Genomic DNA, 72,089 nt, shown 5'->3' on the forward strand with positions numbered 1-72,089 from the left:
GGTGCTTAGATCGTAACTGCTGGCGTTGTTCCTCATTAGCCGCTGCTTCTTTTCTTTTTGGTTCTATTCCCTTCTTTGTGGGCTTTGGTCCTTCTACTTCTAGAGTTTAAGCCTGGTTGTATGATTCTTTTTTTTTTAGGTAAGCTTTATTTTAGCCCATCGTTTTTATACATAGTAAATTTAGCAATGAAGTTTTCTTTTTGATAAAGTGTCTATATTTCTTTTCATCTTTGTATAATATATCATACAAAATGAATATATTAAAAAGAAAAATAGAGGTAGTTTTGTTCTTGTAATTCATGACCCAACAATAAAATGGCAACGTATGTGATCACCAACCTACAACCATAAGCTCATAGGAATTTACCCATAGAGAAGGAAACAGAAAAATGTCTCCTTCAAGAGAGCTTATAGCTCCACAATTCCAATTTTAGGAATACTTCCTCCAATTTGATCATGTCCTAGCCGAACTTCAACTCTTCAAAGGGGTAGCGATGAATTTGCAAAGCCTATGAGCTTTCCGTTGCTATTTTTTCATTCTGTCCGCATAGAGATTCGCTTCTTTGAAGATGTAAATTTCAACATTCCAGCAAGGCTCCATCAGACTCCATATAAGAGAAACTACATTGCTATATTCTGCAGGGAAAACTTTCCTCCCATTAAGAATATCCACCTTGTCCATACAATCACTCTCTATCAACATCTGCTCCACTTTCATCTATGAAACAATCCAGGACTGATGTTTTTCTCAAAGCTACAATGAAGCCTTCAATCCTTTGTCCATGCTCATTATGGAGGAGGTCTCCTCTGAAAGACAAGTTAGCCTTGTTGTTTTCGGTCCCGTCCATGTTGAATTTAACCACATCAGCTCTAGGCTTGGACCACTTAACCTTGACAGGCTCTATGTTGTTCTAGTCAGTATGCATGGGAACGTTCAACCATACATCATTTGTTTCCTTGGGCAGCCTTATCTCCTTGTGAACAATGGAATAGGTTTCTTTGAGAGTTCTTTGAAGTGATGATCATTAACCACGCTGCCAGTCCAAAAAGGACATTCCAACTAACTCCTTGCACCACAACTATTTTGTTGAGTAAACTCCTCAACCAGTCCCATGTGGTAATATACTTGGAGAAAAAGCTACTTGTTAATTCAGGCGACACCAACTACCTCCAAACTACTGTAGCTAAAGCACAAGCTCTCAAAGCATTTATGGTTGATTCAGAACCAACCATAAAAATATTACAAAGCGTCATACTGCTAAGGTGCCATCTGGCTAGTCCTTCATTGGTTAGAATGCTTTGGTGCATGGCAAGCCACAGGAAGAGTCTAACCCGTTGAGGAACAGGCCAATGCCAAGCTAATTTCCAAATTCTATCATTTGAAAGATTCTCTAGACTTATCAAACATAAATAAGCAGTTTTAGTTGAAAATAATCCAAAAGATGTACGTTTCCAGATAGGTTTATCCGAGCTTTATTCATTTGTAAGAGGTGGAAAAGAAGTTACGATCAAAATTGTCGAGGCAGAGAGAACCGTATTGAGTGCCTGCCCATTCCAAGTACCACTAGAAGCATCCTGCACAGATAATTTACTAGCTAGATCGAATGGGAGGAAGCATCCTAAGCTTTTAGAACATTTCTCTCAAAAATTGAAAAAAAGATTACAGATAAATGAAAAATTAAATTATTTCTAATAAAAATAACTTTTCAGAGTCATTTTCGATTTTGAAAATTCTATTAACTTATTTAAATTTTAACATATTTCATTTTTTTAATATTAATAATATACTCTATAATATTATCTTTCTCGGAATATTTTTTTTGTCGGAATATACTATAGTAATAATAATATAATATATTGCCAAAAAGCAGCCGCCAACTTTTAATCTTCCGGTCAACGGTCCAGGAGCTCATCAGATTTCAAAAGTCAATAATTAAACTGCTAGTTTTTCTTCATCATCTTCCTCAATTCCTCTCATTCATCAAACAAAATTCTCTAGCTCCTGATCCTCCATGAGTCGGAAATTAGGGTTAGCTTTAGGATTTTTTCTCTTACTCTCGCATTTCTACTCCACCGAGTGCAAATGCAGCCGAACCTGCGATTTGGCTCTGGCGTCCTACTACGTCTCCTCAGGCGATACCTTATCGGTCATAGCCCAGAAATTCAAATCAAACGTCTTGCAATCGGAGGATACAATAGTTAATTACAACAGGGATAAAACCAATAACAAGGACTTTATTGACGCCTTCATCAGAATCAATATTCCCTTCCCCTGCGACTGTATACGCGATGAATCGCTCGGCCTTGAATTCCTCGGCTACAAGTTCCAGTACAATGTTGAAAGTCAAGACACCTATACCACTGTCGCCAACAAGACCTATTCCAATTTGACGACGGTTTCGTGGTTGGAGCAGTTCAATAGTTATCCGGCGACTAATATACCGGACACTGGTGTGCTTAATGTCACCGTGAATTGCTCATGTGGGGATAGTTCGGTGTCAAATGATTATGGGTTGTTCATTACGTACCCGCTCCGGCCTGGAGATACTCTCGAGTCGATTGCGAGGGAGTCCAATATAAGTGCCGACTTACTGCAGAGATATAATGTTGGTGCAGATTTTAGTGCGGGAACTGGCTTGGTTTACGTTCCAGGCAAAGGTACTTCAATTACTTTTTGATAAGATTTCTTTTATGTTAATTTATATATGTGCGTCTTATAGCTTTGCTTAGGTTTCTTTTTTTCTTTTTATTTTTAGAAACTTGGGTTACTATATATATATAATTATCTGTAACTAATGTTAGAAAAATATTTAGGGAACGAAATTATAGTAAATGTGTTGATAATTATATAATGTTGGTTATCTTTTTTATTTTTCAATAAATGAAATTTAGATAATGGAAAGCTAATATTTGCATTTTTAAATATCAATATTTATATTCAATCATAAGAGGCATAAACGTAAAATCTTGTAAAGACTTCAGAACGATTTAACCATCTTAGATCCTTTCACACCCTGTCCATTAAGGTAAAAAAGAAAAGAGAAGAGAAGAAAAAAAAAGAAGGTATTCTGTATCCAGCAGTAAGCTTTCTACAATCAGAATCCTACTTTACTAAATTCTCATTTCCATGAATGCAATCAACTTTTTCTCGGACTAATAATAGCAAGTTTTATCCACTAAAGATGGAAGACCGTATCTTGACACTCTTTTCTGGTAGTTGATAAATGTGATTGCTTTGACATTGGTGTGATTGACAACCAAGCAAAATTCTTAACTTTTGGAAGAACATAGGCTTCACAAATTCTAGTATTCTACAGTAGGCTATCATCCATTGCTTGTGCACTTAATTTATTAACTAACAAAATGGAACATGCTTAACAGATAGCTTGCCATTGGAAGCATTGGTTCCTCTCAACTTTATAGAGTTTTAAAGGAAAAACTTGGTGATGCTTGCTGTTGTAATCAAGTATATTAGAGGAAATTAAGAATGATGTTGCTGACCAATTAACCAAGCAGGCTGTAGATAGGAGTGTTGACATGCAGCAAAATCTGAATTTTAGCTGTTTGAGCTCTGGGAGATTAGTGATTTTCTATGGGTATTACCATAACTCTCTTGTTGATCCATCTTTTTTAATACTGATCTCACCTAAAAAATATGGAACAGCTTCTTAATGTTTGATGTTGATGTGTTGTCCCCAGTGGACCTAGTATCCGCAAAAAAGATTCATATATGACTTGGTCAATTTCCCTACAAGGTGCTTTTTAGGCTGAGTTAGTCTCGGTTCATATAGTCAACCGTTATCTCGATATTGGGCCACCTATAGATATCCAGTTCTAAGTTGGAGGTCATGTGTGTACCACATCAACTGGGTTTGAGCTAGAAGTACTTCATATGTGACTTGGGAAATCTCCCCTACAAGAGTGGATGACTTGGTCAATTTTATCAACACACTAGAGCAGAATTCTAGTTCTGAAGGAAAGTGTTACATGTTGAGATATCGCATCTTCCAACTCTTTTTGCTTTTTATGTTACAGTAAGCATGAAAATTTTAGGAGCCTAGGGGGCTGGTTTCTAGATTCTAATTTTAGGATGAGAATATTTTTTCTGATAGTTATGCTCTGTTAAAAGTCCATTCTCCTTTCTGTTAAAAAAAATGTCCATTCTCCATTTATAGAGAGGAAGAATGAAAGGGGAATACAAATGGTAACATAACAAATATAGTCATAGTGACCGTCAGAATTATTAAGTTGTATAATAAATCATTCAATTAGTTAGAATTCTTTTCTTTTTTTCTTAAAGAAAATTATACTTAAGAGTCTTAGACAAAATTTTAAGTCATTCTGTTAGCATAATAAAAAAACATCACATACTAGTACTAATATTTTTAGGAAAAAAGAATAATTCAAGCTTTACCTTGGAATCACAAGCAAAATGAAAATTAAAAGTACAATCAACAAAAATCTAAAAATAATTAAAATTTAACTAATGAATAGGTGTGTTAACAATGCATTAGCAATAAACAATGTCTCGTAGAACATGACATTTGTGCGTACTCTGTTGTGCAATACCACCAACACCTAAGACCGGAAAACCATGGGAGTTGGCTTTGGCTGTTTCTGCTGCTTCGCTAAGTCCATAGTCCATATTTTCTAAAGGTTGCATTTTGGCTTTTGTTCCTTAGTTCTTACCATCTCTGGCAAGAGACGAACTTCACCTTCATTGCCGATGTAATCATACATTTTAGAGTCAGCAGATACAATCATCAGTTACAACAGAGACAAAGTCCAGAAAAGGATAGTCTTTGATCCTTCATCAGAATCAACATCCCTTTCCCCTGAACTGTATCAATAGTCAATTTTTCGGCTGCGTCTTTCAGTACAGCATGATCTCTGCTGACACTTACAATATCATTGCCAATTAATACTATTCTACATGAGGTATTAAATGTAGAAAAAATATGATGTGGGATTGTGGGTATGTCCCTGTTCATGAGGTGTTTAAAGTTGTAATGCTATCATGAAGCCTTTTGAGCATTTCAACCATGATTATTTGATGCATTATCCTACATTACATATTATATGAGTGAATTTATCATTAGACAATACTAATTCTAGTTATTTACTTTAATCTGGTGACAATGATGTTAAAAACTTTCATACATTTGCTTTTGACACAACAGTACCATATAAGAAATATTAATCTCATGAAAATGTTATGTCGCTATTTGCTGTGAAATGTTATGAATGAGATTCACTGAAACTCTTTCCATTTTTCAGATGAAAACAATAGCTACCGGCCCCTGACATCAAGGTAAATTGAGTTATTATACCTCCTTATATCAACATTATTTTTTATTGATTCCCATTGGCTACCTTTGGATCACTTGCAAATACAAATTGTTAAATGGTTGTGTTTTTTCCTTTCAACTTTCCTTTTGCAGCACCGGTGGTATGACCTTCTCTTCACGCCACTTCATGATGATATCTTCATTTTGATATCTGGGCAGCAATGCTATAACAAAACTTCATGCTTCTTGAACTTACACCATACCTTCATATAAGCAGGAATAGCAGGTGGAGCTATTGCTGGCATAGCCATAGGAACAGTAGCTGTGGTGCTGTTAGTAGCAGTTTGCGTGTACTTTGGATTATATCGAAAGAAGAAGGTCAAGGAAGCAATATCTCTGTCAGGATCTCAAGAACTCTCCCAAGCTTTGCAAGGTATTTTGTTTTTATTCATATCTTTCTTAGGTTTTGGTGGAACTGCTTAACATTCCACTGGAAGTTTCTCTAACTGTAGTATTGTTTTATCAGAGATTCTAGTTATTAATTAATTAATTTTCTCTTTTGCATGAGCTCTTAAAATTTTACTCGGTGATTTATTATGCCTCTTCTTCCTTAGATATTCCTTCTGTAATAGACAACTGTGCATTTGTAATTGGTGGTATCAAACATAAAAATATTTGTTTTAATCATAAAATAATTTGGTGAGGAGAAGGAGGAGTGCAATTGGAAGGGTTTAAAAAGATGATATACAAACTTCACACTGTTCAATTTTCTGGACATCCCTCCCCCTCCAGAACCACTTTTCCATTTTTGAGGTATCATTTATTTTTTAATTCATTGTGTATGAGCCTGCTTTTTGCTTATGACTTAGCATCTATTTGGTTCTAATTCACGAAGTTTCATGTTACATCCTAGGAAAAAGGTTCTCAGATTATTAATTATTCATCCCATACTGAATTTACATGTGTGCCATAAGGATTGTGTGATCCATAATCCATTATCTCCTTCAGTGTGATTTCTAGATGCATAATCCTCCCCTCCCTTCCCTGCTTCTTTCTTTGTGTGAATAGTAAATACAGTGAAATGTAATAATCTTGTTTTGGCAGTTATTATCTCTTCTGTGATGTGAGAAAAAAATAAAATGGTATGGATGATTAGGTTTATTTAACAATTGACCTTCCTTGACCTCTTGGCTCAGCTCCTGGAAGTAACTCGGATAAACCTGTGGAATCAAGTGGTCTGAGACCATCTCCAGGTCTTGCAGGCATAACTGTGGATAAATCAGTGGAGTTCTCATATGAAGAACTTTCCCGAGCTACTGATAACTTCAATATGGCTAATAAGATTGGCCAAGGTGGCTTTGGCTCTGTCTACTATGCAGAATTGAGAGGCGAGGTTTGTACTCACACTAGCCTTCATTTCTTGTAAATCCTTGTTGAGTAAATGTTTCAACATTGTGTATTTTTCCTTAATGACAATATACATTAGTTAAATCAGCACATTTTGCTGAGTTTTTTTAAGTCTACTTTTTCTCTATTTTCAGATTGTATGAAGTTTCATAAATATCTGATGGTATTGTACCACACGATATAAACCACCACGGGATGGATATAATATATTCCTTTTACGAGTTCCTTTTAGTTTGGAGGCTATTTGTTTGTCATTTAATTTATCATAAGAGTTTATTGACAACAAACCGATTAAAGGATATATTTAATTTTAATGTGAATTAAATGATTTTGATTGTTAGCTATGAGCATATCATTTCATGAAGTTTTATTGAGCAACTTGTTTGCTTTATAAAAACTTTAGGTTGTGGGAATTCATAACTTTTTAGAGCTGCCAGCTGTGCTTTCTTTATATATATATATATATATATATATAATTACCTTTCAAGAAAGAGCCTGGCTTGATGACCTAGTCTATTGGAGTTAAGCACCAAAGCCAGGTATGAGGAAGTAAAATGGAAAAGTATCCTGAAAGGAATGGAAGAAGTAGAGCATCTTTATTAACTTTTGGCATCTGCATCAGTTAAAGCTTAACTGGCAGTTGCAGCTTTTTTTATCAAGTTCTCTTTGTTATCATCCTCTATGTTTTTAGGTTGGTAATCATTGAATTTTCCTTTTATAAGGCTTCTTTGTTTTGCAAAAAATAAATTGTTTATATACATATAATGGAAAATATTCTTTGAGAAACTGAATTGTTTTCCATATGGCTATAACACTGAAAATTTCTCTCTTTTTTTTTCCATTTCTTTGGGCATTTCAAGCACAAAAAAGAATGTATTATGTTTTAGCAAAGAAGACCTTGAAATATGTTTGGACCTATGAGAATTTATATTTTTCTTGCTTGATGTTACTCAAATAAAATTTTAGGAAGTAGAAGAAGAAGAAAAATAAGAGGGTATTGTGATCATGGTTTTAAATCGTGGTTGCGGCCACATTCGCGATTGTGGTCGCGGGTAACGGAAACAGACCTGTAACGGCCGTGACGTAACGGTGATGGCTTGGTGCTACGCAAATTTTTTTAAAAAATTTGCAAAGTTTATAAATAAAATGATATTGATTAGATTTAATTCAGAACAATATATAAAATGCATAATAAACATAAATATATAAAATATAGATTATTTAGCTTAAATTAAGCATCATATAGTTTAAAATAAGAAAAATCAACATAATCTTTATAGATCAAGTAAACTAATAGCTCAAAGTACAATTTTAACTCAAAACTAATACTTTAATCCACAAAAACTTACAAAAAAAAGGAAAAAAACAAAAATTAAAAACTAAAATAGATAAAATTTAATTAACTTTTTAGAAGAAATAAGCTTGGAAATCGAGTAGTTTATAATGGATCTAAGTTTATACGAGAAATATGCAGGGAAGGTTGAAATGGGGAAGATTGAAATTTGAAAGAAAAAGGGAAGATAAAACTTAAAATATATAGTTTTTGAAACTGTTGAAAAGTGTAGAAACTAATGAAAATGAGAATAGGGAGTAGAAAATAAAGGATATAAAACAATTTTAATTATTGGTAATGGCAGTTACCAATATGTAACGGTCGGTAAGGGCGTAACCACCGTTACGCTTGCAAATTAGGAGGGACCATTGTATATAACGAGATAACGGATTACGGCCCCCAAAACCCGTTACATAACGGCCATTACGTAACGTAACGGCCGTTATTTAAAACCATGATTGTGATTGTAGTGGCAAATGGCAATAAGTGTTGATTTCTGAGAAAAAACGATACTCTTTTACATGAGTTTGTGGAAGTTTGGAAATGAATTTCTATTTCATACTAGAAGTTCTTATTTGAAAATTGCTTAGTTTTGCCATTAACCAAGAAAATATTTTCCATTCAATAGGAGTACCAAGCACCGTAAGATGTGGCAAATGTGTTTCAGGACTTTGTTTAGCCATCTCCAAAAATTGTTTGTTCCACGGTGTACTTGCTATACTCTTTAGGGATAGATACTTGTTCTTATTCTCTTTTCCCTTTTTTTTTCACGGGGTGGAAGAATGTGCTGATTTTACTTTTCCTTTTAGTATTATTTATTCTGCTCCTAACATACATAAATTGGACATACCATGCAGAAAGCTGCAATCAAGAAGATGGACATGCAAGCTTCAAAAGAATTTTTTGCAGAGCTAAAGGTCTTAACACATGTTCATCACTTGAACCTGGTACACTTTCTCCCCTAGTTACAAAAATAACAGTCATGCCTATAAAGAAGAATTGATGTTGTCATCATCTCTTTGTTTGAGCAAATATGATGAAATTTTGTTTTAAAATAGTTTTTGGAGTAAATTTTGGTATTTCCTAGAAAACTTCGGTCATTATTTATGTCTATCTTATGAACTAAATAGAATATAACATGGTTCCCGGTTAGGACTTAAATGAACCTTGGCAAAATTATGTTATCTGTTTGCATGACCAGATCAGTCTACATTCCCTGCCCAGTGATTATATAAAATACTGTGCCTCCTAGCCTCTTTATATTAAGTTTTTATTTGATTATAAAATCCACTTACTCCTTATAACCGCTTCTTTGTTTTGGCAACTTAATCTTAAATGCCATGTTTCTGTCCACCATGGCAATTTAAGAACCAGTTCAAATGTTTGTGTCAAACAAACATAGAATGGTTTAGATTTAAGGCTGTTGAATTTCGGAGATGTTGAATGATATTAGTTTATGGCTTTATGCTATAGTTTTGTCTGCATATGTCCAATCATGCCCACTCCAATTGCATGGATGATCTTGTAAAACTTCAGAATTTTCTTACCTTCTATTCACTACGTATATTATCTACATTTCTTGCAGGTTCGATTGATTGGATACTGTGTTGAGGGTTCTCTTTTTCTAGTGTATGAATACATTGAGAATGGCAACTTAAGCCAACATTTGCGGGGCTCTGGTGAGAGTACACGCATTTTCTGTAGCTCATTTCTGCCGGTAGCTGATGTGATGGTTTTGATAACATTGTTGCTTGTTTTCAGGGAGAGATCCATTGCCATGGTCTGCTAGGTTGCAAATTGCCCTTGATTCAGCTAGAGGCCTTGAATATATACATGAGCATACTGTTCCTGTTTATATCCATCGTGATATTAAATCAGCAAACATATTGATTGACAAGAACTTCCGTGGAAAGGTTGTATTAACATCTCTTTTGTAATGGTGATCCATTTGAAAGCCTTTGAAGTTGCTATACTGAAGTTATTTGTAGTACAGGTTGCAGACTTTGGGTTAACAAAACTAACGGAGGTTGGAGGTTCATCTCTCCCGACACGTCTTGTGGGTACATTCGGATACATGCCACCAGAGTAAGAATCTTATCTAATTGATGCGAAATAAAATATCAGCTCTCAGACTCACGAAAAATCTAACGTTAACATGACATATTACTGGTAGACAGTTTTATTAGCAATATTCCCCAATCTGTAATGGTCTGAAAATGGATCTTGGAGATCTGTTCTTATAAAGTTAGTGAACTTTTTAGTTTTATGATCCTATTCCTGCTTATATATCTGAGGATTTTTTTTGAGGCAGCTGGTCTAGGATTCAAAATAGGTTCTGAATAGCATATGAATGTGTGCCACTGAAATTGTTCTCATGAAGTTTATCTTCAGGCTTTCAGGATGGAGCCACTTATGAGAATAAAAATAAATGCAGCCTACTGATTTGTTTTATTTAACATAGATTAAAATTTTGTGTTCCTCTGCAGATACGCACAGTATGGCGATGTCTCTCCAAAAGTGGATGTCTATGCCTTTGGAGTTGTCCTTTATGAACTTATTTCCGCCAAGGATGCTATTGTCAAGACGAATGATTCTAGTGCTGAAACAAAGGGCCTTGTTTCTCTGGTTAATTTTCTGACCTCTTTCTTTATCAGTTAAAATAGTCTTAAATAGACGAACATAAAATACTGTATAGCAGTCTCGCTCTGATCTTATCAGCAAATATGCAAGTTCTTTTATACTAAGCTTGAAAATGACATATTTCAGAAAAAAAAAGGGAAATTTACTATTTAGTTTTTTTAGTGTGAAAAAATTTATTAGTTGGTTTTTCGCTTTTAAAAAATTATATTAAATAGTCCGAAAATTTTAAAAAATCCACTAATTAGCCATTCCGTTACTTCTAACTATTAAGTGTTTTACTATTTGGTTTGTGTGATATGGAAAAATTCATTAATTGGTCTCTCAGTTTTATAAAAATGTCTGCTAATTAATATGAAGGCATTTTAGACTTTTCTATAGAAGAATTGATTGATAAACTTTTTAAAAAATTAAGGGACTAACTAATAAATTTTTTCATATTTTAGAAACTAAATAGTAAAATATTTTTCGGCTAGAAGTAATATAAGGTCTAATTAGTAGACTTTTTAAAATATCAAAGATATTTTAATATATTTTTCAGAATCGAATGATTAAGTAATGAGGTTTCCCATATCATATGAGCTAAATAGTAATCTTTCCAAAAAAAGGAAAATAATTAGAATTTTTTTTTATGAAGACTAAGCTTAGCCCAATTAAATTGTAAGCTATAGAAATAAGTTTAGGACACATCAAAGTTCTAAGCCTGCCAAATGCCCATGACTTGTGCAAACAGACTTCCGAGAAAATGCCCTTAAGCTGACGCTAGTGTTTTAATGTGTTTGCAGTTTGAAGATGCTCTTGATGAAGCTGATGCTAGAGAAGAGCTTCCCAAATTGGTTGACCCAAGGCTTGGAGATAACTATCCAATTGATTCAGTCGAAAAGGTAAGAAAAAAGTCTTAGATAAATGTGTTTAAGGTTTGAGATAATAATGAAGAAATGTGGGTTTTTTGGGTTGCAGTTAGCACAGCTTGCCAAGGCATGTACACACGAGAATCCTCAATTACGACCCAGTATGAGGTCTATTGTAGTTGCTTTGATGACTCTTTCATCTTCAACAGAGGATTGGGATGTTGGCTCCTTCTATGAAAACAAACCTCTTGCCAATTTATTGTCAGGAAGGTAAAAGAGTTTTTGATGGAGAAATTTTATCATACAACTGTTATATGGATAACAATTAGACATTAACCATTCATTATGGTGGAATAACTCTTCGAATGTAGAAACCGCCATAATCAATGGTTATGATAAAACTGTTGTACATATTTATTCATAATTTTTTTTTTCTATGGATGATCTTCAAACACTTGAAAGTTTTTCTTTTCTTAGTTTCAACTCAGGAACTTTACACGGCATTGTATAAATCATTTTGATGAATTTCTTACCTTTGTTTGTTATAATTTATTTTCTGATAATAAAAAAAATTAAATGAATTTTTATATAATTATGTAAAATTTAATTTAATTTAAAATGAAAATTTTCTAAATTAAAAAATATTGAATTTTTACATTTTAAATAAGAAAATTTTAAAAAATTAATTTATTTTTTAAAAAAATTAATTGAATTGAATTTTTGTAAAATATTTATTTATAAATGGAGGGTTAGTGAAATTAATATTAATTTTTTGTTGACTTAGCCTATCCTTATAGGCTAAATGATTTTTTATTATTATTATTATTATTATTATTATTATTATTATTAATTGGCTGAAAAACCCACGTTGCATTGATTTGGTTTTTTAATTAAAATATTTTACTAATTAATCTAACTTTTGCTTTTAGGTGATGTTTTTAAAATCAGAATCTAATCGTTCAGCTGGCATTTCATGTATAATTTCCTGTTATTTTTAGATGCATATGAAGATAAATAATTCTCACCTAACTCGAGTTAATTTAATTCATTTACTTTAAGGATTTTATAAAAATTTAATTTAATTAAATTTTTTAATTTAAAATTTTTTCATTATATATGAAAATAATCATATATAAAATTATATAAAAATAATAATTTTATAAAAATTTATTTTCTCGTAAAATTTGAATGTGGGTGTCAAAATCTCTAATTTATAGCTTTTGCTAATCCCTGTATGGGAGACTAATTCCCTTATAGCTTTTGTTAATCATTAATATGTTTCACATGTGATATTATTTTACATTTAAAAATTAACTAGAAACTACACAGTAGCTGGCTAATTAAATTTTGATTTTAAAAATTAGTTAAAATATTAGTAAATATTAGGTGAATTAGCCAGAGAATGTATTTAGTAAAAAATATTTTTAGAAAAAAATAATTTATTTTTTATTGTTTAATATCAATTTAAAAAATAAATATATTAATAAATTTATAATATAGAATTTTTAATAAATTTCCAGAATGCAGAAAATAATATTTTCTTAAAAAATTTTTTTCTTTAAAATGATTTAATTTTTCTTTTGATAAAAAAATATATTGGAGAACATACAAGCATTGCAAGATGAGACAAATGCTCTCCCGCATATCTTATAATCTTATAGAAGCTACTGGTCAGTCTATTAGTTATCAAAAGTCACATATTTTATCTAGTAAATATATGCCATTAAATTTTCAATGAAAAATTTTATTTTGGTTTTCTACGTGTAAGTTGCTTTTTTTTATAGATATTTGGGCTTACGAATTCTATTAGGACGATCTCATCAACAGCCTTTGGAATTTGTAGAGGATACGATCCGTGCTAAAACACTGTCATGGAAGCAAAAACTATTCTCACATGCGATACGAGTAACTATGCTTCAATCAATTTTAGCTGTTATTCCTACTTACTCTGTGTTAGTCTTTTTATATCCTAAGCGAGTTAGTCTTTTTATATCCTAAGCACTTTTCATCGAGGCTTAATAGTTTGTTGTCTCAGTTTTAATGGGATGATGATGAAAGCTCTAAGAATCTCAACTGGGTAAGCTGGCTACATTATTGTAGTTCAAAGTCTAGCGATGGTTCAAGGTTTAAAGACTTGCCGCGCTTCAATTTGGCTTGTTTGATGAAATAGTGTTGGAGGCTCATTCATAAATCATCCGATTTATGGGCTCGAATTTTAAAAGGTATACATTTTCCTCAAGCTTCATTTTGGGAGGTTGGATATAAGTAGAATAGTTTTAAGATTTGGTAAAGCCTGTTGGCAGGACGAACGTGCTATGTTAGGGAGTGCGTATGAACATTAGTGATACTAGAGCAACTCATATTTGGTATGATCTTTGGGTACCTTAACTAGATAGTATTATTTTGAACATACCTTTGAATGCCGGATTGGTCTCAATATGGTATCTGATTTTGATTGATTATAATGCTCTTGATTGCAAGCATCAACTAAACTTTAATATGTTTTCACCTTGGCAAACTATTGTTATCATATTTATTTCCGTTGCACCTTTAGATAAATTAGATACGTTAGTTTGGCATCATTTAAAGAAGGCAATTATAGTGTACATTTCGATTATAGATTTCACATGTACAACACTCAAGTTCGAGCATTTGCTGATCAATCATCTTCTTCTATCACATCTTATTTTAGGATATGGAAAAGTGTTTGGTTTTTTCAAGTTATGTTAAAATTAAAGTTTTTTTCTTTCACATCCACTTCATAATGCTTTGCCAGTGGCATATAATTTAGTCAGAAGAGGTTATTTATAGGACTATATGTGTCTGGTTTGTCACTCTGAAACTGAGACTTTAGAACACATATGTTTTCATAGTTCCTATACACAATTTATATGGTTTGTTAGTTCTTGTGCATATAAACATCTTCTAACAGTTTTTCTTATTTCCTTTTATGGTAGGAGACTCTGTTGGAGCATTCTAAGTAGGATTCTGAGGTTCTATGATTTTAACTCTTGCAATACTTCTTTATGGCATATTTGGAAAGAACGAAATCGGTGTGTCTTTGATAAAATGCCTCCTGATCCTCTGCTTGCTTCATCCCGCATTTCCTTTATTTTTCGCAGTTGCAGTTGAGTAGTGTTTTTGGTTTTCATTCTTTCCTTTTACATGTTTAGTCTCTTGAGGGTGATGTAGAACGTTCACAGTCCAAAACTCTTATATGATTTATTGTGATGTGGCTTGGAAAGATTAATTGTCACTTACTGTTGTTACTGTGATTATTACTAGTTTTCATGGAAATCTGATTTATGGTGTTGCTAAACTTATTTGGTATTTATCAGTCTTTTTAGGAGAAGCGAGGGTATTGTTAGAGGGACTCAGATTGGCAGCTTCCATTAGATTCTTGCATATAGTATGTGAAACAGATTCAAAAATTTTATACAATGCTCTTTAGAGTCCTTAATATGCCTTATTATGGGATATTAGAGTAACTATAGCGTCTACTTTAGTAGTTGGCTCACATTTGCAGCAACTCTCTTATCAGTACATATCAAGAAAGTTTAATATCTGAGCAGATATTACGGCAAAACTATATTTAAGAGGACTGTTACTGATAGATTGGACTTTATATAATTTGTAATCTCTAATTAATGTGTTATGAACTATTCGTAGCATTTGTAGTCTTGGAATGTACGTTACTTGATAAAAAAAAATAAAATTTAGACTAAAATTTTATTTATTTCATGAAAATATTTTTTTTAAGAAAATAATTTCTATATTTTTTATTGTTTAGAATAGTCAATAAAATTAATTTGTTCTATCATATTTGTCCAAGTTTGGTAGTTTGAACTTAGTTGGAAAAGTTTTTGCTAAGATCTCTTTTTATAAGGGCGAGGCATGGTCTAGACTATAGTCCTCCTCCTACTCCTTCTAATACCTTTGCACGGCCCAAACCAGCTTCCAGTCGATGTTCTTCAGAGCCTTATTCAATGACTCTTCATCCTCCAGTTTGGCCTTCTGTGCTCGAATCGGTTCTATCCAAGTCCTTGGAGTATCAATCGAAGCGTCCTCCCTTACCCTAGGAGCCACAAATGATGCCTCCCCCTAGCTTTGCTTTACTCGAGAGTAGCTTGTAACTTTTTGATGTATCGAAGTATTTGCTCATTATTAAGATTGTTGAGATCCGCTTTGTTGAGCATAGAAGGTGTGTTTTGTCCACTACCAGGAGTGGAAGAAATGATAGCGCCCTCAATGGTAGCAACCTTAACAGCAATTCATAAATTGTCAGCTATTTCGAGAGAAAGAAAAGAAAGATTTTTTTAGAAGAAAAGGAATAAGAGATCAGTTTCAATCCAAATGAACTGAGAGAATTCAATGAAGTTTCCGGCAACGGAACCAAATGATATGGTCGAAATGGAGCTATCCTGCTATTGGTCAATCTGCAAGAGAGAGAAAGTGAGGTGGTTGGCGCCTACGGCTATAACGACCCGGAAATCGGACCGCTACCGGTGCTAGGATCCAGATCGGCTTAAGGCCGCCGGGACCCGTAGCAAGCCTAACATACATCCTGTATACCTGTTTAATCCCATACATGATCAACATATACATAAAAATTTTGAACTTTCTCATTCATTTACCAAACTTAACCTGTGCATGCACAACACATAAGTATAAACATCAATCCCCACACTGGAGTCCTCATCAAATGCTCCAATGGGGTAACATAACATACCTTAAGTTTGGTTTACATAAACATTGATAAAACATTTTATAGATCATGTACAAAGGGATTAACCAACATACTAGGGTCAAGCACAACTCTAAACCTCATTAAACATCATTACATTACATTATTGTACTATACTTTTCATTACATCATTTTCATGTCCACATCTAGCTATTACATAAAATATGACTTCTTATTCTTGCTGACCTCCTGATTCTATCCCGTACCTGCAACCTGGGAGATTAAGGGAATGGGGTGAGCTATTAGAGCCCAGTGAGCAGAATAGTAAAACCTTTAAAACATATGCTATCATGGAATGCATCACATCACAAACAAATCACATTAAGGATGAACTTGTCACCAATAGCCCACTACACATTCCAATAGTGCCAGGGGCGTAGAATGGGCCTCACTGGTCTTTCTCTTACATTAACATAACATAACATTCCAATATGCTAGGGGCGTAGAATGGGCCTCACTGGTCTTTCTCTTACATAGTGCCAGGGGCGTAGAATGGGCCTCACTGGTCTTTCATACCGTATCATTGCTATCTCATATCATATCATATCATAGTGCGGGCTAAAGGATCATCCAACATTCATCCACATCAACAACATAATATGCAATGCAACATATTCGTGAATTCTAATGCAAGCACCCTAATATATCTCATGGCATTCATGATGCGTGAATCATGCTAAAACTTTCATTATTTACTTTGAAATGTAAAGAGTCATTCTACTCACCTCTGGCTAGCTCTGACAAGACACTGAAGCAGCTGACTCACTACTGGGGTCCTCGGTTCCTCGAGTCCGAACCTACACAGGTGGACTCAAATGAGGGACCAAATATACAAGAACATGACTCTAAAATACTCCCCAAAAACCCCCCTAAAACACCTTAAAACAATCATAGGAATCATGCAAAGGAAGGCTGAACAGGGCACTTTCGGCGGCCGAAAGTCCCTCCAGAGCCGAAACTCAGCCACTTTCGGCGGCACCTTCGGCGGCCTAAAGTCCCTTCCAGAGATGAAACTCATGCATGTTCGGCGGCACCTTTGGCGGCCGAATCTCCCCTCCAGAGTCGAAAGTCCACTTTCGGGGGCAGGGTTCGGCAGCCAAAGGCTAGCCTCCACAGGCAGGTTCGGCGGCCGAAAGTCCTTTGGCTGCCGAACCTGAGTTCTTCCAAAGGGCAGAACTCAGCCTCCACATGCACATTTTGTCTCCCAAACCATTCAAACATGCATGTACCTATTCTACAACATGCATACACAAGCAAATCAGCATTTAGGGGTCTCAAACTATCCTAAACCCCAACACAAACACAAAAGGCAACACAAATAACCTACATTACTCATAAACTCAACATTAACCCTAACATACAATCAACTAACTTACACATGCATTTCTACCCCATAAACTTCATAAAACTTGTTTAAAATATACAAGAAAGGTAGGATCTAGGCTTACCTCTTGAAGATCGAGAGGAAAGACGATCCTAACTTGGAGATGGGAGAAATCTAGCTCCTTGGACCTCCAAGCTCCAAAACTTGCTCTAAGCTTCAAAAATCTTCAAAACCAAGTTAAAACTTGTTAAAACTCGAAGGATTTGAGGAAGAACACCAAAACCAACCATGGGAGGGCATGGACTCACCGTTGGTCGAAAATAGGGGAGAAGGCTCGCCCATTTTCGGCCATGGGTCCTTTTATAGGTGGCAAGCCAGGCCACCTTCGGAAGCCGAAGGTGACTCCAAAACGCATGCATGTTCGGCGGCCGAACATGAGCCACATTCGGAAGCCTAACGTGCCCCCCTAAACTATCCCACGTTCGGCGGCCGAACTTGAGATTCGGCGGCCGAACCTGGAAATGCCTCCATGGTCTTTTTCATTCAAAACTCAATTTCTTTCTTACTTAAAACTTTAAAATATATTAAAACATCTTATGAAAATATGATTTTACCCTTCTAGAGGTTTCCGACATCCGAGATTCTACCGGACGGTAGAAATTCCGATACCGGAGTCTAGCCGGGTATTACAACGGCAGTCACTCCGACGCTCAAGTCAGTAAACTGAATAATAAAGCAAGTGTAAGGAATTGCTTAGAACTTAAGAGTAGTTGTGTAAGAATTGCGTACCTTTATTTCTGCAACCATTAGTTTTTATACTTTAAGAAGATGGAGTTAATGATTGTATCTTCTGAAAATCTGGTTGGTACCGGCTAATTGCTAAGGGATCTCGCGATTATAAGCGTAATAAAGATATGTTGGATGATATTCACTAATGATAACTTTATGTGAAAACTCGACCTCTTCTGAATAGGTGAGTCTTGATGAAGAACCGAATGAAACGGTATCCGGGTCTTCCTTTCCACGGGTAGAACCGCATATCAGTTTATCAAACTTTTGTCACATGATCTTATCCTATGGTTATTATTTATAATTTATTTTGGACGACTGTTATATTACATCATGTATAAATAAATTTATATACTTAGTTAAAAGAATATTAGTTAACTTTAATAATTTGAACATATTGGTTAAAATAGTTTAGAGTTTTTTTTTTACCATTATTCCTTTTTTATAAGTAAATTCATATGATTTTACTTATTAATCAAAATTTAGACTTAAAATAGAAAAACAATATGATCAACTAAATTGTTAATTTTAATAATAAAAAATAATAATATTATTTTCAACCCATTGAAATAGAGAACAATTTATCATTATAACGTTTAAATATGTCCTTTTATCAATTTCAATATTCCCCTCTTCTCTATTATATATCTATTTTTATATATAAGAGATTATAAATAGATATATTAAATTTAATTATTAGAAACTAATGAAGAATAACGAATTAATCAAAATTGAATTGTAATTACATAAGAAAATAATTAAAAAAAATATCCATTAAAGAGAAAGGTCCATAAAAATTAAAATTAAAAATTCACCAGTCTCTTTAAAAAATAAATTTACCAAAAGAAAAAAAAATATTTTACGTGATTTTTAAACATCATTTTCTAAATGAAATAAAGATTTTTTAAAAGCTTTATTTTATGACTTTATCTATTATTATATATAAAGTGTATTTAATTAAATAGAATTTAGATTTTTTTTTACATAAAATTATATTTAAATTTTAAATAAATTAGAATTTTTTTTTGAAGTCTAAATAAATTAGAATTAAAATTTAAATAGGAAATTAATCTAATTAATTAGTCAAATTAAATATTTTAAACTTCATTTATTATTTTTTTCATCAAAATAAACAAAAATTACAATTATCTAATTAACTAGGGATATTTTAAGCTTTCTCATTATTCGCTAATCTTTTCACTTTTATATTGTATAAATTATAAAACTTTTTTAAGGTATAAATAATTATAAAATAAATATTTTTTTTATATAACACAATAATAATCGCTCAAAATAAGTTATAAGCTATTATCATAGGAAAAAGTCACGTGGCAAAAATATAATAAATTGATACGCGGTCCTACTTATAAAAATGAAAATCAGGACATCGTAACACTAGTTTTTTCCATTAAAACTTTATCCTATTCAGAAGAAATCGAGTTTTCAAATAAAGTTACTGTTAGCGGATATCATCAACAGATCCTGTAATGCCTATAATCGCAAGATCACTTAACAATTAGTCAACACCAATCAAATTTTCAGAAAATATCATAATTAACTTTGCAGTATAAAAATTAATAGTCACAGAAATAAAAATATGTAATTTTTACATAATTACTCTTGAGTTCTAAATAATTTCTTACACTCGCCTTATTCTTCAGTTTACTGATTTGAGCGTGGAGTGATTACCGTAGACGCCAACCACTTCACTTTCTCTTTCTTGTAAATTGATTAATTGTAGCACAATTTTATTTCGACCACATCAATACCTATTATTAAGTTTGATCGTTAAATCTAATGAAAATGCTTGTCATTGTCCTAATCAGCACTAAAAATTAATATTTTAATATAACTAATAATTGTTGAAACAATTTCAAACTTTATCAATTTCAACAATTATACTCTAAACCTTTTTTTTAATAAATATACTCCAAATTAATATTTTAATTTTATTTAATTTTTAATTTTGATTTGATTTATTTATAATTTCGGACAATATATTTTTAAGACCTGATAACTCATTTTTTTAATTTTTTTTAATCCACAAGTCCAATGTTTTGTGTAATTATAAGTTATAAATATTGTGATAATATTAATTCTAGTAAATTAAGAATTAGATTCTCTCAACTTAAAAAATTAATAATATTTATTATATTCACTTTGATTAGGCTAAAAGTTAATAATTAATTTAATAAATTTAAAATAGATAAATTTATTATATAAAATATAAAATATAGTTGTAAATTAAATTTATTTTATTATTTTCTATTAATTAGATTAATTGTTTACTTTCAACTCTATTAAAATAAATATAATAAGTATAATTAATTTTAGATAGTAAGAATCGTGATTCTTGATTTATTAGTAGTATTATTAGTGCAAAAAAAAAATCAATGAATGAGTTATTGACTATTAAAAATGTGTCATCCAAAATTATAAGTAAATCGAATTAAAATTAAAAATTAAACAAATCAAAACTAATTTGAAGTATATTTATTAAAAAACGTTCAGGTATAATTATTAAAATTGATAAAGTTTGAGATTTTTTGATAATTATATATTTAAATTATATTAAAATATTAATTTTTAGCATTGATTATAATTAAGATGATATGATATTTTTTATTAAATTTAATGGTCAAACTTAACAATATGATATAAATAAATTTAGGTGATTAGTTTAAGATATATTAATTAATTTTTATAATTTGATTATATCTGTTAAAACACGAATAATTGAAAATTTGTTTAGTTATTATCTCTATAAATAAATAATATTTATTTACATGTATATTATCTTTTAAATATAATAATTATTATTGATGATAATACTACTAATACTAATATGTCATTTAGCTAATATTAGTATAAATATAAGGAAAAATAAATAAAGATGTTAAAAAATATATAAATAACTGTTTTATTTATTTAAAAAGTATTTAATTATTTAATAAGGAATTCATATTAATGAGTTATTAATTGTGTTTATCCTCTTCATATGTACGGATTTATTATAAACCTTTTGTAATATATATTTTTTTTTTATAATTACTGCAGACTGAGATTCGAATTTAAAATATAATTCCAGTTATCAATGATTCATCCTATCGTATGATTACTATAAAACAAACCTTCGGCAGCATTAACTCTATCTCAAGGTGATGTGATCTCTGTCAAACCATGCTATCCTGACAATGCAGGTTACGGGTTTTAGAGTAGAAACTACCTTCCTCTAGTGTCTCTATCCTGGAAAAAGATATTAAGATTGATGTAATTACTCCAGATTCAGTTTCTGAGGTCAGAAATCAACATGTCCTGAAGCCACTGAATTTTGCAATGTCATTGCATGGAATGGTTGAAGAAGGGAACTATGATTACTACAAATTTTCTATCGACAATGATACTTGGGAAAAAATTGCTTCTGGACTAGATGCTGAAACTGGTGGTGGTGATGCTGATCTTTACATGTTCAACCATCCTCTAATATTTCCAACTCGACATCAACATGAATGGTCTTCTCATGATGTGGGGTCAAAGGTTTTGATCTGATCCTCAGCTCTAACGATGAGAACTTGGGAGCGGCTTCTTACTGCATTGGCGTATATGGTTTCAAACAATTAAGTACGAGGTTTTGGTTAGCATTGAAGACAAAGCTGGATCTTCGTCATCTGTGGAGATTGATACCGTAGAGTGTAGGAATTGTAATTAGCAATACCTGCTAGGAGAATAGCACTGCATGGGGCATATCGTAGTCATAATATTGTTTGTCGGCATGCTGGTTGTGGAATCTGAGGATTGAAGAGGCCCAGACCACGTGCATGGTGAGAAATGTGGGCAAGATTCTCAAAGGAGAGAAATGGGGAAGCACATGAAAGTTTTCCATGAATCATTTGAGTGTCCTTGTGGAATAGCTATTGAGAAGGAATTGATTGTAAGGAAATGGAGCCCTTGTTCTTATTCTGCCTCTTTTAGATTTAGAATTTCATCTTTCAGTATTAAATCAGTATACATTCTGGTGGGTAGCATAAATGGTTGATCAATGCTAGAGTCACATGGATCTAATGTGATGTTGTAGTTCAATCATTGAGGCAGTAAACCCAGTTGGTTGCCAAAGATAAGACCATTGATCAGCTGTATAATATTAACCTAATCAATCAATAAATAACAACTAATTAACTATAAAATGATCAAATGGTCAAACGTTCGAGATCTGAAAAAAGATTTCAATCAATGCAATACACGATTCTCATTCTGCAAATTTCAATTACTTCATCATGGTATTAGAGCTTACCCTGTGTAAGCCACCCCGCCAAGATCAGATCTAAATCTGAAAAAAAACCACCCTTAATTTCCCTTCCATATACTTCGCTTAACAATTATGATGGCAGAGATTATCGAAGAAAACATACCGGAAAAGGCAGATAAAGAAGACAAGACGATAAGGCTGCTAAATTTTGATTCTCCCAACATGATCCTCATCAGTTCTCCTCTAAATGAAAATAATTACCTAACATGGAGCAGATCAATGGTCATCGTGTTAAAAGTAAAGGACAAGCTAGGATTCATAAACGGCAAATACAAAATGGCAGAACAAAATGACAAAAACTATGACGAGTGACAGAAGGCTGATAACATGGTAATGTCCTGAATCTTGAATGCTCTTTCAAAAGAAAGCTTTTTTTTTATGCTACAAATGCCTATGAATTGTGGGAAGAACTAAAGGAAAGATTCGAAGATAGTAATGGTCCCTTAATATACCAATTAATGAAGGAAATAAGTAATGTTAGTCAAGCAAACAATAATCTTATGATGTATTACACAAAATTAAAAAATTATGGGATGAATATGCATGTTTAGAACCAATTCTTGTATGTGATTGTGGTGCAACAAAGTTATTTGCTAATATAGAAGGTAAACACAAACTAATGTAATTCTTGATGGGCCTAAATGAGACATATGACCATGTAAGAAATCAGATCCTCATCATGGAACCCTTACCTAGTGTAAACAAGGCCTATTCCATTTTCTTGAGGATTGAAAAGCAGAGAGAAGCACAAAACGAAGAAGCTGGAAACAGTGCAATGGCAACAAAGGTCTCAGAAAGCAACAAAGATAGAACATGGAGAACTCACTACCAGAAAAAAGACGATAGAACATGCACTTACTACAAAGCCACAGGACATGTAAAGGAAACATGCTTCAAGCTCAATGGATATCCAGATTGGTTCAATGAGCTCAAATAGAAAAAGGCCAAAGGAAAAGGTAATGTTGCGGCTCACGTGTATGAAACACCTCTAAACTGTGATGACAACCATATTTAGAACAAAGCTGAGTGGAACATGGAGTCACTAATACAAGAAATGATGAAGTATATGAAGAATCATGGCCAAGGTACTACTGGCAGCAATGATGCCAATTGTGTGAATTATACTGGATTTGCAGGTATGTCATCCTATTGCTACTCTAAGGCCCATAAGATTAGAACTATAGGGGAATGGGTTGTAGACACAGGTGCCAAGCTCACATGTGTAATGATCTATCCCTTTTTTTCAAACCACAGAATTCTAACTAAACCAAGTTTTATTACCCTACCCGATGGTAGCATGAAAACCATCACCAAAATTGGAACATTATTTTTAAACCAAAATACGCAACTATTAGATGTGCTATATGTACCTACCTTTAAATACAATTTGCTGTTTGTTAGTTAGATCACACAATCAAATAAAATTTATGTGCAATTCCTCCATGACCAATGCATTTTCCAGGATCTAGTGACTAAATATGTACTGGCTATTGGAAGAATGCACCAAGGATTATATAGACTAAATAAAGAATCATTTAGCTATTAAGGAAGCAGACTGAAGACAATTACCACAACATTGGTGTCTCAACAACATCAGAACAGATATGAAGTATGGCACAAGAGATTAGGTTATATATCAAGAAACAAATTATTACATCTAAATGTAATAAAGGCTAGTGATTGTGATTCCTATATGTGCACCATTTGTCCCATTGCAAAACAGCAAAGATTAAGTTTCAATAAAAGCAAGATCACTTCTACAACACCATTTGAGCTAATTCATGTGGATCTTTGGGGCCCATATTCAGTAATTTCAGTTTCAAATGCAAGATATGTTTTAACCATAGTTAATGATTACACTAGAGCCACATGGACATACTTACTACAACATAAACAGTCTGTATTTTCTGTATTGAAAGATTTTATTGCCATGATCAACAATCAATTTCACAAATCAGTGAAGAACTTGAGATCAGATAATGGGACAAAATTTGTGAATCAAGATTGCAGCAAATGGTTGAAGGAAAAGGGCATTATCCATTAGAAATCATGCCCATATACTCCACAACAGAACGAAGTGGTTCAAAGGAAACACAAACACTTGCTACAAGTTGTAAGAGCCCTAATGTTTCAGTCAAATTTACTAAAAAGATTCTGGGGAGAATCCATACTCACAGCCACTTACATTATCAATAGAATACCTAGCTCAGTGTTGAATTAGGAAACACCTTATGCTCATTTACATAAGGAAAATCCCAACCTTAACCTACTTAAAACCTTTGGTTGTCTGTGTTTCACAACCAATACCTTACCTCATAAAACAAAATTTACAGAAAGAGCCTTTAAGGGAGTCTTGTTTGGATATATTTCAGGAATGAAAACCTACAAAGTCTATGCCCTGGACCTAAACAAAATCCTAATTTCCAGAGATGTCATCTTTCATGAAGACATATTCCCATTCAAATCCCAACAAGACACTTATAACCCCCACAAAGCAGTGTTACCAAACACAATACTCGAACTTGACTCAACAATCCCAACCCAACCACATACTGATCACAGCCCTCCCCATGAATCTCCAAGAACAATAGAAGAGACTAAAGCAAATATTGAAACATCTATTACAACTGAAGAAGAAGAAGGAGCACCCATTATTTCTGAACCAATCATAGAACATTCAGAAGAAAGAACAATTTCAACACAGACAAGAAGAAGCACAAGACTCTCCATAAGACCGAGATGGCTAAATGATTTTGTGGCAACTTCTATATGTCATGTTAATCTTGGTGTATTCCCTAACACTACCACAAGTATTTCTTTTAACACATCACCATGTTTAACTTCTGAACCTACCTTTAAACCTCACTACTTGAGTTTTGTGGCAAATGTATCTATGACCTATGAACCAAAGTCCTATCTACAAGCTAAAGAAGATAGCAAATGGGTGCAAGCAATGCAAGATGAACTAAATGCCTTAGACATAAATAACACTTGGTACCTGACTACTTTACCTAAAGGCAAAAGGGCTATTACCTCCAAATGAGTTTACAGAATCAAACATAAGCCAAATGGTTTTGTTGATAGATTCAAAGCCCAATTGGTGGCAAAGGGATTCAATTAACTCATTAGGGTTGATTACACTAACAACTTTTCTCCAGTAGCTAAACTAGTTACTGTGAGAATGTTTATGGCTATAGCCACTGCCAAGAACTGGCCAATACATCAACTAGATGTTAACAACGCGTATCTACATGGTCATATAGAAGAAGACCTATATATGCTACCCCCAGAAGGCTATGATAAAGCTCAACCAAGACAAGTATGCAAACTTATTAAAAGTATCAACGGATTAAAACAGGCAGGAAGAATGTGGAATAAAGAACTTACCCACTGTTTGAAGCAATTCGGGTTCAGCCAATCCTCCTTTGATCACTGCCTATTCACAAAAACATAGAAAGGCAGGTTTTTAACTTTACTTGTTTATGTTGATGACATACTTATAGCAGACCAATCAGAAGAGGACATATCAGATATAAAATCATACCTAGATAAACTCTTCACAATCAAAGATCTAAGATATGTCAAGTACTTTCTGGGACTACAAGTTGCACGCTCTGAAGCCGGTCTTTTCCTTCACCAAAAGAAATATGTGTTAGACATCCTTCAAGAAACATGATACATGCAAGCTAAGATATCTAACTCCCTTTACCACAAGGGCTTAAGCTTGACAACACAACAGGACTAACCTTGATAGACCCAGACAGATATCGGAAGTTAATAGGTAAACTACTTTACCTTGGAGTTACCAGACCAGACATCTCTCACGCAACGCAACACCTCAACCAGTTCATGCAGTAGTCGCGATAACAACACTGGGATGCAGCACTTTATGTGCTTCGTTACTTGAAAGAATGTCCAACATGGGGGTTGTTCTTCCCAGCTTAGAATGATCTCAAGATTTGAGCTTTCTCCGATGCAGATTGGGCTTCATGTCCGATGACTCGAAAATCGCTCACCGGCTATTGCATCTTCCTCGGTCCATCATTGATATCCTGAAAAACAAAAAAATAAAACACGATCCTCAGCAAAAGCCGAGTATAGAAGCATGGCGATTACAGTATGCGAGCTTCAATGGATAACTTATCTAATGAAGGAGTTTCACGTAGAACCAGAACTCCTCATTCCATTACACTGTGACAACCAAGCAGCCCAACGTATCGCAGCCAACCCCGTTTTTCACGAAAGAACAAAGCATCTGGACATCGATTGCCATATTGTACGTGACCAACTCTCCAGAGGCTTCATCTCAACGGTGCATCTACCGTCTCGTCAACAGATCGCATACCTGTTCACCCTTTGGAGCGGCGCAATTTCACACCTTCTTGTCCAAGTTGGGTTTACCCAAAAATTATGGTATCTCCATCTTGCGGGGAGGTTAAAGAGATATTATATACTAAAGCCAAACGACGCCGCAGAAGGGAAAGTAAGGAGCCCAATTCTAAGAGTAAAACGACACCGTAAAGGAGGAATCAAAACGACGCCGTTTCATATATAAATGTAGCACACTCCAAAAAGTTCTAGGATACTATAGAGAACCAAGTTTGTTAGTTTGTTAGATTTCAGTTTTCCTTCAAATATATATATAAACAAGATTTCAATCAATACAATGCACGATTCTCATTCTCCAAATTTCAATTACTTCATTAGACTTCATACTCGGATTCAGATAAAGACAACATATTCCAAAAAAAGACACGTGGCATTGATACGTGGCAAATTGAGGAGTCAAGCTGTATCATATTTCTCATGTATTTGATAAATATCACTAGCATTTTAATTTGTTAGGAGACAACATTGTTACACATCTATTACTTGTATGTGACAGGTGCAACACCAAGCTTCAACTTGTCCCTTGCGCCTTATACATGCCGATTTTGTGGTGATATTGTTCAGCTGTGGGCTTATCAGACATGAGAGTATTTGTGGGTCTATAACAGCAGCATGCAACTCCTGCAGATGATCCATCATGTTGAAGGAGATTGACATCCACCAAAGAAAAAAGTTAACAAGAACCATGCTTAAATCCATTATTTGTGTTTAATTATATATGTAAATTTTTTTAATAATTGATTCTGATTGGATTTCAAAATTAAAACTACCTAACTGTTTTCGAAATGATCCAATAGTAATATTTTTATTTTAATAAACAAGTTGGATGTCCAAATGATAATCCTCGGTGGTTGTGCTCAACATTTTTCCTTTATCATTTCAAAATTTTCGGCTTGTTTGTTTCTGAGATTTAACAGGTTCATCCTGTAGAATTTTCCCAAGATTATTTGGCTGGCTCTGTTGCAGTTCAAATCCTGAAGTTTGCCGACATTCCATGCAATTTTGTCCACCTTAGCTGGACTGTACCTTGCTTTTTTTATTTTTGACTTTTTTTACTCCAAAGACTTTGACTCTTTCGTTAATAAGTTGTATACAAGTGGCCAATTGCAAGAAGATTAAAGCAAATTAATATATCTCATATTAAATTTCACGTCAATTTTATTCTAAATTGACGTATTTTTTTTAAAGAGTTTTAAGTAGTTTCTTTTAAAATTAATTTTTAAAACAAATTAAATTTAGTTTGAGTTAAATTTATATTTTTAAATTTATATATTTTTTAATTTTTATTCCCCTTTACCAAATGTAAAATTATTAATCCAAATTATTTTGATAGTTTGAGTTAGGGATTTTTAAGGTTAAATTGAAACCTATTAAGATGAATTCATTAAAACATGTTTATATAAATAATTAACTAGATATACTTTATATATTTTTATAATAATATTTTTTACTTTCTACAAATATTATATATTAAATAAATAAAATTTAAACATTTTATTTATTTATTAAAATTTTAAAATATAATATAATCTTTTAAATTAAATTTAATGTAAATTATTAAATTAAATTTATAAAACTAAACGTTTTGAGTATTTCTTAGATAATAATAATAGCAGTTAAAAAGGATTAAAAAAAATAAAGTAAACTTTAATCAAATTTAAAATATATGCAGATATTAAAATAAATTATAATCAGATTTTACATTTCTCATCCCTAGTTGGATTTTGGATTTATGAAAAATATTTTTTATAAAAAATATTTTTTAAATACAAATTATTTTTTGAAAATAAATAGAGTGTTAGATTATAATCCAAATTAGTTAATATTGAATAGGATGAAGGAAAGTTAAGATATCAAAACCTCTTTTTAATTTCTTAATTTAGTGGATCAAGAGAACGAGGGGATAAAAAGTTTTGAAACCTTCAAAAAGTTTTATATATTTTTAAAATATTTTCTTTCAAATAAGTTAATTACGTTTTGAGTATTTTTTTTAATATATTTTATTTTTCAAATTAAATTTAATTAATAAAAACTAAATTATTTCTTAAAAAAATATTTTATATAAAAAATATTTTTTATAAAAAATATTTTTTAAATATAAATGATTTTATAAACAAACGGAGGCTAAATATAGAAATTTCATAAACAACAATCTCTGTATTGAATTAATTGCAAATTTTAGATCATAGATATTTATATTCTAATGTGATGACCGCTGATTTCTCTACCCGGTCTGGGGCCAGGCCCACGATACCGGTCTATTACTTAGAGGCCCTCAAGCCTCACACATGCACCAGGTCCGACCCGCTCAGCCTTGAGATCGGACTCTAGTTAGTCTCTTCAACCAGGTCGGCCCAGCATTGTCGGCCCAACGAACAGATCCTCTCTGGGTTCAGTCTTAATTCTACCTTTTGGACCAGCTCAGGATCAGGAGGGAGGCCTACCCATCCGTCACAGAGGACCATCCGCATGCGCGCCCGGGAAGAACCAGAGGCCGCTACGCATGGAGCAGCGATCTGATTTCCTCGTACGTCCATATCAACGAGACAGGGACAGGTGGCCCAATGACATACATTCTGTTACACGTCACTAGCGGACAAAAGAAAACAGATAAAAGGAGAAATACAGTCCTCTAGGTCTAAGCTTTTCCAGTTTTACAGAACCCATTGTAAAACCCTATTTTCTGGATCTCAGATCATCAAGTGGCGCCGTTTGTGGGAACGAATGAGATCTTTTCATCACTAGAGTTCCACTCTTACAATACCCACTGAGATCCACGATGGCTAACCACAATGAAAACAACGTCACTCCCAACGACCTGAACTCTGTCCAAAAGGGGCAGCAGTTCTCTTTCTCCAGTCCTACTACTCCAAACAATCAACCACCCATTCCTCTCAACCCCTCGCCAAGCCTGGCAGGGAATGTGTCCGCCGCTACCTTGTCCAACCAGGACCTCCAAACCATCGCCCTTCAGTTACAAAACACCGCCCACTGCCGGCTTTGAGTACATGTCGCCTTTAGACACAATGTCTAGTGATCACCAAATCCCAATGGACAGGTCAGATGAGGAGAAGACCTCGTTCATAACAGAAGATGGGACCTACTGCTATAAGGCCATGTCTTTCGGGCCGAAAAAACCCTGAAAGTGGTCGGACCGGGAGTCTATCAGATCGAAAACATGTAGGGAAACCCTGAGCCTCGCACCTGGAATATCCAGCACCTAAAGAGGTACTTCCCTAACAACATTTGTAAAGAAAATTCTGGTGCTCTGAAAACATGAAAGAATAAAATAACACCATTTTTGCAAAGCAATGTTATCTTTATTACTGTGAGTATTAATTCTCTTTGAAAAAGAAAGAACAGATCCCAGAAGACCTCACTGAGACATAGAGACCTCAGAGAGGTAAAAGACCAGGATTCCCAAGATCTCTTGGCATCAGAAGACCTCACTGAGACATAGAGACCTCAGAGAGGTAAAAGACCAGGATTCCCAAGATCTCTTGGCATCAGAAGACCTCACTGAGACATAGAGACCTCAGGGAGGTAGAAGACCTCACTGAGACATAGAGACCTCAGGGAGGTAAAAGACTAGGATTCCCAAGATCTCCTGGCATCAGAAGACCTCACTGAGATATAGAGACCTCAGGGAGGTAGAAGACCAGGATCCCCAAGATCTCCTGGCATCAGAAGACCTCACTGAGACATAGAGACCTCAGGGAGGTAGAAGACCAGGATCCCCAAGATCTCCTGGCATCAGAAGACCTCACTGAGACATAGAGACCTCAGGGAGGTAGAAGACCTCACTGAGACATAGAGACCTCAGGGAGGTAGAAGACCTCACTGAGACATAGAGACCTCAGGGAGGTAGAAGACCTCACTGAGACATAGAGACCTCAGGGAGGTAGAAGACTGGGATCCCCAAGATCTCCTGGCATCAGAAGACCTCACTGAGACATAGAGACCTTAGGGAGGTAGAAGACCGAGATCCCCAAGATCTCCCGGAGCAAAAACGGCTGGGATCCCGAAGATCTCCCGGCATCACATGCTCATAGCAAACAGCGGTGTGCAGGGACAACACGCAAAAACAACTCATGAAAACACAGCTTCGATCTCACACGAAAGATGGGGCCCTGACTCACCAATGAGAAACTTGACTCCGACCTCCCAAAGAAGCGCGGGACCTAAGAGGAAGAGACTTTGATCTCTCAAACGATGGCTAGAGGAAAGGCACCGTGCCGACCTCAAGAAGATGATAAAACTGAAACAAAAGGTCTAAATCCGAACTCGGATTACAAGCGGGAACGCCGATCTAAGACACGCAAATGTAAACTTGGAAAACCAAGCAAAAAGAGAGCCGAGCTCAGAAAGCTCAAAGGCAAACCGAAGGCAACAAATCTCAAATGGTCCAAGAGGAAATCCAATGGCATGAGCAGATAGGAACCCAACCTCAATTCTTATCAGAATTAAAAACAAAAGGCCAGCCCTGCTCACCACCTTAAAAGGTACAAGATCTGACTTATTGTCATTATGTAAAGGCTATGTGTCCGAGCTCATATTAATAAAGTAATGAGAAAAAATGAGGACATCCTTGCAGAAATCATAAAAACTCAAAGTTCAACCCACTGTTAAAAACTGAGTTCACGGTTAAGGCTAGTCCAGCTCGGAAAGAGCTTACAGATGAGAATGCCTTAGTGAAATGGAGAAATATATAAGTTAAAGGTTCAGCCAATTGATAGAATTTTAGTCCTGATGAGCTTGAGGGCAAAAAGGAAAAACAAGTAGAGTAAATGAAAATAAAATTTCATTAAAAGGAAAGTACAGTACAGCCTATGCTAATTATCTACACGGGCTGGAGGGAAAACAGTCCTCAAAGGACTTACATGCCTAGGGGCATTATTTACATCACTATCACCTACACACATACTATGCTGGACTAATTTTAGCAGATTACTCTTACTTCCTGATTTAAACATAGCCATCAATGCATTATCCTTACTTGCATACTTGTAAGCTAAACTTTGAATATCACGGAACACACGCTTGAAAGCATCAATAGAAGCTTGACTGAGTGCAGCAGATCTCTGTTTCTCATAGCACAAGCGCTCTATATCTAAATCGACGGCAAGTTGATCATCTTCACCATTTCCAGCAAGGAAATCCTGATACGAATCCACCATGAACTGCTTTATGTTACATGTGTAAACTGCGTCTTGTATTCCACAATAAACTTCAGAAATCGTGTTATTCCATGAGTTTGAGTCAGGAGCAGACATCAGGGGCACCACGGGAACATCCTTCCTCTTCTCGAGAGGAGGGAGAACAAGAGCCAGTCTTCTAGAAACCTGGAACTTCTCTGAAATGAGAACCGGGGCAGGCACTTCGGTGGAAGTAGGACGCTTGTCCCCGACCTTCTCCGCTACACCCCCACCATCTGCAGAACAGAGTTCCCTCTCCTCAGTAACTGGGCCGATCTCGGCAAGGGCTCTCTGAAAATTCTCCACAGAGGCGATCTCAGTCCTGCTTACAGGGACCATCACCCCATCTATGGAGGCCTCGAGCCTCTCTCCATAAGCATCGCCAGAGGTTGGGGCAGGCTTCGACCCCGTCAACCCGGAGTCCTTGCTAGGCCTTGAAGTTCGTGGGGACCTGGGGGCTTGAACAGCTTGAGTGGTCGAGCCTGACCTGCAGTGGCTTGGCGGCCTTGAAGATTCGGCACCTCGAGAGCTCGGCTTCGGAGCTCGGGCAGGAGCCGGGGGAGGAGGCCGGTTAGACGACCTGGACAATATGACTTCGGCTACTTGTTGAGTATCCTCCTCCACCGATCGCCTCGCTAGGAAGGTGTCCAAGGCAGTGTTCATGTTCTCCTTGGACGACGTGAAATTCTTAAGGGGCTTAATCTGATCCATCTTCACTTCAAAAGCTGCAAAAAATCTAAAATCGGGGGAAGTCAGAGCAATTCTCAATAAAAATCACAAAAGCAAGATTAGAACAGGCCTCCACGAGGGGCAAAGTAATAAAATTTTTGGCTCGCCTTGACCAGCCTGAAGAAGGAAATGAACAGATGCACTGTGGGCACGAAATCTCGGCTCAGATAAATAGATTCGAAAGAAGACATAAAGAGAATGGCATTAGGAGTCAGTATTCGGGGAGTAATCTCGAAATACCGGAAAATCTCGTTAAAGAAGGGAGAGAAGGGAAAGGATAAGCCATATTCCTTCTGTTTAAAGAAAACTAAGCTCACGTCTTTCTGAGGGTCGATTAGACCAGAGGTCTGAGGGTCGATTAGACCAGAGGGATGAGGATTGGGAAGAACGATCCTCTCATTTCGGTAAGGGGGCCGAAGGTGAAAAAGAGCGATATCTAGGTATTCCATGGGAGCTTAGAACTATCCATGGAAAAAGAGAAGCATACCTTGAAGATAAAGACAGGGAGATGACGATGGCAGTGCGCACGAAGAACAGAGAAAAGCTAGAACTTGGAGAAGACAAAGAGAATTCAAAATTCAAAATGACAATAGGGTGAAAGGGTGTTCTGAGGCAAACTGTACTTAAATGACGCGGTTATAATGATTCTTGGTATTTACCCCCTCGTCAGTCGGGCAATAACTGACGAGAAGGTAAAGGGGCAATTGATGACCGCTGGATTTCTCTACCCCGGTCTGGGGCCAGGCCCACGATACCAGTCCATTATCTAGAGGCCCTCAAGCCTCACACATGCACTAGGTCCGACCCGCTCAGCCTTGAGACTGGACTCCAGTTAGTCTCTTCAACCAGGCCGGCCCAACATTGTCGGCCCAACAAACAGATCCTCTCTGGGTTCAGTCTTAATTCTACCTTTCGGACCAGCTCAGGATCAGGAGGGAGGCCTACCCATCCGTCACAGAGGACCACCCGCATGCCCGTCCGGGAAGAACCAGAGGCCGTTACGCATGGGACAGCGATCTGATTTTCTCGTACGTCCATATCAACGAGACAGGGGCAGGTGGCCCAATGACATACATTCTGTTATACGTCACTAGCGGACAAAAGGAAACAGATAAAAAGAGAAATACAGTCCTCTAGGTCTAAGCTTTTTCAGTTTTACAGAACCCATTGTAAAACCCTATTTTCTGAATCTCAGATCATCATAATGAAACATAAATATTTTTATAAATATATAGCAATATTTGATGTGAAAAAAGATCTTATGTGATATTATCCCTCGAAAACTTGTTACCGCTATTGTTTGTTTGTTGAAGTGTTTCGGTTACCATACATAGTAAAAATAGGTCACACTGTCAAATTATATTGGTTGATACGGAACAATTAATTTTAAAATTTAAAACAGATTTATATCAAATTTAACTTTTACTGTCAATATTTATCGAAGGTATACAATAGTTTTTCAAAAAGAAATTTCAATACGTATGACTTTTAAAAGTGTGATAAGAGCGGCAGATCTGTTACATAATTTTAAAAAAAATTTATCATTTAAAGATTATTTTTATATTTTTAATATTTTTTAAATTTTTTTATAATTTTTCATATTATAATTTTTTTATTATAAATATTTTTTTTAAGAACGGTTAAAAATACTTTTTAATTTTTTAAAATTTAATAAAAAATTTTATTTTTTATTCTGGTGTTTTCTAAAATTTATTTTAACTAAATCATTATTAATTAAAATTATTGAGAGAATTTAAACGGATCTATTTCGATAGTAAAAATTATAAATTCATATGTATTTATATTTATATAGAAAGAAATTAAGTATGATAATTAACTTTCCAATTATCTCAAATATAATATTTTTATAATAAATATAATAATTTAATTTCCAACATTTAATTTTGGTTACAAAAATTAACTAAAATTAAATTCTTACAAATGGTGTTGAGATAATTGACTTCTCATATAGGAAGTGTATTTCTATTTTGCTCGGTACTACCCCATAAAAGACAAAACGCAACGTTTTCAATGTTAGAAAATTATCTGAACAGACATAAATTTGTCCACTTCAGTCAAACTATTATTTTTTAAATTGAAAACGGATTAGATTGTTAAAATATTTTAATTATGGTAAGCATAAAAATATTTTAAATTAAATTTTCAACTTATATAAACATTAGAAATTTCTATGATTATTTTATTTCATAAATTACATTTTATTTTATTAATTACTAAATTTATAAATTAATACCATAATGTCCCATGCAAGTGGGATTGGGATAGCAACCCTTGTGAAATGGGAAAATTTAAAGGGTTTGTATATTTCTTTTTCCGACTATTACAAGTAATTTATATCATCGAATTAAAGATCTTATTGTATGAGTTTGTATTAAATACTTTAAATTTTTATTAATGATATAATTTTATAAAATATTATTTTGATATAAATTATAAATTTTAAAAATTATAAAATTACATATATTTAAAAATATATATAAAAAGCAAACACAAGCAGGACAGCGAAGCCACATCATTATGGGATGGAAAATTTTAAAGGGTTATATTATTAACTCAATTTGGGTGATTACTTTTCGGTTAAAATAAAAGAATTGAATTAAATTAATTAGATTTAATCAGTTTAATTTTTTAACTTATCTAGTTCGATTTGGTTAACTATTTTATTAAGTTTTTTTTTCTTTTTTTATCTGCTAGTTTAAATTTCCAATGGATCTATCCATACCCTCAATTTTCTCTAAATTGCTAAACTTTTTTGTTTGCCCCTTTAACTGCCTTTCCTCAATAGACACCTGAATTAAATTTCTATACTCATTTTCTCTTATAGCTGACATCATTTTCCTTTTGAGGATGCGTCGAATGATGTTCTTTTTCATGCCCCTCAACTCTTTCTTTCTCTTTTCAACTGCGATGCATCTTTTTCTTCTTGGTTATGATGCAAGTGTTTTTAACTCTATTTCTCCCCTCTATTTCTCCCCTCAACAGGCATTAATAGCTAATATCTTCTATGATGTATTGGATATTGAGTTAATTTATTGAATGTGTTGTTACTTTCATACTGTAATTTCAATTTCCGGTGAGCGACATAATAGAAAATAAAAAAATAAATAAAAGAAAAAATAGAGAAAAAGAAAACACAGAGAGTTTTACGAGTTCGGATCGATATTTGAGAATCGTCCTACGTCTCGAAAGAGAGAATCCTTTATTCACGATGAGTTACAAAGAGAGAACAACTATACACGAGTACAAACTCAATTACAAATCAATAATGGCAGAGAAAAATAATCTTGTCGTTCTTTACACTTTGTGCATTTTTTCACAAATTTTACATACAAAAAACAGAGAAACATCTGCTCTTTAAATAGCAGATTCAATGACCTTGGCCTCCTCATGAAAAGACTAAAAAACCCATCAAATCTTTTAAAGGAAGGCGGAAAAACAAAACGTCGTCGTTCCTTTTAATCTTCTCAGACGTTCTGACCACTTTTAAAAATCTGCGAGTTAGACTTTCCAAGCACTTTGAGGAATCTTTGCATTCTAAGCTTCCGAACATTTTGAACTTCTGCATCCAATCTACTCTTGCCCTAGTGAGTCTTCAGGCTTCTGAGCTACTCTCGCCATCCAGCCTTCCGAGTTCTCAAGCCTTAGCGAGTATTCGAATCTCTAGGCTTTCCTTCCTGCTTTGCAAGCTTCTGATTATCCAAGATTTCCTAGATATCTGGCCTGCCTTGATGAGCATTCGGGCTGCCCTAACCCTTCGAGCGTCTCGGGCACTCCAGCTCTTTTCTCATTAGGTCTGCCTTGCTTAGCCCTGTTTCCATCAGGTAGGTCAGTCCTTCCTTCTAGCAGGTCGGTCCTTCAATAAAATATACTGTCAATAGGTCGTCACACCTTCGTTACAGGTCTGATCATTTGCTAGGCTATCTATAGGTCGTCTGATCTCTCTCTCTCTCTCTCTCTCTCTTATTTTTGTCCAGAAATTCTGAGCTCTTTTGAAGAATTCGAGTATCAGTTCTATAATTCTTCACTTTGCTTGAACTTCTTCAATTCATGTGAATCTCCATCCCTTCTTCAACCTGACCCTCTTCACTCTTCAGTCAGCCTTAACAAGCTTAGCGTCCTTTTGAACTTATTAACCGGTAAAGTCTTGGTGAGTGTATCTGCAGGATTTTCTTCTGTGTTGATTTTCAAAACCTTGACAATGCATTTAGATATCAAATCTCTGACGAAGTGCAATGTGATATCTATGTGTTTGATTCTTTCATGATGCACGTTATTCTTTAACAAACTGATGGCACTTTAAGAATCACAAAACACCTCTACTGTCTCTTGTTTAAATCTGAGCTCCTCCATCAGATCTTTTAACCAGATTCCCTCTTTAATCGCTTCTGTTAACGCCACATACTCGACCTCTGTGGTCGAAAGAGCTACGACATGTTGCAGACCTAACTTTCAGCTTACAACATTTTCACCAACAATGAATACATACCCTGACACTGACCTCCTTTTGTCCAAATCGGCTATATAATCAGAATCACAAAAACCTTTGACCTTCAGACCTAATTCTCGGACATAATTGAGTTTCAGCTTATGAGTTCCTCTAATATACCTGAGCACCCATTTCACAACATTCCAGTGATCTCTTTCTTGTTTGCTCATGAACCTATTGATAACTCCGACTGGATAAATCAAATTCGGCCTCATTTCGATTATAACATACATGATGCTACCAACAACACTTGAATATAGGACTATTTCTATAAATGACTCATCAAACTCCTCTGAATCCTTGCTTGACCTTAGCTTGAAATGAGCCCTCAATGGAGTATTCACAACCTTTGCTTGGTCCATTCCAAATGTTATTAAAACCTTCTGCACGTAATCCTCTTGAGATAGAGTTGATCGATTTTCGATTCTATCTCTCTAAATATTCATTCCTAGGATTTTCTTTGTAGACCCCAAATCCTTTATATCAAATTCTGATCCCAGTATTTCTTCAATCTCTTCATCTTTGATTTGATCTTTTATTGCTATCAACATGTCATCTACATATATCATTATATATATTGGAGACTGATCTTCAAGCTTTCTAAAATAGACACAGGAATCAAAATTGCTTCTCTAAACTGCATTTTCCTGCATAAGAGAATCAAATCTTTAGTTCCATTGTCTAGGCAACTGTTTTAGACCATAAAGAGTCCTCTGAATCTGACATACCCAATCATCTTTCCCTTTTTCCTCAAAACACTCTGGTTGCTTCATGAAAATTTTCTCTTCCAAAGTTCCATGTGTTGGGAAATCCTGAGATTATTGTAACCCAAATTGCGCAGCGGAAAAATAAAATCTCGGATTTCCTTTCCTAGAATCCGAGTGCTTCGTTTATTTCATAAGAAGGATATGAGACTAACATGTTAATCTCGTCCAAAAGATACACCGGCGGACTGATGGTGCTGCTTTTTCAAATGAACACCCTCTATGGTATCCACACAAACGTCTTCTATCCTTCTAGAGTGCTAGCTCTCTCAAAGATGGATAGATTATGTGCTCCACAATCTGCAATTGTTAGACTGAATTTTTTTTTTCCAAAAATTAACATCATCTCCACAATTCGTAGAAGGAGTATTTATATGTTTCAGTATTTTGTTTTCCCACAACTCTTTTCCCAAAAGAGTTGTGTTCAGAACCCACTATCACAATCTCGCAGATACTCAAATATCTTATGTGATAGAGTCATTATCTGTAACAGTTACAGATAGATTTACAGATCTTTTAAATATTATTATCTCATAATAATAAATAATTAATAATTAATATTATTAATAATAATAACACTTTATTATTATTAATTATATTAATGATTAATAATAATAACACTTTATTATTATTAGTTATATTAATGGACTTTTAGCCCTTTAATATGTCATAGCACATCAACAACGTTCTTTTGTGTGTGACGCAATAGGCTCACATTAATTGGCAATAGGCCTAGTCCCACAAGACCCATAAGTCATAAGTGGCCTCTAGCAAGACATTATGACTACCCAACTAATATGAGGATCAATAGTCCGATAAAGCGTAATAAATAGAACATGTATTAATCCCTTTGTCACACGATATCTAGTTTGAACATAAGTCATGGTCAATGTCAAACTTATAATGTTCAAACTTATGATTTTTCGATCTCTAAGTAGACTGATAAATTCAAATGATATTGATCACACTATCAATTCATTTGAGCACAACCATGCATTATGACTACCCAACTAATATGAGGATCAATAGTCCAATAAAGCCTAATAAATAGAACATGTATTAATTCCTTTGTCACACGATATCTAGTTTGAACATAAATCATGGTCAATGTCAAACTTATAATGTTCAAACTTATGATTTTTCGATCTCTAAGTAGACTGATAAATTCAAATGATATTGATCACACTATCAATTCATTTGAGCACGACCATGCATTTCTCAGTCTCACTCATCGAGGGCCCAGAAGATATTTCTCTCAGAGAGAGGGACAAATCCTATCTTGATTGTTCATTATCCTCTATATAATTTCTATTATGCTCAATCATAACCTTTATGATTGTCCGATTAAAGACAATGTTTGGTTATGTCAAAATATAATAGTCCTTATATTGGTAACTATGACAATCTCAAGTTAAAGGATTAAGACATAACTACTTTGAGATTAACTTATGATAATAACCCATGTAGTGATCTCAACGCGGGTCCATCCAATACTTTGTTCTCTAACAAGTATCTATGATTATTGAATTATATAAACATATACATAATCATCTCATGATTATCAATCAATAATCATACTAGCTATATTTTATTATTATCAACATAATAATAAGTAACTAAGGATAATAATCATTATTATGTAACATGCAAACAAATAATAATGATAAAAACCTCTTTCATTAATAACCAAAACGACATACAAAAAGGTCCAAGATAATGGCCTAGGGCAAATATACTAACACCATGTAAGAATGTAGTCTTCATATCCATTTGTTCCAATTCCAGATTTTGATACACCACTAATGATAACAGAACCAGGATTGAAACATGTTTCACCATAAGAGAAAATATTTCATTATAATCTATTCCTTCTACCTGCAAGAAACCCTTAGCAATCAGTTTTACTTTGAATCTGAGTTGTTCCACACTTGGAATGCCCGACTTTCTCTTCAAAACCCATCTACTCCCTATAACCTTCTTATTTTCAGGTTTCTTTGTGAGAATCCAAGTGTTATTCTACTTCAGTGACTTTATTTCTTCCTCCATTGCTTCTTTCCACTTTATGCAGTCTTTGGATCGCTTGGCTTCTTAATAAGACTTTGGTTCTTCGATTTTGATTTCTTCTATAGACGTGAAGGCAAAAGCCATAGTCTTAGCCTCATTATATCTTGAAGGGGGGGTTTGATTTCTCTTCTGCCTCTATCCCTTGCAAGCATATAATCACTAAGATCTTCTTGCTTGGAATCCACCTCTTCCTCTGGCCTTTGTCCCTGTTCGGCATCTTCAGTGTTATTGGATTCATCATCTAAAGAGATGTCCTTCTCTTTAGATCTTGATGAATTCTCGATCGTTCTCTAAGGAACTCCACCTTGATCTTTAGTCCTTTCACTATTCTTGATATGCAATATAGGAACCTGAAGAGTAACAACCTCCTTACCTGAGATTTACCCTGTAACCTCTTCTCTCTCTCTTTCTGTAGGTCTTTGAATATTTGTTCTTCATTGAACCTAACATCTCTACTAATGATACACTTCTTCTCCTCCAGCAACCAAATCCTGTAACCTTTGATTCCTTGAGGATATCTAATGAATATCCCATTTCTTGCTCTTGGCAACAGTTTACCCTGATCTGTATGAATGTAAGCCACACAATCAAACCTCCTCAAGTGTGAATAGGAAGGCTCAGTCCTTGACAATATTTGTTCTAGAACATTTAACTCTATAGCAATAGATGGGGACCTATTGATCAGGTACACACATGTAGATGTAGCTTTAGCCCATAAATTTTGAGACAAACCCAACTCACTAAGCAAGCTTCTGACCTTTTCCATTATTTTCCTATTTATCCTTTCTGCAACACCATTCTGATGTGGTGTATAAGCACAAGTTCTATCTCTTCAGATTCCCTGCTTCTTGCAAAATAAATCAAACTTTTGATTACAGAATTTAAGACCATTGTTTGTCTTCAATGTCTTGATCTTCTTTCCTGTCTAATTTTCCACTAAGCATTTCCATTCCACATACTTCTCAAAAGCTTTATCCTTTGATTTCAGAACAAGAATCCAAACCTTTCTCGAGTAATCATCGATGAAATAGATGAAATATTGACACTTTTACAGAGAGAAAGGAATATTTAGTGATCCCTATAGGTTTGAGTGAATCTAGTCAAGAATTTCCATTGTTGTATGCTTACTGGTCTCAAAGGACAACCTGTGAGCTTTACGAAAGACACAATTTTCAAATAAACTTAGAGATAATAGATTGGTACCTCGAAGCAGAACCTTTTTTACTAGAGTCTCCCTTCCCTTCTGACTCATGTGCCCAAGTCTGCTATGCCAAATGTAGTTTTGATCCTGAGCAGCCTTGGATGGATTTGCTTCATCAGAAACCATTTTGCCTTTATGATAACTCTGTAGCCTTTGACAATCTTCATCATGCTTTTCTGAGCCTTGTACTAGAAATCCTGCAATTCAAGTGCACTAAGAGAAATAAGATTTCTTTTGAGTTCAGAAATATATCTCACTTGAGTTAACATCACAGTTGTGCCATCATGCATCATGATCCGTATTGTTCGGACTACTTTGACGTTACAGGTTGTGTTGTTTTCCATCTTAACTCTGCCTCCATCTTTTTCTTCAAATGTGGTAAACCACTCTTTTCTCGGGGTCATGTGGAATATACAACCTGAATCCAATATCCATTGTTCTTTAATCTTTGACTCAATGATGGACACCTCTGAAGTTTCTGCAGTCAAAACTTCAAAATCTTGCATATTACTATTTGCAATTACCGCTTTTCATTCTAAGAAGCCTTCTGATTGTTTTTCCTCAAGTAGCAGCCTTTCTTGAGATGGCCTTTCTTGCCACAATACCAACATTCGACTTTGCTCTTGGACTTCAATCTTGCAGTCGATTTGCTATTGCCTATATTCTTGTTGTCTATATACTCAGACCTTTCTCTTACTACCAGACCTTCATCCTGATTTCTTATATCTTTCTGAGCATTGAGTTCTGCTTCTTTGGACCTTACCGCAATCTTCACCTCTTCAACCGTAATACTGGTTCTTGAATACTTCAGAACCTCCCTCAATTGTTTATAAAGGAGAGGCAAAGAATTCAACAGATACACTGCTTCGAATTCTTTCTCCATCTTAACCTGCAAATTCTGTAAATTAGACAACATCTTCTGGAAAACATCCAAGTTCTCTTCAATGGTCTTGCCCTCGTCCATCTTAAAGTTTGAGACCCTCTGCATCAAGTACATTATATTAGGTAAAGATTGTTCCAGGTAGAGTTTATCTAGAAGTCTCCAAATCCCAAAAGCAGTCTTCTCATGGATCACTTTTCTGAGAATCTGATCCAAGAGACACAGAACTATTAAGTTCCTGGCCTTTCTACTTCTTTCTCTTCTTGACCATTTGATCGACTCCTCAATCTCTTTCTCTTTGGATCTTGCTTCTTGATCCAAGGTGATGATTGATGCAGCTCCAGAAGATTCCTTAATTCCAGGAGTTAAAGAAAGAATTCTTTTCTGGATTTGAGTTCTTGGTTTCTTTGATTCATTCTCTTCCTCAAGATTCCATATTTCTGGATTATCATTAAGAGCATCTTGCAGCCCCATGATCTCGAGACTTATCTTGACCTTTTCCTTCTAAAGCATGAAATCTCCTCTCCTATCAAACTTCTCAACATCAAGTTTCTGCATCGTCGACGCCATTCCTTTCTCAACTAGACTTTAAGAAAACTGACCAGCGACGAACCTCTATACTCACAAACCTTACTTTGGTACCACTTGTTGTTACTTTGATACCGTAATTTTGATCTCTGGTGAGCGACATAATAAAAAATAAGAAAATAAAGAAAATAAAAAATAGAGAAGAAGAAAACACAGAGAGTTTTACGAGTTCGGTGAGGGTTGTCCTACGTCTCAGAAAAGGGAATATTTTATTCACGATGAGTTACAGAGAGAGAACAATCACACACGAGCACAAGCTCGATTACAAATCAACAATGGCTGAGAAAAATAATCTTGTCGCTTTTTACACTTTTCGCACTTTTTCACACTTTTCACACACAAAAAATAGAGGGACATCTGCTCTTTAAATAGTAGATTCAACGACCTTGGCCTCCCCATGAAAAGACTGAAAAACCCCTCAAATCTTTTAAATGAAGGCAAAAAAAAAAATGCCATCGTGCCTTTTAATCCTCTCTAACATTCCAACCACTTTAAAGAATCCGCGTGTCTGACCTTCCGAGCACTTTGAGGAATCCATGCATTCTGAGCTTTCGAACATTTTGAACTTCCTCATCCGGACTACTCTTACCTTAGTGAGTCCTCAGCTTCCGGGCTACTCTTGCCCTTCAGCCTTTCGGGCTTTCGAGTTCTCAAGGCCTAGCGAGTCTTCGAGCCTCTAAGCTTTCCTTCTTGCCTTGCAAGCTTCTGAGTATCCGAGCTTTCCTGGACACCTGGCCTGCCTTGAAGAGCATCTGTGCTCCCCTAGCCCTGTGAGCATCCCGAGCACTCTAGCCCTTTTCTCATTAGGGTTGCTTTGCTTAGCCCTGCTTCCATCAGGCAGGTAGGCCCTTCCTTCTGACAGGTCGACTTTTCAGTAAAACACCCCATCAACAAGTCGTCACACCTCGTTATAGGTCTGATCATCTGCCAGGCCATCTATAGGTCATCTGATTTCTCTCTCTCTCTTATTTTTGTCCAAAAGTTATGAATTCTTTTAAAGAATTCGAGCATAAATCCTATAGAATGCTTGAAATATTGTAAGGATTTTAATTTTATATTTGTTTGAGGATGTTTTTTGTAATAATTTGTTTAAATCTTGTGAATCTGTTGTTTGAGTGGTTTGCTGTTGGATGGCCTACTAGGTTATTGGAAGATGGCAGAGGAATTCTATTTACAAAACACATTGTTTTCTTTACCATTTGACGAACCGAATCAAAATCAAATTAAATTAATTTAGCTTGATTTAATTTGATTTTTATTATATAATTTGATTTCCATTAATAATTCTTTAAGAAATCAATTTCACAAATTCAATTTAGTTTGAAAATGAGTTGACGGATTGCTCTCTTTGTAACGACCCGAAAATCGGACCACTACCGGCGCTAGGATCCGGGTCGACTTAAGGCCGCCGGGACCCGTAGCAAGCCTAACATGCATCCTGTGAACCTGCTTAATCCCATACATGATCAACAACATACATAAAAATTAAAACTTTTCTTTCCATATACATCAACCAAACTCAGCCTGTACATATACATTAACATAACATTGATCCCTCTGTGGGATCTCATCAGTGCCCCCAAAAAGGTGACATAACATATGTTGAGTTGGTTGCATAGACATCATAAAAGAATCTCTAAGATCATGTATTAAAAAGGGAAAACAACAATCTATGGTCAAGCACACCTCTAACAATCCATAAACATCATTACATAACTATACTGTACTATTACATTACGATCTGATCATGTCCATTGCTAGCTATTACATAAACATGACTTCTTTACTCTAACCGACCTCCTCTTCTATCCTGTACCTGCAAGCCTGGGGGTAAAAGGGAGAGGGGTGAGCTAAAAGCCCAGTGAGTAGAACTATAAAACATATTAACACTATGCTCCAATGAAATGCATCATAACACAGACAATTCACATAAGGGTTGGGTGAACTTGTCACCAATTAGTCCAAGCTAACATCGTACCAGGCCGTAGCATGGGGTCCTGGTCTTCCTGTCATAACATACATTACTTACCATTTGCCCCAGGGCCTCCTCTGGGCTCCTGGTCTTCGAGTCCCATAACCGTGCCAGGCCGTAGAATGGGGTCCTGGTCTTCCTGTCATGGACTAATTGGGTCATCCAATATTCACCCACATCAACAACAATCGATGCAATGCGGCATATTCGTGGGAACTAATGCAATCATCCTATTGCATAATCATGATGCATGAAACATGATAAAACATTTAATTTAAAAGATTAAGTTTAGTTCCACTCACCTCTGGCTGACTCTGACAACACCGAAGCAGCTGAACTCACTGCTGGGGTCCTCGGTTCCTCGGGTCCGAACCTACACAGGTGGACTCAAATGAGGGACCAAACATACCTGAACATAACTATAAACTACTCCCCAAAAACCCCCTAAAACATTATGAAACAACCATACAAAAACATGCAAGGAAGGCCTGGACAGGGCACTTTCGGCGGCAGGTTCGGCAGCCGAAAGTCCCTCCAGAGCCGAAAGTCAGGCAGGTTCGGCGGCACTTTCGGCGGCCGAAACTCCCAGACAGAGACGAAACTCATGCATGTTCGGCGGCACTTTCGGCGGCCGAAACTGCCAGACAGAGACGAAAGTCTCCCTTTCGGGGGCAAGCTTCGGCAGCCGAAAGGCTGCCTCCCCAGCCATGTTCGGCGGCCGAAAGTCCTTCGGCTGCCGAACCTGGTTTCTGCCAAAGGGCAGAAACTTGGCTCCCTATGCACATTTCGCCTCCAAACCTTTCCAACATGCATCAAACCTATTCTACAACACACAAACACAAGCATACATGTTCCTAGGGGCCTCAAACCAACATAAACCCCATCTACAACACATCAAGAAGCTCACATTGTTCATGAATATACATTTATACCCATAAACTCCAAAAACATAACCATAACCTAAACATGCATTCTAACCCATAGATCTACTGAAAACTTACTTAAAACATGCAATGAGCTTAAGATCGGCTCTTACCTCTTGAAGATCGAGAGAGAGACGACCTAAACTCGAAGTTGGGAGAGATTTGGGTCCTTGAACTTCCAAGCTCCAAAACTTTGCTCAAAAGCTCAAATTTTCAAAACAACGTGAAAACAAGTGAAAATCTTGAGAGATTTAGAGGATAAACATCAAAGATGGGTGAGGGACGGCGGAGACTCACCTTGGCCGAAAATAGGGGAAAAAGCTCGCCCGTTTTCGGCTAAGGGACCCTTTTATAGTGGCTGGCCAGACCACGTTCGGGGGCCGAAAGTGCCTCCGCATGCATGCCATGTTCGGCGGCCGAACTTGGGGTTCGGCGGCCGAACTTGGGGTTCGGCGGCCGAACCTGGACTTTCCTCACTTATGCCCTTCGGGGGCCTAAAGCACTCCCGAAGTGCATGCATGTTCGGCGGCCGAACTTAGGGTTCGGCGGCCGAACCTGAGTTTTCCTCCAATGCTATTTTCATGCAAAAAAACTCATTTTCTTTCATGCTTAAAACATAAAACACATTAAAACATTTTATGAAAACATGGTTTTACCCTTCTAGAGGTCTCCGACATCCGAGATTCCACCGGACGGCAGGAATTCCGGTACCGGAGTCTAGCCGGGTATTACACTCTTTAAATTTAATAGTTTACCTTAATGATTTTGAGCCCAATAAAAAGATTTCCAAAGCATTTTTAGTTAAATGAATTGAGTTGTTACAATTGATTGATTATCAAATTTCCATTGATCTAAAAAATTATACGAAGCTACTCTTGTTATGAATTAACCTTTTAAACCATAAATGTTACTAAATAAATAAAAGAGTTAATTGTTAAAAAAATTCAATAGTTTTAAATTAGAGATTGAGTTTGAATTTTTTTCCTTTAATTTTGATAAAATTAAATTTAAGTTGAATTCAAAAAATAAAAGAACAAATCTGTTAATTATATAATATTTTAAGAATAAAAATATTTTTTTTTCTTCTATTTTTTAAGAAAAAATTTATAAATTTATAAGAATTAAATTTCAGAGATTAAACCGTAAAAAGGATATTCGATTATTTTTCTTGTCATAGTATTTTTTTATAAAAATATCTAATTTTAATAAAATTAAATTTTAAAAGTGAATGGAAAAATTTATTAATTAAAAAATTAAAAAATAATTTTCTCTAATATTTTAATTAATCGACTTTAAAATAAAGATGAATAATAATTTGCACTATAAATAATGAAAGAAAATAAATAAATAAATATAGACACGTTGAAAAGACAGGTAGAGATAGTAGCCGTTAGAGAGAGAGAGAGGAATGAGATGCATGGCATTGCCAGATTAACCGACCAAAGAAAACTTTATTGTGTAAGCAGCAATAATGGCTGAATTTAATATGAATTACAAAACGTCTCTACTGCCACATCACTTTCTTTTTCTTCTTCTTTCTTACCTCTTTCTCTCTCTTTCTTACTCTGTCTCTTTGACACTTTAATCACTTTATATATATATTTTTATACATATAACTTCAACAGATTCACAAGGAGAAGGTATAATCTTCCCACGAGTTCTTACTTCATTTTGATTTGATTTTTAGCACCTCCAACAAGCTTTTTTCTACCCCAGGAAGCAACCAAAAGGCGAAGTTTCTCTCGGAGTTTTCCTTTTTCTTTTTCCTCCTTGTTTGTTTCTGTTTTTGCGCATTCTATCTCTTGCGCAAGGTTGTTTCTTTTTCAACCAACACTGCGTTTCCACGTTCTTTTTTTGCAAATTCTAAGGTGAGAGTTCCTTTGGGTTCTTGCATTTTTCATGTTCTTTTTTGGTTGTTGAAGGGTAGGAAGAAGAGGAGTTTGTTTGGTTACCGGGAAAATAGAGTTTATTTTCCCCCTTTTTTCTTTTGGTTTCTTCTGACTGGGTAGTTGTTGGGGAAATGACAAAAAAAAAATACTTGTTTGGTTTCTGAGAAAATAGAGACTACTGAGAAAGATCCGGTCAAACATTATAATATTTGTATTTTAATTGTCTTTCTTTTAGGATAACAAATTTTGAAAAATTTAGATCCAGTCAACTTGGTGATTTTGACATTTAGGATAATTGTTGGTTGTTTGAGTGACACTTTCATGTGATTGTAAATCCAACTTTTTGGTGCTTCATTTTCAGTTTTTCTTTTTATGGGATTGTTCTTTTGTTAACGGAACTGGCTTTTCTCCTGCAGAAAATAAAACTTCTTGTTTATTTCAAGCAGACACATGGCTACACTAGGTGATATAGGAGTAGCAGCAACTATCAATATTCTCACTGCATTTGCTTTCTTCTTGGCATTTGCCATACTTCGGATTCAACCAGTCAATGATAGAGTCTACTTCCCCAAGTGGTATATAAAGGGATTAAGGAGCAGTCCTTTGGGCACAGGAGCATTTGTTGGCAAACTAGTAAATTTGGATTTTAGATCATATGTAAGGTTTCTGAATTGGATGCCTGCAGCATTGCAAATGCCAGAACCTGAGCTAATTGACCATGCAGGATTGGACTCTGCTGTCTACTTGAGGATTTACTTGATAGGGTATGCTCTGGTTGATCATTTCATTTTACACTTTGTTTTTTATTCATGGCCCATTTAGTTAGAGAATGTGTTCAGTTGTTCTGATGAATTTTATTGTAACCTGTTGAAATCAAAATGGGAAGTCTTGAAAACCAATTATTTGCCTGCCTAAGAATTTAAAGTTTTGCTGCTAAGATTTTTTGCTTTTTGGTTATGTGACTCATGTCCTGGTGCTGATGAATTGAATGCTATCCTCTTTGAGTGCAGGCTTAAAATTTTTGTTCCTATTGCATTCCTGGCATTTACCATCCTAGTGCCAGTTAATTGGACCAATAGCACCCTAAAGCATTCTAATTTGACTTACAGTGATTTGGATAAGCTCTCTATATCAAATATCCCCATGGGATCAACCAGGTATCCATGACTTAGTGATAAACTCTTCTGTTGTTATCCTATTCCTTCATAAACACAGTAAGTTATGAAATGTGTTTATAAATTTCTCAATCACTTCTGTGCATGTTTGTGACTGCTTTCCATTCCCAGTGTTGGATAATTTTGCAGCTTTGACTCTTTTGAAGATTGAATTCACATTGTTGCATCTCTTAGAAATATTTCCTTCAAGTTCAACTTTTCAGTTACCATAAATTTTTGGTTGCAGATTTTGGACCCATTTGGTAATGGCTTATGCCTTTACATTCTGGACATGCTATGTGTTAAACAAGGAGTATGAGATAGTAGCTTCAATGAGGTTGCATTTTCTTGCATCAGAGCATCGACGCCCTGATCAGTTTACAGTAAGATCAACTGTGCCATTCAGCTAATGCCATTTGCATTATCCATTACTAAGTGGCACGTAATCAATATTCAAAATTTATCACCAATCAAAGAAATGCAGTTTTAAGAACCTGCCTTAAGTAAATATATAGGACCAATGAATCTGTTTGGATTAATCAGATGTAGATGTGTCTAGCTGAATAGTACATAACAAGATGACAAAATGAGGAGAACAGAAGATAATAGGAGAAAGAAGAGAAGAAAAAGGGAGAGGAACCTTCTAATTTACACAAAATCCCTAAATGAGATTTTGATCCAATATTATTCAGATAATGACTGACGACTCACTTCTGCATTCTTCTTTAGTTTTTGGGTACATTTTAATTATCAATTGTTAGAGACTGATTGCTTTTCACTAGAGCTGTTTGGACAAATCAGATGTTGGATATATCTAGCTTAGATAGTAGAGAAAAAAAATACAAAATGGATGCAGAGGAAAGAAAATAATGGAGAAAAAGTAGAGAAGCAAGTGGGGGAGGAAATTTCTAAATAAAATAAACACTCCAAAATTTGATTTTTATCCAACAGTTTTCAGAGCATGACTGATGTCTAAGTCCTGCAACCCTGCAGTATTTTCAGTGTACATTTTAATAGTCAATTGTTGTAGACTGAATTCTTTCCACTATAGAGTGCAACCCTGCATAAGTTTTCAGTATACATGTTTATTGCATAAGTTTACGTTTATCATCATTTATTAGAGACTGAATTCTTTCTACTAAATAGTACACCATGATCTATTAAATCAGAATGCTCAACTTGTTATGTTTTCTGCGTCTGTAATAACATTTTTTAAGTCAACACTTTTAAATTTATGTTCACTGAACAGTTTAAATAATCTTTTGAATTTTGATGTAGGTACTGGTTAGAAATGTGCCGCCAGATCCTGATGAGTCAATCAGTGAGCTTGTAGAACATTTTTTTCTTGTCAACCATCCAGATCACTTTCTCACTCATCAGGTTTGATCTTGTTACATGTCCATGTGCAAGGAAAAAAAATGTATGTATGCAATGCACTGCAGATTAGGCCAGCATGGAGAAGCCTTTCCGCGTAGTTAATTTTTTTTATTTACTAGCACACATACAATTCATATATATGTAACTACTAAGGTTACTTGAGCCATGAATGATGTTGTGTGTGGTAATGACTAACAAATAAGAGAAGTATGTTGGTTTAACTAACTTTTTTATTAGTGGGATATGTACATTTATCAACATCTGTGCCTGAAATGAAGCAAGTTTATAAAGGATCTTAGACTATCTTGGATGGGCTAGTATTAAGCCTCTAAGTGCCTTTCTGATTTTTTCCCTTTTTAAAGAAAAAGTTTTTCTTTTCATTCAAGTTATTCAAAGAAGTCTGGTCCTGATAAGGAAGAAAATTTGAAAACAAGCATATTTGAAGTTAAGTAGCTGATGTAGATTTTTTTGCAACAGAATGTACATGATTCCTTTGCATTTGTCTCGCAGATCTCCTCATAACTGTAGTTTCCCCATCTAAATTCTCATCTTGCATTTTGTCACCTGTCATTCAGAAGAAGAAAATTCAGCGTGGTTGCTGATCTTCCATCAACCATATTTTTCATTAGCTAATTTAGAATTTTGTCAGCTTCACATTAGTGATGATTTTGATGAAATCTGCAGATTACACGCTTATAACATACTTATATCTTGTTAACTCTTCTCCGCATAACCAGTCAATTACTCCAGTAGATATAAATACTTCAGCTGGATGTGTGCATCTTGCTATTATTTGTTTTTTCTTTCAACTTAGGATGTTTTTTGCAGGTTGTTTACAATGCTAACAAACTCTCTGAGTTAGTCAATAAGAAGAAGAAGATGCGAAACTGGCTCGACTTCTATCAACTCAAATATTCAAGAAATCAATCCAAAAAGCCCTCATTGAAGGTATTTGTTGCCATTACTAAACCTATACTAATTAGGAATATCAAATAAACACAAGCTCCTAAGAAGTAAAATACTAGATAATTAAGTTTCCTAAATTTTTCCAAAAAATATGTATAGATCTCTAGTAAGGTCCTACATCACCTTGTCTCTCTCTCCCTCCCCCAACACACATTAAAATCCCCTTCGTGTTGGTTTTGATGTTTTCCATGAGTAGTGTTTCTTCATAGAAAAATTTATGGCCATACTTTTGTTATAAATTTCTAATATATGAGGATCTTCATCTTTCAGACCGGTTTTCTTGGCTTGTGGGGGACAAGAGTGGATGCAATTGATTACTATACATCTGAGATTGAGAAACTATCAAAAGAAGTACGTGTCGTCTTTGAGGTTTCATGAGTCCTTCATTTTTTATTAAAGATTTTTATGTATCATTATTATTTGTATTTTCTACTTATCTTGACAATTCCTATTGTGCATGTTTTTTCGTTGTCCATATCATAGTTGCTGAATTCTCTAGACCTCCTGCGAATCGCGTTTCGGATACTTCGAATAGAAATGCAATGCTTTTGGGTCCCAAATTATTGGGAAATGCGATTTGATTAATCAAAATAGATACTCCAATAAAAAATAAAAAGATGGAAAGGCCATAACAAAGGAAAAGTAAAAAGAAGAAAATATATTTTAAAACATTTTAAGTGAGATACAAATAATAGATTTAAACATTATTAACTTGAGAGTATAAATTACTATTTTATTAGTTAAACTTTTAAATAATCTCAAAAAATATAAATATTACCGTCAGTCAGTCATATATTTAATTATGTAAACATTATATTATATTGCATAAACATAATCTACAAACCTCAAATTAAATTGGGGGCATCAATCAAACATATGGCTAGTTGAATTAGCGTATCTTTTAAGCCTACCCCTACGTGCCTTGTATTTTATACATTGGTGTACCACGTACCCTACCAAGACTTGAGAGTACCACGATTTAGGTAACTATGCTCCATATTTGTTTACAGAACTATTATCTTTGATTTTGAAGGTGTATTTTATGCATTGTTTGCAAATGCTTATGATTATCATTTTTATGATCATCAATTCATTAGACCTCCTTTGTATTGTTTTATTTTATTTTTTTTGTTGAAAGATTGTAGTTACTTGACCATATGCATGGATTTAAACCACCACAAAGCTTAATTGGCACACTTAATTAATTTCATAATTTCTTATTTAAATCTACATTCATGGACTTCTGTTAATGTCTGAAAAGTGCTATCTCTTTCAGTTACTATAAAAAATGTATTGAACTGTGGGTCAAATCTTGAAGCGTATGATTAACTATATGTCATTTCAAATTAAATAATTTCCAGATTTCCTTGGAGAGAGATAAGGTGATGAATAATCCAAAGGCTATAATGCCAGCAGCATTTGTATCCTTTCGAACTCGATGGGGGGCTGCTGTTTGTGCACAAACTCAACAATCCAGAAATCCAACTGTATGGTTAACTGAATGGGCTCCTGAACCCCGAGATATTTACTGGGATAACCTAGCACTTCCATTTGTCTCACTTGCAGTGAGAAGGCTTATTGTCGCAGCCGCATTTTTTTTCCTTACCTTTTTTTTCATGATTCCCATTGCATTTGTACAGTCTCTTGCAAACATTGAGGGAATTGAGAAAGCATTGCCTTTCCTAAAATCCTTAATTGAAATGTGAGTATCACCTTGTGCTCTTCTCCCACCACTGGTCATCTTTACACTTTTATGCTATATTATGTGTGTAGTATGAAAGCTTTTTCTGCTCTGGACACTGCCTAATTGATCTATTTATTCAAGTCATACGAGTTCTTAAATATGCATATCTTAGAGATTTGAAGACGTTGTGGGTTATTTCATCTTGTTTTATCGTAAAGTGCATTTGGCAATCAATGCACAATTGCGCATGTTTTCTTTTGTTTCCTATGATTTTACGAGTTCTTTTATTGCTTGAGGAAGCTTTAGCGTTCCAATAGAGCTTATTATTTCCAGTTAAGTATGCAGGTAATTTGATGCATATGCATAAATTTAATATTTGTTTTTAGTTTGCTATGTACCTATCATATCTATGAAAACTTTTCTTTCTGTTAGTTGTTCTTCTGCTCAATATTTGCTTGGATGTAAATTATATCAACAGAATTTTTACTTTTCTTGCAGGAAAGTTGTGAAGTCCTTCATTCAAGGTTTCCTTCCAGGAATTGCTTTGAAGATATTTCTTATATTTCTACCTTCAATATTAATGTTAATGTCTAAGTTTGAGGGATTCATCAGCATATCAGGGCTCGAAAGAAGATCTGCAACGAGATACTATATTTTCCAATTTATTAATGTGTTTCTTGGGAGCATAATCACTGGAACTGCATTTCAACAGCTAAATAGTTTTATCCACCAGTCTGCAAATGAGTATGTTCTTTTAAACTTGTCTTTTGGATTGAATGCTCCTATTAAAACAATCTATTATCTGGCTGGGCATGCATTGGAGATTCCATTTTCATTTTTCTTAGCTCATCTTAATATTAAGCAACTGCTTTGCAGCATACCAAAGACGATTGGTGTCTCAATTCCTATGAAAGCGACGTTCTTCATAACTTATATTATGGTTGATGGGTGGGCTGGTGTTGCTGGGGAGATACTAAGATTGAAACCCTTAATAATCTATCATTTGAAAAACTTTTTCTTGGTGAAGACCGAAAAAGATAGAGAAGAGGCCATGGATCCAGGAACCATCGGTTTCAACACAGGCGAACCACAAATACAACTTTATTTCTTACTTGGCCTTGTTTATGCAGTGGTTTCTCCCATCTTACTTCCATTCATCATAGTATTCTTCGGGTTGGCATATGTTGTGTATCGTCATCAGGTAAAATTTTATATTCTGCTGAAAATTGACATTCTATTCACCCTCTGGCTTTATAAACAAATTTCTTTTTCTTAAAGGTAGAACATTGCATGCATGGTTGATTTTCTTTTTTAATTGGAAAGTCTTGCTCAAGTAATTTACGTTTTAAACTTGCAGATTATAAATGTTTACAATCAGGAGTACGAAAGCGCTGCAGCATTCTGGCCTGATGTTCATGGACGTATTATAGTTGCATTAGTCGTTTCACAACTGCTACTCATGGGACTGTTAAGCACGAAACATGCTGCTCAGTCAACTCCATTGCTTGTTACACTTCCAGTATTAACAATATGGTTCCATAGGTTCTGCAAAGGACGTTACGAACCTGCTTTCGTTAAATATCCTCTACAGGTTGGTTAAATTTGCAGCTAACACATTGTTTTATCTTTTTCTCTGTTGATCTGGAACGGTAGATAGCTTCATTTCACATGGATATTCAGTCGAGTGTATTCTCTGCTTGTGGACATTTGGATACATCAGTATTTTTGCTTATTTGTTGCTTTACTGATCTTGTATTCTATTCCTGGTTTTCTTTTTCCAGGAAGCCATGATGAAGGACACGTTAGAACGCGCAAGGGAACCCAACCTGAACTTGAAAAGCTTCCTCCAGAATGCATATATCCATCCAGTCTTCAAAGATGGAGATGATAGCGATAATGATGAAACTACAGAAGCTGGGGAAAAAGAACCTGTGTTGGTCCCGACGAAGCGCCAGTCTCGAAGGAATACACCATTGGCTAGTAAACGCAGTGGTTCGTTTTCATCCCTACTGCCTGAAGATCAGGAACTTTCATAATTTTTTTCTTGCCTGTAATTAAATCGTCAAGTTGTAAATGAAATGAGTCTGAGCAAAGATAGGGGAAACTGGAGGCCTATGTTGGCGATATACATATTTCCAGGGTACATAGCTTTCAGGATTCGAATAAACGTGCATGGCTTTATAGATTAATAATTTCCAGAGTCAAATTCATCTCGAAAAGCTAGTTACCATCACTAGAGAAGGTAAATTGTCAATATTCATTAAACGGAGCTTTTCAAAATTATGGAGCTATGGAAAAGGACAAAAAAAAAGCGATACACTTTATTTTTTATTTGGATTATATTATTTTTTTAATATTTATTAATTACAAAATTTTTATATTAACAAATACTTTTATAATAAAATAAAATTTAATGTCATTAATAAATATTTATACTTATAAAATAAATATAAATATTATAAAAATAATTATATTAATTATAATGTTTATTTATTTTTATATAATAAAAATTCACTTAGATTAAACAAATAATTTATATTATATACAAAACAATATTTTTAAATATTATGTATATTATATAATAAATTATTAATTTTATGTATATTTCATTAATAAATAATAATATGATGTATATCTTTATTTGTCATCTTATATATTAACAGTAATAGTTATACATATTTTCTATCAGTTATCAGCTATTGTATTCTACAGGTAAATCAAATATTTCTTAAATTTATTATGAAAGAAATTGTAATTTGAAATATTATTTTATGAGATAATAATTTTATTTTTTTATCAAACTTTAATATGTAAGAATTATTTGAAAAATAATTATTATTTTATAAAAATTAGTACAATATTAAATTTAGAGACGCCTGTTTTTTCAAATCTTAATTTAGCTCTTTTTTTTTTCTTTAATCTTCAGTTTTGATTGAAAATTTTTATATGCTTTATTATCTATGATGACTATTGGGTATTGGATATTTAAAATATGATTTAGCCCACGTTAAAAGGTCAAACTATCTGTTTTTTAGTACGTAATTCAGGCCTTGCTTGAACAGACTGGATAGGGTAGAGCTCAGGCTCAAGTGAAAGAGATCCAACCCAATCGACTTGATGAATCCGCAGGTAACAGACTCCTAGACATCTGAGATCGTGTCCATATGGTATCAGAGGGAATTAAATGGCTGCATGACAATGGGAAAGGACACAGTACATTCGTACATACAACCGTACATGACAATGATATGATGTACATGTGTAGGACGACAGTTACACATACTAGAGGACAAAAGGGAAAAGAATAAAAGAAGGAAGGCATGAGCCAACCAGACCAAACTTACAAAAATATACATTGAACTTACCCTCTATTGGATCTTAGGACATCAATTGCGCTGTCTGTGGGAACAAAAGAGATCTTTTCGTCATTGGAATTCTCATCCTCATCACACCCACTGAGACCCATATGGCCAACCATGGCGAAAACCATACAGGAAATACTCCAAACGATCTGAGCTCTGCTTAGGAGGGATCATAATTCTCATTCTCTAGCCCTACCTCCCCATTAAATCAACCACCTGTGTTGCTTAAGCTTTCACCGAGCTCTGCAGGAACCATGCCCCAAACAATCCTATATGACCAGGAGCTACAGAACATGGCCCTCTAACTGCAAAATACTGCTCACTAGCTAGGCCAGATGTTGCAGTAGAGGGGACTCAGCACCCCGTTGACCGTTCTACCCGTAACCGAAGGGTTCAATGTTAATGAATCCCAGCCCACCTTAAACCATCAAACCCCTCAACAGAGTAGCAGGAGGACGAGTGATGGAGATGGAGAAGCCAGCAGAAAAAACGAGCCCATGGCTAAAGCAAGAGGCCGAGTAGTAAGGAAGTTTATCGAGAATGATGGGGTTGAAAGCTATTCCTTTGAACCAGCAGAGAGGTTGGAGAGCGAGGAGCTAGAAAGAAACTATCACCTGGAGAAGAGGCCAAAAAGAGAGGAGGCAAATGTAGATCAAAAGCTAGAAATGTTGAAGGAGCAACTGATGGCAGAGTTGGGGGCATGAGACAACAGCAGTCCCTTGCTACCAACCTCATCCCCATTTGTGAGATGGGTGCAGCAGGAAACCATCTCCAAGAAGTTCATAATGCCGACAATGGCCACCTATGATGGGACGGGAAATCTCCGGGAGCACGTCTTGAACTATAAGACGTTCATGGAGCTGCAAACCCACTCAGATGCCTTCATGTGCAAGGTTTTTTCCACCACCTTAACCGGACTAGCCTAGGCGTGGTTCAACAGCTTGGAAGTGGGGAGTATTAAGAGCTTTATAGACCTGGCCAGCATGTTCATCAACAGGTTTATTGCCGGGATCCAGTTGAAAGAAAAACAAGCTACTTAGAGACGGTTCGACAGAGATGGAATGAGTCTCTAAGGGAGTATGTGGCCAGGTTTAACTCGGAAGCTTTGCAAATACCCAAGCTTGATGAAGCAAGAGTCGTTCCATGCAGAAGGGCACCACCTCCCCAGAGTTCTTTGGATCGTTGTGCAGAAAACTACCTACCACCTTGGCATAGCTAATGAAAAGAGCGGAAAAGTATATAAGGCAGGATGATGCCTTAACCATGAGCAGATTCACTAAGGAGGCAGGAGATAGAGGAAGGGTTGGGGAGGATAAGAGACCAAATGGGTTGGAGAGGAGGCAGGACTGAGGACCTGAAGCACTAAACAGACACCAATGGGAGAGGAAGGAGTAGAGACCTTACCAACCCCAGATCCCGCTGGAGATCACTCCTCTGAATGTGTCCAGAGCCAAGGTGCTCGTGGCGATCCAAGACAAGGATTTCATACAGTGGCCCAAGCTGATGAAGGCAGAAGCAAACAGGAGGGACCCAAATAAGTATGCCAATACCACCGGACTCATGGTCATGATACGAACGATTGTTACCAGTTGATAAATGAGATAGAGAGGCTCATCAAGAGGGGACACCTCAGGAACTTTATGAAAAAGCCAGAAGGCAAGAGACCATAGCAGAACACAACAGGGGAAAGGCCCAGGAGATAGATCGGGGCACCAATGAATGACGGCTCCAGTGGGACGATCAATATGATTGTAGGAGGGACTGAAGGCTGTATGAGTCGGAGGGGGAAGAACAAAAGTAGAAATGGGAAAGGGAACAATACAGAAGTAATGCAGATCATGGAACATTTCCCAGTGACCATCTCTTTTTCTCCAGAGGATGCCTAGGGAGTGTAGATGCCTCATGACGATGCTTTGGTAATAGAGGCTAATCATCCATAACTTCCAGGTCTGAAAGGTTCTAGTAGACGACGACAGCAAGATGAACCTACTGCTCTATCGGGTCTTCCAGCAGATGAATATACCCGAGGAATAGCTGGTCAAGGACCAGGCTCCAGTCAAGGGAATAGAGGGAACCCAGTGGCGATGGAAGGGAAAGTAAAAGTGGCTCTTACCTTAGGGGAACCACCCCTATTCCGAACTCACTATGCAGTGTTCCTCATGGTGAAGCTACTCCTGAACTACAATGCCATTTTGGGAAGACCGATGCTATATGACTTTGAAGCAGTGACTAGCATCCACTATCTGACCATGAAATTTTCAACAAAGGCAAAGGTAGGTGTAGTCCGGGGAAGACAGGATGAGGTCAGAGCTATTTACCTCGCCACAATAGAGGAACCAAGTGCCCAGCCGGAGGAAGTAAACCCCAAAGTTATGGAGGCCTCGGATGAAAAGAAGGAGGCTAGGACTGAACCTGTAGACAGGCTGGAGACCTTCCCTTTATTTGAGGAAGAAAGCGACAAAGTCTTTAGCATTAACTCAAGTCTTAAAAAGAGCTAGAAGGAAGCCGCCATGGCTTTGATCAGAGGGAAGCCCTCAAATATGCCAGGGATTGTTCTTGAGGTGATGACCTACAAACTGAACATCCTCTTCGGGGCCAAGCCGGTGAAGCAGAAGAAGAGAGTCTTTGGGAAGGAGAAACAGTAAGCCACAAGAGAAGTACAGAAATTAGAGGAGGCCAGGTTTATTAGGGAAGTAATGTACCTACAATGGTTAGCCAACCCTGTGTTAGTAAAAAAAAGCCAATGGAAAATATAGAATGTGTATAGACTTCTTTAATTTAAATCAAGCATGCCCAAAAGATTGTTATCCCCTCTCATATATTAATAAAATGGTCGATTTTACGGCCGGCTTTGACTAATTATTGTCTCTAGATGCTATGTCAGGGTATCATCAGATCCCTATAGACAGGTCTGATGAAGAGAAGACCTCCTTCATAACTGAAGATAGGACATATTGCTATAAGGCTATGCTTTTTGGATTGAAAAATGCCGGGGCAACATATCAACGGTTGATGAATAAAATTTTCAAGGATCAGATAGGGAAAAATGTGGAGGTATACATCGATGATATGGTAGTTAAAAGCCAGACCTTCCAGCAACATCTAACCGACTTGGAAGAGGTCTTTAGTGTACTGCAATGATACAAAATGAGTTTAAATCTAGCAAAGTGCGCTTTCTTCATCAGAGGAGGGAAATCTCTAGGCTACATGGTCAGTGGGAAGGGCATAGAGCCAAACCCGAAGAAATGTAATACCCGACTAGACTTCGGTATCGGAATTCCTACCGTCCGGTGGAATCTCGGATGTCGAAAACCTCTAGAAGGGTAAAACCATGTTTTCATAAAATGATTTAATGTATTTTATGGTTTTAAGCAAGAAAGAAATTAAATTTTGAATGAAAATAGTCTTGAGAGGAAGACTCAGGTTCGGCCGCCGAACATGCATGCACTTCGGGAGTGCTTTAGGCCCCCGAAGGCATAAGTGAGGGAAGTCCAGATTCGGCCGCCGAACCTTATGTTCGGCCGCCGAGCATGGCATGCATGCGGAGGCACGTTAGGCCCCCGAAAGTGGCCTGGCCAGCCACCTATAAAAGGGTCTCCTTGTCCGAATGGGCGAGCTTTTCTCCCCATTTTCGGCCAAGGTGAGTTCTCCGCCGTCCCTCACCGATTTTGAGTCCTTTTCTTCAAATCTTTCATGATTTTCATGAGTTGTCACTTTGTTTTGAAGATTTTTGAGCATTAAAGCAAGTTTTGAGGCTTGAAAGACTCAGGAGCTCTTTTCCTTGGTTCTCCAAGTTTAGGTCGTCTCTCTCTCGATCTTCAAGAGATAAGAGCCGATCTTGAGCTTATAGTATGTTTTAAACAAGTTTTAAGTTGTTTCATGGGGTAGAAATGCATGTGTAGGTTGATGGGTTTACTGTGCGTTTATGGACAATGTGTGTTGGATATGCATGTTTGATGTGTTGTAGTTGGGGTTTAGGATAGTTTGAGACCCCTAGGTGTTGATTATGTATAGTGCATGCACAGGTTGAGTTTGGTAAATGAATGAATGGAAAGAAAAGTTCAAAATTTTTATGTTTGTTGTTGATCATGTATGGGATTAAACAGGTTCACAGGATGAATGTTTGGCTTGCTACGGGTCCCGGCGGCCTTAAGCCGATCTGGATCCTAGCGCCGGTAGCGGTCCAATTTTTGGGTCGTTACAGTAGAGGCCATAAGGGCTATGCTTGAGCCAACTTGTGTAAGGGATATACAAAGACTTACAGAAAGAGTAGTAGCACTCAACAAGTTCATGTCCAAGTTAGTAGAGAGATGCCTACCTTTCCTTAATAAGCTAAAGAAGGTCCCGAACTTGGAATGGTCAGAAGATTACCAGGAAGCCTTTAAAAACCTTAAGGAGTATTTCAGTTCCCCATAGGTGCTTTGCAGTCCCCTAGCAAGAGAGGAACTATTGATTTACTTAACTGCATCCGAGAAGGTAGTGAGTGTCGTACTAGTGAGAGAAGAAGCAGGGGTCCGAAAGCCTATCTTCTATATTAACAAGGTGCTCAGAGATGCCGAGGTAAGATACATGAATATTGAGAAACTGACATTCGCTTTGTTGTTGTTAGTGAGGAAGTTTAGGATGTATTTGGAAGGCCACCAGGGAGTAGTAATGACTGACCAACCCTTGAAAAAGATCTTACACAAGCCCAAGACTTCAGAACGAATGCTAGCATGGTCCGTAGAAATCAGTCCGTACTGCCTTATTTACCGACCTCGGACAGCCATCAAAGCCCAGGCCTTAGCTAACTTTATAGCTGAGTGCTCCTTCAACACAGATAACAAAGAGCAGGACGACACATTGCCGAGTTCAGTAGAAGAAAAATAGGGGGACCAACAACGCATGAATTCAGATGGAACCTATTCGTAGATGGGGCATTGAGTTTGAGTTCCACAGATAGTGGGATAGGAATTATATTGAAAGGGCCAGATGAGTGCAGAGTGTGCTATGCCCTACGCTAGGCCTGTGCAGTTTTCGGTTTAAACCGAAAAACCGAACCGAACCGATTAATTTCGGTTTTTCAGTTCGGTTAATCGGGATGATCGGTTTGGTTCGGTTAGTATATTTAAAATTATTCGGTTTTCGGTTCGGTTCGGTTTAAACGTGTTAAATAACCGATCAAACCGAACTAACCGATTTCGGTTCTAATCCCAAGCCCAAGCCCAAGCCCGAGCCCTCCCCTCCCCCTCTGATACCCAACCCAGGCCAGCACCCCCAACCCTCGGCCCAGGCGTTCGCCTCCCCCCTCCCAATTTCCCCTCCCCCCAGCCCGAAACGAAACCCTTATTCTGTTATTCACGAACCCTCTAATCCCATTATTCATGAACCCTCTAATCCCGAAACGAAACCCTTATTCACGAACCCAATTAAAATCCCTAACCCTAACGAAGTCACAAATCGCTCGCCCTCTTCCCATCGATCTGCTGAAAGAAGTGGGAGTTGCTCACCCTCTTCCCGTCGCTCGCCATCAATCTCTGTTAAGGTAACATGGCAAAAGCTCAAACCTTCTTCAACTCTTATAATTTGAGTAATGTAATAATGATCAAATGGGTAGTTTAGCCTGTTCATTATCTGAAAGCAATTTGGAGTTGTCAAATTACTCTACCTTTCTTTATAAGTAATGAGAGCTGGAAAATGTTAAATGTTAAAGTAATGAGAGCTGGAAAAATTAGATTCTGATAAGTGGTTCTCTTTTTCTTTTTCTCCTCGTATAATTTGGAGCTTGAAGGAAATGCATATGGTCCTTAATATTTGTTTGTTAAAATCAAAATAGTAAAATGATATGTAATATATTGAATCTTGGGTTCTCTCTGACTAGCAAATGGGAAGAAAAAAGCTTTCATTTTCTGCAAATATGATAAAAAGATTTGGGGTTTCAGATACATAATTGTTAATTTTGTTTTTTCCCTTGATATTGTCAAAAATAGAGCTAGCTTCGTTTCATTGTTCTGGTTTCTTTCACCCAATATCTTTCTAAATATCTTATGGTTTTGGCATTTTCACCAAGGATCTTCACTAAATGCTTGATTCTTTTCCTAAAGAAGAAGGCAGGAAAATGAATAAAAGTTCTGAATTTTGACTAAACTGGGGCCTTGGGAATCAAAATCCTCCAATTATTTCTGTGAGTGAGGTTAAGTATTTGCCATGTTTATCAATTAAGGCAATTAAGGCAATTTAGGATTGGCTCATATGGTCAGTTGATCTCATTATCAGTTGATGCCATCTTGAGTAATGCTTGAGCCTTGAGATGGGACGAGATGCATAGTGTGGTAATAATGAGAAGATCAGTCCTATGAGATATTTAAGTGAATGCAAATTCCTTCAAGTTGATATATAGCAATTACCAGTGCTATTTGGTAGTTCCTTTTTATCTTATATTTGCATGAACAATGAAATGCTTACACTATTCTCATTTTTATGGTAAATCTAAAGGCAACAGTTTTGAGAAAAGATATGTTGTTAGGTGAGATATTTTTTATATTGTTATTAATTAATTTAAGCTTATGTTCAATTGAATATTTTTGTTACTTTTTAGGTGAATCATGGCGTCACAGAATGATCAAATGCTCCAAAATAGTATTAGTGGTTCGAATCAAACTAATACTGACGCTTCAACAGAAACAACCACATCATCAAAAGCAAAGAGAAAACCAGTAAAGCCAAGGTCTGAAGTTTGGGATCACTTCACAAAATTCGTTAGTGATGAAGGTGAATTAAAAGGTAAGTGTAATTACTGTAAAAAGGATTTTTGTTGTGATCCAAAAAGAAATGGAACAACTGCACTTAGGAATCACCTTAATTCATGCAAAAAGCATCCTCATTTCATTGAGACTAGACAAGCACAATTATCATTGCAAAAAAATGCAAGTGATAATGATGTGAATGATTTAGGCACTCTTACTACTTGGAAGTATGATGATAATGCAATTAGGAAGGCCCTTGTCCATATGATAATCATTGATGAATTGCCTTTTAGATTTGTAGAAGGAGAAGGTTTTAGAAGCTTCATGACAGCAATTTGTCCTAGATTTAGGATTCCCTCTCGTTGGACAATTTCACGTGATTGTTATGATTTGTTTATTGAGGAGAGATCAAAATTGAAATCTTTTTTTAAGAACAATTGTCAAAGAGTGAGTCTTACTACAGATACATGGACATCATTGCAACGCATTAATTACATGTGCATAACTGCTCACTTTATTGACAATGATTGGAAGTTGCATAAGAGAATCATTAATTTTTGTCCCATTTCAAGTCATAAAGGTGAAGCAGTAGGTAGAGCAATTGAGACTTGCTTGCTAGAGTGGGGGTTGGATAAAGTGTTTACTGTTACAGTTGACAATGCTAGTTCTAATGATGTGGCCATATCTTATTTGAAAAAGAAGCTTGCTAATTGGGGTGTTAGTGTTGCTAACTCTACTTACTTGCATATGAGATGTATGGCACATATCATCAATTTAGTTGTCCAGGATGGCTTAAAAGATGTGAATGATTCAGTGATGAAAGTACGAGATGCAGTAAGATATATCAGGAGTTCTCCAGCTAGATTGAAGAGATTTAAGGAGTGTGTGCTTCATGAAAAAATTGAAAGCAAATCTTCATTATGTTTAGATGTCCCAACTAGATGGAATTCAACTTACCTGATGTTAAATACAGCTCAAAAATATGAAAGGGCATTTGAGAGGTACGAGTCACAAGATCCTATGTTTAAAATTGATATGGGAGAGAATGGCATACCTGACTATTATGATTGGACACAAGTTAGGAAGATGGCAGATATGTTGGCTCATTTTTATGAGCTCACTTTGCGTATCTCGGGCTCAAGGTATGTCACATCAAACCTATTTTTCAGTGAGGTTAGTGACTTAGCCTTTATTTTAAATCAATGGATTAATAGCAATGATCTTGATATGAAATCCATGGGGGAAAGAATGAAGGTTAAATTTGACAAGTATTGGGGAGATGTGGATAAAATGAATAAAATTATCTATTTTGCAGTTGTTCTTGACCCTCGTGACAAATTTGAGTTTATGGAGTATTCTTTCTCCCAAATGTATGGTAAAGAGAAAGGTGTAGAGCTATTCAATAAGGTCAAGAGTTGTTTATTTGATTTGTTCAATGAATACAAGAAAATGTATCAACCTGATGTTGAGCAATTCAATGATAATAGTTCACAACAATTAAGTGGGAGTTGCTCTACTACCGGTTCAATAAACCCTAAGCCTAAATTCTTTTTGAAGCATCACTACAAGAAGCAGAAGTTGGAGGAATCTGGTGGGTTTGATTCAAAAACAGAGTTAGAGGTGTATCTAAGTGAGGCAATTCAAGAGGAAAAGGATGATTTTGATATCATGAAATGGTGGAAAATAAATTCTGAAAGGTTTCCTATTCTAGGAAAAATGGCTAGAGATATATTAGCAATTCCAGTTTCCACAGTTGCCTCAGAGAGTGCATTCAGTACTGGTGGAAGAGTGCTAGATTCCTTTAGGAGTTCCCTAACTCCTAAAATTGTTGAGGGCCTGATATGTGTGCAAAATTGGATTCGTCCATTAAATATTCAAGTAAATGTTGAGGAAGATCTAGAGGAACTTGAAAAGCTTGAAGAAGGTATGTTATATACACTTTCATATTTGTGTTAATTTCAATATATATATATATATATATATATATATATATATATATATATTAATTTTTTTAGCTTATTATTATTTGTAGAATTACCGTCTGTTGGAATCACCTATGGTTTAGGTGGATCATGCTCTACTCCTACATTATAAATGTAAGATTAATTATTAAAAATTTAAATTTATTTCATGACAATGAATCAAAGTGATTTTTACATATCTTTTTTTTTATGCAGATTTCAGTCTTTTAAATATGTTTCAAGTTTCAACTCAACATTTTGTGGGATCAGATTCAGATATGCTGTTGAAGGGTGTTGTGGATTTAATATTTTGTTAAAAATTGTTTGTGGAAATGATATTTTGTTCTAAATTTATTGTTGTGGATTTAATATGTTGTGGATTTAATATGTTGTTGCGAATTTATTATGTTGAATTCTGATTTTATATGTACTTTTAAATTTTATATGGCCGTATATAGACTTTTTAAGTATTATTATTGTGTACTTTTTAAATATTATTATTGTGTATTCAGACAATATTTATTGTATTATTTTGTTGAAATTAGAAATAGAAAATTTTAAAAAAATTGCAGATTTTAGTTTGAATCGAACCGAATCGAACCGATAATTTTTTAAAAAATTGCAGATTTCGGTTTGAATCGAACCGAACCGAACCGAACCGATTTTTATCGGTTCGGTTCGGTTCGGTTATATCATCATAATCGGTTTTTTCAGTTTTTAAAATTTTAACATTTCGGTTTTCGGTTTTTTCGGTTCGGTTCGGTTCGGAACCGAACCGACCGATTGCACAGGCCTACCCTACGCTTCAGATTATCGGCGTTTAACAACATGGCAGAATATGAAGCTCTCCTGAACAGAATGCAGATAGCCTTGAGTGTGGGGGCAACTAATCTCAGAATAAACAACGATTCTTAGCTTCTAGTGAATCAAATAATAGGAGTATACCAAGCAAAGGATCCCATTATGCAGAAGTATCTAGCCAAAGTACGAGCTCTAGAAGCCGAGCTCGGTGAGCAAGAAATCATTGTCCAGTATTAAAAATACCCCGAGAAGAGAATGAGGAGGCAGATCTACTCAGTAAATTGTCTGTAGAGGAATTAGGACAACTCCCAAACGAAGTGTATGTGCAATAAATTGGCACCCGCCACCTTTGAAAAGCCAACCCCCATCATGCAAATCGATGAAAAATGAAGCTGGATGACCCCATACCTAGAGTACCTTGAAATGGGAAAATTATTTGAGGATAAAGTAGAAGCCCAAAAAATTGCAGCTAAGGCTACCAATTATCAAGCAATAAGAGGGACCCTATACCGGAGGGAAAAATCCAGCCCATAGCTAAGATGCGTAGGCCCAGGAGAGGCAGCCAAGGTGATCCAAGAGATACATCAGGAGGTCTACGAAGTTCATGAGGGTGCAACCATGTTGGTAAACGAGATCTTTCAGCAAGGATATTACTAGCCTACAATCAATAAAGAAGCGAGGGAGTTTGTGAAAAAGTGTGATATTTGCAAAAATTTTGCCAATGCTATCAATGGCCCGACTACGCCACAGTTAAGCATATCGAGCCCATGATCATTCTCATTATGGGGGATAAATATCCTAGGCCCATTCCCTAAGATTGTAGGGCAGAAGAGGTTCGTAATTGTAGCTGTAGAATACTTTTCTAAGTGGCCTGAGGTAGAAGTTGTGCCCACCATCACAGCCCGGAAAGTAATAGACTTTGTATGGGGCAACATTATATGCTGATTTGGGATACCCAAGACGCTCATATCAGGCAATGGAAACAGTTTTACTATAATTCTTTTAGAGGTTTCACAAGAAACATAAGCATATGGCACAAGCTCTCCTTAGTGGCTCGCCTGCAGATGAATGGTCAAACTGAAGTGACAAACCGAGCTATCCTCTAAGGGCTAAAGAAGCAGTTAGATGGTGCTAAAAAAAAACTAGGCAGTCGAGCTACATAGCATCCTATGGGCATTCCGAACTACACCTCGAACACTAATAGGGGAGACACCATTCGCACTAGCGTTTGGGTCAGAAGATGTAGTCCCCATAGAGCTATAGATCCCTACTCACCGGGTCCAATTCAATGATGAAAGCACCAACGATGAGAAATTGAGAAGAAACCTGGATGCTCTAGAAGAAATCAAAGACGAAAAACAAGTACGAACAACTGTTTATCAATAGAAGGCAGCTCGATATTACAATCTGATAGTCCATGAGAGGAACTTGAAGGTTGGGGACCTAGCTTTAAGGAGATTAGAAGCCACGAGAAAGAGAGCAGTTGTTGAGAAACTAGCGCCAACCTGAAAAGGCCCATTCAGAATCACCAAGGTAATCAGACTTGGGGTATATCAAATTGAAGACCTGCAAGGGAATCTAGAGCCTCACGCCTAGAACATCTAACATTTAAAGAGGTATTTCTCATAAATGTGTACAATGTAACTACTGTGCTTGAGATATGAATAAAATTATCATATTTCCTCTTCCTACTAGCACTCCTAAGTAAGTACTGAAGCCCTCAATGAGGTAGGTGACCGGTCTCGAAAATAAGACTGCCGACATTACAAAACCGATTGAGAAGTTAAAGACCCCAATGAGGTGGGTGAAGGGTGTAACGACCCGAAAATCGGACCGCTACCGGCGCTAGGATCCAGGTCGACTTAAGGTCGCCGGGACCCGTAGCAAGCCTAACATACATCCTGTGACTTAATTAATCCCATACATGATCAACAACATACATAAAAATTTAAAACTTTTCTTTCACTCATAAGCCAAACTCAACCTGTGCATGCACTGAACATACTCATAATCATAATCATGACCCCTCTGTGGGATCTCATCAATGCCCCAATGGGTGATACATCATAAGATGAGTTGGCTTACATGAACATTATAAAACATCCAAGATCATGTATTAAAAGGGATACCTCATACATAATGTCAAGCACAATCTCTAAACCTCAATATCATTACATGACTGAAACTGTACTTTTACATAACATTAATACTTTTATCATGTCCACACTATCTATTACATTCACATGACTTCATTACTCTTGTAAACCTCCTGGTCTACCCTGTACCTGCAATCCTGGGGAAAATGGGAGAGGGGTGAGCTATTAGAGCCCAGTGAGTAGAATGATAAAAACATTTAAATCATATGGATCATGGAATGCATCACATCACAGCTAATCACATCAAGGATGAACTTGTCACCAATAGCCCTCTACATGGTCCAACTGTGCCAGAACGTAGAATGGGTCCTGGTCTTTCCCTTACATATCATAACATAACAGTGTCCAACTGTGCCAGAACGTAGAATGGGTCCTGGTCTTTCCCTTACATAGTGCCAGCGAACGTAGAATGGGTCTCACTGGTCTTACATTCCGTACCGTACATATCACATCGTCATATCATAGATCGAGGGCTATGAATCATTCAACATTCATCCACATCAACATAAAAATGTGCAATGCAACATATTCGTGGATTCTAATGCAAACAACCTAAAACATCACATGGCATTCATGATGCATGAAACATGCTGAAAAGTCCATTATTTGCTTTAAAACATAATAAGTTATTCCACTCACCTTTGGATAGCTCTGACCAGACACTGGGGCAACAGACTCACTGCTGGGGTCCTCGGCTCCTCGGGTCCGAACCTACACAGGTGGACTCAAATGAGGGACCAAACATACATGAACATAACTCTAAACTATTCCCCAAAAACCCCCTAAAACATCATGGAATAATCATAGAAAAACATGCAAGAAAGGGCTGGACAGGGTACTTTCGGCGGCAGGTTCGGCGGCCGAAAGTCCCTCTAGAGCCGAAAGTCAGGCAGGTTCGGCGGCACCTTCGGCGGCCGAAACTCCCAGACAGAGGCGAAACTCATGCATGTTCGGCGGCACTTTCGGCGGCCGAAACTCCCAGACAGAGACGAAAGTCTCCTTTCGGGGGCAAGCTTCGGCAGCCGAAGGCTGCCTCCGCAAGCACGTTCGGCAGCCGAAAGTTCCTTCGGCTGCCGAACCTGGTTTCTCCCAGAATGGCAGAAACTCAGCTCCCCTATGCATTTATGCCTCCAAAACTATCCAAACATGCATAAACCTATTCTACAACACTCATACTCAAACATACAAGTTCCTAGGGGCATCAACTAACTAAAACCCCATCTATAACACATCCAACATACATTTGCAAGCCACATTGTTCAAAATCACATCAAAAACCCTTAAGTTCAACATAAGCTACACATGCATTTTCTACCCCATGAACTTGCATAAAACTTGTTTAAAACATAATGTAAGCTAGAGATCGACTCTTACCTCTTGAAGATCGAGGGTGGAGGCGATCTAACTTGGAGTTGGAAGAGATTTGAGTTCTTGAACCTCAAAGCTCCCAAAACTTGCTCAAAACTCGGAAATCTTCAAAACAAGATGAAAACTAGTGAAAAACTTGAAAGATCTGAAGGAAAAGACTCAAGATCGGCGAGGGGTTGCGGAGAACTCACCTTGGCCGGAAATGGGGAAAAAGCTCGCCCGTTTTCGGCTAAGGGACCCTTTTATAGTGGCTGGCCAGGCCACGTTCGGGGGCCGAACGTGCCTCCGCATGCATACCATGTTCGGCGGCCGAACTTGAGGTTCGGCGGCCGAACCTGGACTTTCCTCACTTATGCTTTCGGGGGCCTAAAGGCGCTCCCGAAGGCCTGCATGTTCGGCGGCCGAACCTGAGTTTTCCTCCAAGATTATTTTTATGCAAAAACTCATTTCCATTTTACTTAAAACCATGAAATACCTTAAAACATTTTATGAAAACATGATTCTACCCTACTAGAGGCTTCCGACATCCGAGATTCCACCGGACGGTAGGAATTCCGATACCGAAGTCTAGCCGGGTATTACATTCTCCCCCCCTTAAGAACATTCGTCCCCGAATGTTCCTCAACTAGCACATAGCATGGCATACAACATAACATACATACATAGCACATAAACACATAGAGATCTAACCTTAAAAGAGATGAGGGTACTGCTGGAGCATAGACTCCCGTGTCTCCCAAGTGCATTCTTCCAAATTGTGGTGGTTCCACAGGACTTTCACCATCGGGATTTCCTTGTTTCTTAGCTTTCTGATCTGGGTGTCTATGATCCGTACTGGCTGTTCAACATAGGTGAGATCCTCTTAGACCTCCACATCAGGCTCGCTAAGAACCTTGCTCGGATCTGACACAAACTTCCTCAACATCGAAACATGGAAAACCGGATGGATTCTTTCCATTGAAGCAGGTAAATCCAGCTTGTACGATACATTCCCAATCTTTTGCAAGATTTCAAAGGGTCCGATGTATCGTGGGGCTAGTTTACCTTTCTTTCCGAAGCGAACCACTCCTTTCATAGGAGACACCTTGAGCAATACCAGATCCCCCTCCTGAAACTCGACCTGTCTTCTGCGGATGTCTGCATAACTCTTTTGTCTGCTTGCAGCAGTCTTGATTCTTTCTCTGATTATGGGTACTACCTTGCTGGTAATTTCTACAAGCTCAGGCCCTGCCAAGGCCTTTTCTCCAACCTCTTCCCAGCAAACAGGTGATCTGCACTTCCTCCCATATAAAGCTTCATATGGAGCCATTCCGATGCTAGCATGATGGCTGTTATTGTAGGCAAACTCCACCAAAGGTAGATGCTGCCTCCAAGAACCGCCAAAATCCAGCACACACATCCTGAGCATATCCTCTATGGTCTGGATGGTCCTTTCTGATTGTCCGTCCGTCTGTGGGTGGAAGGCAGTACTGAAATTTAACCTGGTACCCATGGCACTCTGCAGACTCCGCCAAAACCTGGAGGTGAACTGGGGCCCTCTATCTGACACTATCGAAACGGGAACCCCATGCAGCCTGACGATCTCATCCACATATACCTGCGCCAACTTGTCCACAGAGTAGCCACTCCTGACAGGAATGAAGTGAGCAGATTTGGTGAGTCTGTCCATAATCACCCATATGGAGTCCACTCTGTTGGACGCCGCCGGTAACCCCACTACGAAGTCCATAGCTATATTCTCCCATTTCCACTCTGGAATAGGTAGCGGGTTAAGCATTCCAGCCGGCTTCTGATGTTCCAGCTTCACCCTCTGACACACCTCGCAGACTGACACAAACTGTGCCACTTCTTTCTTCATAGCTGGCCACCAATAAACCTTCTTTAGATCTTGATACATCTTGGTGGCTCCGGGGTGAATGATGTATCTTGCATTATGAGCCTCTCTCATAATGTCTCCTTTTAGCCCTATATCATCTGGTACACATAGTCGACTCCCATGGCGGAGGATCCCCTTGCTGTCGAATCTGAATTCACCATCATTGCCTGACTGAACAGTCCTGGCAATCTTCACTAACTCCGAGTCCTCATGCTGTTTCTGAGCCACCTGCTCCAGAAACACGGGTGCCACTCTCATCTGGGCCACCAAGGCACCTGTACCAGATAACTCCATCAGTAGACCCTCCTCAACGAGCCTGTAAAACTCCTTCACCACTGGCCTCCTCTCTGCCGATATGTGGGATAAACTGCCGAGTGATTTCCGGCTTAAGGCGTCCGCCACAACATTCGCCTTACCCGGATGGTACTGAATCTTGCAATCATAGTCACTCAGCAGCTCCACCCATCTTCTCTGTCTCAAGTTCAAATCTCTTTGACTCAAGATGTACTGCAGGCTTTTATGATCTGTGAAGATCTCACATTTTACCCCGTAGAGGTAGTGCCTCCACATCTTGAGTGCAAAGATTACTGCTGCCATCTCAAGGTCATGCGTGGGGTAATTTAACTCATGCTTCTTCAGCTGCCTAGAAGCATAAGCAATCACCCTCTCGTTTTGCATCAATACACAACCTAGTCCCACACGGGACGCATCACAAAAGAACGTAAAGTCCTCATCACTAGATGGCAGAGCTAAAACTGGTGCTGAAGTCAACCTCTTCTTAAGCTCTTCAAAACTCTCTTCGCACTGATCGGTCCACAGAAACTTCTGATTCTTTCTGGTTAGTCTGGTCAAAGGAGCTGCAATCTTTGAGAAGTCCTG

The 72,089-nt window shown here is 36.3% G+C and overlaps 3 protein-coding genes and 1 pseudogene across 6 annotated transcripts; all 4 read left to right on the forward strand.

Annotated features, from left to right (window-relative positions):
• The first annotated feature begins 1,883 nt into the window (after positions 1-1,883).
• Positions 1,884-11,951, forward strand: LOC110628744 (chitin elicitor receptor kinase 1). Its single transcript, XM_021775541.2, has 12 exons — positions 1,884-2,658; positions 5,278-5,311; positions 5,442-5,449; positions 5,566-5,721; positions 6,485-6,681; positions 8,886-8,975; positions 9,614-9,707; positions 9,790-9,941; positions 10,022-10,113; positions 10,515-10,653; positions 11,451-11,549; positions 11,626-11,951. Exons 1-12 carry the CDS (start codon positions 2,013-2,015, stop codon positions 11,788-11,790), a joined length of 1,872 nt encoding a protein of 623 aa, XP_021631233.1. The 5' UTR covers positions 1,884-2,012; the 3' UTR covers positions 11,791-11,951.
• Positions 11,952-13,137: 1,186 nt separating this feature from the next.
• On the forward strand, positions 13,138-27,780 carry LOC110627524 (annotated as a pseudogene).
• Positions 27,781-47,381: 19,601 nt separating this feature from the next.
• LOC110627326 (CSC1-like protein At3g21620) lies at positions 47,382-55,159 on the forward strand. Of its 4 annotated transcripts, XM_021773592.2 has the most exons (13): positions 47,384-47,531; positions 47,608-47,759; positions 48,197-48,544; positions 48,791-48,937; positions 49,182-49,317; positions 50,213-50,314; positions 51,140-51,259; positions 51,548-51,628; positions 52,639-52,979; positions 53,460-53,705; positions 53,838-54,162; positions 54,319-54,552; positions 54,743-55,159. In XM_021773592.2, exons 3-13 carry the CDS (start codon positions 48,231-48,233, stop codon positions 54,995-54,997), a joined length of 2,301 nt encoding a protein of 766 aa, XP_021629284.1. In that variant the 5' UTR covers positions 47,384-47,531; positions 47,608-47,759; positions 48,197-48,230; the 3' UTR covers positions 54,998-55,159. The 4 variants fall into 4 exon arrangements, with proteins under 4 accessions (XP_021629285.1, XP_021629284.1, XP_021629286.1 ...); XM_021773593.2 differs by lacking the exon at positions 47,608-47,759 and having other exon boundaries at positions 47,382-47,531; XM_021773591.2 differs by having other exon boundaries at positions 47,424-47,759.
• Positions 55,160-62,907: 7,748 nt separating this feature from the next.
• On the forward strand, positions 62,908-65,326 carry LOC122725257 (zinc finger BED domain-containing protein RICESLEEPER 2-like). The gene is made up of 2 exons (XM_043962287.1): positions 62,908-64,972; positions 65,226-65,326. Exons 1-2 carry the CDS (start codon positions 62,908-62,910, stop codon positions 65,324-65,326), a joined length of 2,166 nt encoding a protein of 721 aa, XP_043818222.1.
• Positions 65,327-72,089: the final 6,763 nt, after the last annotated feature.

This window comes from Manihot esculenta, chromosome 12 (genome assembly GCF_001659605.2).
Source record: "Manihot esculenta cultivar AM560-2 chromosome 12, M.esculenta_v8, whole genome shotgun sequence".
Taxonomy (NCBI): domain Eukaryota; kingdom Viridiplantae; phylum Streptophyta; class Magnoliopsida; order Malpighiales; family Euphorbiaceae; genus Manihot; species Manihot esculenta.

Coding starts and splice junctions, on each gene's coding strand:
- LOC110628744 (XM_021775541.2), top strand. CDS start 2,013: ATGAGTCGGAAATTAGGGTTAGCTTTAGGATTTTTTCTCTTACTCTCG. Junction 10,654..11,450: donor CAAAGGGCCTTGTTTCTCTG/GTTAATTTTCTG, acceptor ATGTGTTTGCAG/TTTGAAGATGCTCTTGATGA. Junction 11,550..11,625: donor CAATTGATTCAGTCGAAAAG/GTAAGAAAAAAG, acceptor TTTGGGTTGCAG/TTAGCACAGCTTGCCAAGGC.
- LOC122725257 (XM_043962287.1), top strand. CDS start 62,908: ATGGCGTCACAGAATGATCAAATGCTCCAAAATAGTATTAGTGGTTCG. Junction 64,973..65,225: donor ACTTGAAAAGCTTGAAGAAG/GTATGTTATATA, acceptor TTTTTTATGCAG/ATTTCAGTCTTTTAAATATG.
- LOC110627326 (XM_021773593.2), top strand. CDS start 48,231: ATGGCTACACTAGGTGATATAGGAGTAGCAGCAACTATCAATATTCTC. Junction 48,938..49,181: donor ATCCCCATGGGATCAACCAG/GTATCCATGACT, acceptor TTTTGGTTGCAG/ATTTTGGACCCATTTGGTAA. Junction 54,553..54,742: donor TCGTTAAATATCCTCTACAG/GTTGGTTAAATT, acceptor TTCTTTTTCCAG/GAAGCCATGATGAAGGACAC.